Genomic DNA, 62,708 nt, shown 5'->3' on the forward strand with positions numbered 1-62,708 from the left:
AATCCTTCAGTACTAAGGATAACAAATTCCCTTACTCGCAATGGTGACACTTAGTGCAACTGGCACATACAATCCCTTAAGCTTAACTTTGTTCATATTGCTTGCTTTTAGGGAAGCGTCTTCTTGAATGACCATTCTCTGAATTTCTCATGAATCGTCTTTTGTTGTCCATTTTATTATCGCCGCAACGCAAATCTGAAATCCGTATGATGCTGACTATTATCAAGTCACTCAGTCCCTGATTCATGTTTAGTTTATCTTGTTCACCAGCCCATACTGATTTCTATTATTCTAGGGTCTAACTTTTCCTTTCGGTAGTTGCGTCGGAGTCAGGAACGTATTTTTTGAAGTGAGGATATGACTTTATGGCCTATACTCTTTTGTTGTCCCAAGACCTGTCACCTCTCGTTTTTTCCCTTCACTTGACTATAGACTCTGTAATACTATCATTTTTTTGATCTACCGTTGTCATCCATGTACCACATTTTACTTATACTGCTCTATTAACTCTCTTCTTATTTTCCTACTAACATTTATGTCTATCACTTTATTCTAAAAACTCGAACAAAACATTATTTTGCTTTTAGCCCCTCTTGCTCCATCCATTGGCTCCTCGAATTGCCTAACATTCTCTTTCTTTCAGAGATGGGAGCCATACTAAGGTAATATTTATCCCTTCCAGGCTTCCATTGCTTATCTTTGTAGTACTCATATCTAACTGTACTATTTTAGGGTGCACCATCGAGGTGTCTCACAAGGAGATCCATTACCACATTTGCACTATCCTTCGGAAATGTCAACTAACTTTACCAATCCATCCACTATTTTGGGTTACTCTATCCCCAGCCGTATCCTGATAACTTGTCCTTCTCTTAAACTATGTCTGTTAGCTCCCATAGGACATAACTGAGATCGGTGTGGCCGATTGTACATACATCTGCCACTGTTGAAGGTAACTCAAAATGCTTATATCTCCCTTCCTGAATAATGATAATCTTTATTAACTGGGTACCTCGTACCCTTCTTCATCTTGCTTCTTTTACTCCTTGAAACTTGTATTTATCTTCTGGATCTCTCATTGTCTTTCACCATAAAGGTGGATAAATATTCTTGCCTTAAGGCTCCTTATCAAGAGGCTTACACGTCTTAGTACAGACATGATCTGCTGAATACCTCATGTTTATCCATCATAAGCATGATGCAAAAATCGAGTCCCTCTAACTCAACTCTTCTACAGCTATATCTCTTACCAGCCGTCTTTCTGAATGTAGGCATCGTTGTATTACAAATAGGATAGAGTTTAGGAAATTGAGTTCTTACAACTGAGCTCTACCACACGATCTAGAGTAAGAAGAAAGAGTGACAGTTCTAAATGCCCTGTAGCCTCCTGCTTATAAGTGTGGTGCACAACACACCCATAAACAAGACTCTACTAGACACAGTTTGTAGACTCCCTAGGACAGAACTGCTCTGATACCACTTTTGTTACGACCCAAACCAATGGGCCGTGACGGGCACCCGGTACCTTACTCAACCGAGTACCAATGTAACGTATCTTTCTTATTACATCATCATATACATGTGACATACTGGCCTAATAGGCCAACATGATCATTTATAAACTCAAAACATAGGCCAACAAGGCCGTACAATCTTTCACGTACATGACATATGTCTACAAGCCTCTAAGAGTACATAAATGTCATAAAGGTCGGGACAGGGCCCTGTCATACCAATCAGTACATGTCCTAATCATACTGACCACATAAGCAACTCCGGAGCAATGGAGCGCACCAACACCTTCCGCTGAGCTGATAGCCTACTTGGAGGACTCTCGACCTATCTATCAGGACCTGCGGGACGTCAGTACGAATAATATACCAAGTATGTAAGGCACATAAATAAGTACATAATAGACATGGAAGAAATATAGAGTAAATGACTCAACGTATAAGTCTGGATAACTCTGTAAATCATGAAATAATTATAGTGTCATGCATATGAGTATGAATGTCATGTCGTGCATAGGTACATGTTTCATAACATCAGCAGGCCTCTGAGGGCATCCCATCATATCATCTCGGCCACTGTGGGAAAAATAATCAACGTATACCAGTTGATTAGGTGGTGGTGCATATATAACACCATAACCTTTTTCCATATCCCATATACATATAATATACATATATACGTGTATATAACGCCATCTGGTCATGGGTCAATGTACATGTATAAATGCATAAGAAATACGTTAATAAGATTTCTCGGAATGTCATAAAAACAATATGCTTGTCAGATAAACTTTATCAATAAGTATTTTTCTGTGACCCATGAACAGAAGATATAATAATAATTCACATGGGGAATCAAGAATATAGACACCCCTAGTATTTCTATGAATAGAGTCATTTATGGAAGTTGCGTATTTTGCTCGTTTCATTTGTATCATTTGGACCATGCCAAAAGAATGAAGGGACAGCCTTAACATACCCGGACCCCTTAAGCAATTGAGACATGAGCCGCAGAATCCAACAATATATTTATGGCATGTAGGCTTTTTACACTGTAATAGAAAGTTGACATTGTAAACTGAAGTATTTCAAGCTACATAGGGAATTCCTAGTTCCTTCAAAGAAATCTTTGGCTTATCTTCCATATAACCCATATAATGCATAAAGATAAAACCTTTTTTTTTTAGTCTCATCCGTCATTTTTTGTATCCAAAATAATGAAGCTTAGCAATTTCAAATGAATCCTTTAAAAGGGTTAGTTAGTAGGTCCCACCAGTTAGATGACTTGGCCACAAATCTTCCCAAGTTTTGCCACCTTGATATGTGACTTTAAGAGTCACAATTTGAAGCTAATCTTGCTGCCACGTGGGGTGGGGGTGGGAAATTTCAATCTTTATCCACTTATTAGGTAATTAGGTAATGTCCTGTTATCCGGTAATTAATCAATTACCCGCATAATTAAGAATTATCTCAAATTACTCGAAATTCTACTTATTTTTAATATACTTTTTACATCTTACTATCATGGCCATGTAGTACCTTGTATGGTAATAGTCCATAAATACCGGGTATTTTAGCCCGGGCCGTATTTTATCCCAAAATAACAAATTTCGACGAAACTCATTTTCTTCGATTTGCTTACCCTCTCACCTTCACGAATTTACTTATCCCTTGTTTGAAATAGTATAATACTTGTAACCTCAAAATAATCTCATTCCCGAGCTTGCGTCGATTAACTTTACGACGAAACCTTAACGTACGAAAATGCGAAATGTAACATCTCATTTCCGAGCTTATATCAATTTACTTATGACGTACTTCCATGTACGAAAATAAGGGGTGTAACAGTAGGAAGAAGGATGTTCATAAAAGAAGTCAAACAACCCAACAATGCACACAAGCGAAAAATCTTTATGGTAAGAGCCTAAGTATATCCCAAGTAGAGTCTTTATGCTGTCGCGCCCCATTTTCTTGCGAAAGTGGGTTTCAACATGTGACAACTCTTTTAAACGGGTTTTAAAAGAGAAGAGTCGCCACCTAATAATTTTAAGGTGCATTAGGGCACCTATTTGCAAATAACTCTGATTTAACTAGTCAGCATCACCAAAGATCGGGTAAGGACTCAAATTACCTCAAAGAGAAGGGTTTAGGTACTCTTCGAGGTCCACAACTGTGGATCCCGACCGAATTTTACGCTATGTGGGGATTATTGTAAATTGTAACAAGGAGTCCAAAACATCACATTATAAGATGAAACAAGTATTAAAGAGAGAGAAATGGGTTACAACCTTTGAAGATTACAAGATATGCCCTAGTTTGATCTAAGTTTGCATAGATAGGTTTAAAAATAGTAACTATGGGGAGGGGGGTCCTAAGGTTTTTAGCCTAAAATATCACCCCGTTCAATATAAAGAATACTTTTCAACTCCCTTAAGTGTAAGGGTTGCTCATATTATCTTGAAGTTGTTTACCAATGGCGTTCTAATTCAATTCTAAAACGTGTCCTATGAGTGCTTTAGCCTTCCCATGCCTATGGTCCAGGAGGCTTTGGACCCACTTCATTGGTGGTTCTAGACTTTCTTAGGCTGCTCAAAATGATAAAACTAGGTGCACAGTCAAAACAATCAAGACTACACATAATCAACACTTAAAGGCTCAAATTGGCCTCCGCATATAGACACAGATGCACGCAGGCAAGTAGGCGGACAGTTTTAAGCGACATCTATATTATTAGGTAAGCAACAGTAGGTGGGCAGGCCTGGAGTCAAGGATGTATTGAATTGTTCAAGACCTATAGGCATGATTTCTATGTGATTGAACGATTTGAGAATTGACGTAAAGTTATATAGGCAGTATTTATAGGCAGATTATCTTGATGAAGCGGTTAATCTAAAATATGATTTTATTAAAGATCATATAGGCATGATTTCTAGGCGAGTGACAGCACCCTATAGGCATAATCTCGACTTGCGTCTGGGCAGTGAGTCCATTGAAAGCGCAGAATTACTCACTTCTTGTCCCTATAGGCATGATTTCTAGGCGAACTGTGTAATAAGAATAGAGCAGCAACAATAGCAGTTTTAATTAATTAACTTGAGATCCTATAGACATAGTATCTGGATGTGTCACATGATTGGAAGAAATACGACAAAGCATGCACTTCCAGTCATTACATTGAATTCATATGGGCATGATATCTAAACAAGTCCAATTTTAGACACTATAAGCATACTTTCTAACGTTTGCAAGTTAAGGAATTATATTTACCCTAGGTCATGATTTCTAAATGAATAGGAAAGTTAATCGACACGTTGTGCAGATAATTCCCAAAGATGGGACATAGCAAGCAAATAAACAATTAGAGCCCCTATAGACATGCTTTCTACCTATTCATGCGAAGATAGAGTATCCCAGCCCCCCCCCCCCCGCATTTGCTAATCCCCAGATGTTGGTTATTATAAATTATTACATGCCCAAATGAAATAACACATGCTCAAAATATGCTTGAATTACAAGCTGAAATAGATACAGACACAATAAATAATTACAGGCCCACAGAAACATCCAGTCACACTTCTGGGCCTTCAGCAGCCTCATTTTTCGCACAAACAGCAGACTCAAACCTCAGTCTCACCCAAAGAATCAGAGCATGCCATGAATTCCATATCTAGGTCCAACAAATCCACACCCAAATGAATACCTTACTTACCTAATTAGATGCCAAACTAACAAACAAAACAGACGACCCAGGGATTTAATTAAGCAAACATGAACTCTACATACACTTCAACTCTTAAAGTTGAAAGTAACAGGAATTCTCACCCGGGTGTATAGATAAGATCACATGAAGCATTCACAAGGCACACACATGCTTATACTCTCAGGAAACTAAGTGGAAGTAACAGGAATGGTTATCATGGGATAGCAGACTACTTCAAGTAAAGGTTCAAAATGAGATATCATCCAGAACGGGCCTAAAGCATTTTAGACAAGAGTTTTGATCATGAAAGTTAGGAGAATCAGTAGAGCACAGTCTTAACATGGTAAGTTTAACATGGAAGCTATAACAATACAGGTTCTTGATCAAGCAAATACCTAGCAGGGGAAAAACTTTAGCATGCTGAACATTAGGGACATGTCAATTTCAGGAAGCAAGCATTAAATCTAGTACTAGCTGGCCACCTCTAGGAGAAAGGCGGGTTATAAGGTCTATTCTATAGGTTTTAACTAGTGTTGAAGAATACAAAACTGATCAAGTCAACACACACACACACACACAATAGAATCACAAATTTCATGAGGACAAGTCATAATGAATAGCAGAACCCGAGTAGGGTTGCAGGTTAGGCATGAATGCCTTTGCAGGGATTAGAATACTTCCTAAGCATGAGTTTGGGTGTCATATCAATCCAAAGCAGGGCAGAGGGGCAGACTCAGGATTAACCACAGGCATCAGCATAACATAGTAGACTAAACAGATTTAGGAGAGCCAGAATTCATAATAGGCAGGGACATATCAAAACTGGATTATCAGACCACACATAAGTGAAAAGGCTAGATATTGCATTTTTACCTTATAAGCTATAGGTAGTACTAAACAACACAGGATTGAACTAGGCATGGAACACACATTAAAGCTCACAACTTGCAACATAACACATTTGGGTAATAACATAGTTATAAATTAGTTCTGGCAGAGTATTAGGCACATTATAACACATGAATTGATTTATCACAAGGATGTAGAACAAAGTAGGGAGATAAACTCAGGACTAGTAGCAGGTATAAACATTCAAACACACAATAACACACTAGGTTGGGCATGCTTAAAGTAGCGAGAATCATTTATGATGAACACGTACGGTAGGCATACGTCAAAGTCAGAAGTTGGAAAAGTTCAGAGTCACAAGACAACAGGGGTAACACAGTAGCATATTGATTCACAAAGCTTAATTGACATAGGTGCACAAAACATGAACACAACAAGGAGGAATGAAATTGATAGAGCCAAAGATACTTACCAGTTGCAAATTAACAAATGAGTAAACAGGAAAAATAACTCCAACAATACTTTAAGCGTTAATATCAAATAGAGCAGCAGAACCCAAAACTCAGTGCATCAGAGTTCCCAAGGATTTCATATGAACCCCGAGAAGTGCTCGCACTGAGAAGGTCAGCTAATCAAATTCCGGTTGCCTTGGCTTGCAGCCGGCCAAGAGCTAAAGTCTCAGAATAATATGGAGTGAGAGAGGGAGGGAGTAATAGTGATTAAGGTCCGTTTTAGAGGAATCGGGGGAGGATTTTATATAGTGTTGAATTAACCAAAATCAGAAAAGGAAAACATCAATCGAATCACAGAAATAAGGAAAGAGTCACATGAAAAAACGATTTTGAATTGGTTTAGGAGAAAACCAGACAAACCGTAGTTTGATAGATATCAAATATTGGCCGAAGATCTTAGTGAATCGGACCCATATAGCCTTGTTGTGAGTGTATATAGATGGAAAATCATCTGGATCTTGAAGAGTTAGGATGATTTCTCTTGATTCAGAGGATTCGTACTTGTCAAAACTGGGAAAGTACTTAGTAACACCATAGTCGTGTAAGTAACAATGAGGTAACACATAAAAGGCAAGTAAATCATGGAAAGAATCCTTGATTTGATCGGATTCGGAGAAGATTGGGGAGGATGCGGCTAGGGTTTCTCAAGGGAGGAGAAGGGGCGAGGGTGTATAAGGGCGACTAAGCAAGTAAAAATGGGGTTGGGGTTTGGGTTATAGAGATATAAGGAAATAGGAGTGAGTATTGTGAGCCATTGATCTTGAGAGATCAACGACTGTGATTTTAAAGGGGGAGATGGGGCAGGTCAGTCGGGTCCCGACCGGGTAAGAAATAGAGGTGTCTTTTGGTTTGGGCTGGGGGATTGGTCCAAGGGTTTTGGGATGTTTGGGCCATTAAGCTAGTACGGAAATTGGCCTAATTTGGGCCAGATTTTAAATAAAAGAAATTAAGGAAAATATTTAATAAAATAGCTAAATAAGTATAAATAAATCTTATTTAAGCAAATAAATATTTTAAAATAATAGTTGAAGATTGTAAAAATATAAAAAGGTTAGTTTGGCCCTAAATAAAATAATAAATCCAATTAATTGTAAAGTATAGTCTATTATTGCAAAACTGTGTAAATAGTATAAAAATGCAAATATAATTATATAAAAATGAAGTAAAATATTATAAAATATTCTTGTGGGTATAAATAATCAATTTAAATTACTCAAAATAATTTGAGAAATAATTAGTAAATATTGAATAATTAAAAATGCAAGAAATCAATTTAAAAGCTTTGAAAATTTGTAGAAATTACTTATATGACCCCTATAAATTGGGTAATAGTTCAAAATGATATTTTAGAAGTATATGAAGTACTTTATAAAATATGAGAGCAAAATTGGGTATCAACAACAAGTAGTAGAGGAACAAGTTTAATTGGATTCTACAACCCCTATCGCAAATGAACAATGTGATGAACAAGGTAAGAACTATATATTTTATCTAAAAAAGTTTACATCCTATTTCAGTTATAAATAATGTATCAACAATAGTAATTTGGTGATTTTCTTTGGTTCATATAGCTGTAGGACCTTCTGTTCAAACAAGAAAAAGAGGTAGAACAAAGATGAAAAATGTACATGGACGGCAGGAGCGTAAACTGATTTTACTTAACAACTGCAATCAACATGTTGGTCCTAGTGAAGCAGTTGTGCTAGAGCTTGGAAGCTTCCTCAGCACATTGGCAAGGAATGCGACTATATGTCCTCTTGATATTTTGGATTGGAGGAAGATTGACACGAAAGAGGATATATGGGAATATACCAAGGTTTGAAGTTTTTAATTTTTAATTTTTGGTTGAAAATCTTTCATATTTATGCATTAACAGATTTAACACCAATTGTAGGATAAATATGATATTCCTGAAGATGGAAAAAAATGGACTTTGGAAACAGTCCAAGTTGCCAGGAGAAAGCACAAGAATAGATTGAAAAAAGATCACTTTGACGCTTATGTCAATGATGAAACTCGAATGCTCCATATCCCTGAAGATGTTCCAGCTTCTCAGTTTAAGGAACTCCTTAAATATTGGAACTCTAAAAAACTCTGGTATGTATATTTCTTTCTTTCTTCTTCTTCTTCTTCTTCTTCTTCTTCTTCTTAAAGTTCTTATTCTTCTTCTTCTTCTTCTTCTTCTCCTTCTTTCTTTCTCGAGATGTTTCCTCCAGTTTTTGTTGGCCATTGTTGTTTTTTTTCTTCTTTCTCTGCTTCTGTCACGACCCCAATTGCCTACCTTAGGATGCCTTGATGGCACCTAATCTCTAAGACTAGGTAAGCCTAACATTTAATAATAACTTAACAGAAATAATCAACAGGAATACTAAAACAAGGCTGATAAACTCATATAAACTCCCAAAATAAGATCTTAACAATAATTCTCCCAAGACCAGTGGAACTGAGTCATAAGCTCTACAGAATAATCTAGAATGTTTACTACAACATTGTCTGAATGAGAAATACAATAGAAATGAAAGATAAGGGAAGGTGACTCAGAGGTATGCGGACGCCGAGCAGGTATACCTTGAAGTCTCCGAAAAGCAGCTAACAGTCAATCATTAACGTCCAGCACGAGCAGACGTACCTGGATCTGCACAAAAAGATGTGCAGAAGTGTAGTATGAGTGCACCACAGCTGTACCCAGTAAGTATCAAGCCTAACCTCGGTAGAGTAGTGACGAGGCCAGGCCAAGACACCTAGGACATAATAGACAGAATGAAAACATAATAACGAGAATTAATAGAAGGCGGAGGAATGAATGATATGAAACAAGTTAATAACATATACTAATGACCGAATTGTAAGCATAGAGATAACATAACGAAAGCAATTAAAGAGAACCACAATAGTCAAATGTGGACAAAACTGCTAAGACAAGGAAGAATAAAAGTAAAAAGAAGTGTTCCGCCATTAACTCTCTACAACATGAGATAAACAACAAAAATCACAAATGAGGTACCGCCTCGTATACAACAAGAATCACAATCGAGGTACCGCCTCGTATTCCCTTTTCAAAATTTTAATCACAATCTTTCCTTATATCAATGTGGGAGCCTTACATTTAGTTTTAAAAATCATTTTTCCCGAAATAGCTACCCGCGTTTTAGCCTACCTTATCACATCGCGTTGCTTCAAGTAGTTCCCCTACTAGCAACACACGTAAGCCCACCTTATCTCACCGCATGCATATCAACCCCAAGCCTTATACCACCGCATGCGTATCAATATCACAACATAATCACAACTCGCATCACAAGTGCCCATATGCCACAACTTGCCAAAAGAATCAACAATATCAATGTTTCCATAATAAATAGCCCAAGGCTCAACCGCAATGTGTAAAAGAATCTCAACAATAACAAAAACAAGAGTGAATAGCTCAACAATAACACAATAAGAGTGAATAGCTCAACAAGAAAGATATCTCAACAATTAACAATTTCGCCTCAAAGGGATGACGACTTTCTCAACTTCAACACCAATAACTCAACAAAAAGATAATTCACGAAATAACAACTTCAATTACAAGTATTTCAACAATTTAAAGATGTAGTAAAACACAGGAAGGCAATAACTTCAACTAAAGCATAAAAGAGCAAATTAGCAAGTAAGAGGTAAAACAATGTGTTAACAATGTCCAATAAAGCATGTAAGGGTATATTAGCACATGAAATGGTGGATTTACAATAAAAGATATAACATGTTAAGACAATTCAAATTAAAGCATGATAAGAGTCTACATAGCCTAAACTAGTCAAATACCAAATATAGCACGTGTACCCACTCGTCACATTGCGTACACGGCTTTCACATAACACAATTAGCACAACCAAAACAATTCCAAAGGGGTAGTTCCCTCGCACAAAGTTAGGAAAGATACTTATCTTAACTAGGCCAACTCAACCCTCGAAAATTGCTTTCCCCTAAAATTCGCCTCCACGCGGCTTAAATCTAACCAAAATTGCATTAATATCATCAAACAATGGAAGAGAAAATAATTACAATAGATAAAGCTATGATCTTTACACTTTTCCCAAGAAGTCAACAAAAGTCAATCTGGGGCCTGTCCGGTCAAATCTTGGGTCCAAGGGTAGATTCCGACTACCATAACCCCACCAGTTCATATATGTGATTAGTTTCAAAATTCAAGTCCAAATCGACTCTCAAAACTCAAATTCATATTTTTCAAAAACTTGACAAAGTTTCACTTTGATTCACATGATTTTGATGTTAAATCTAAGATATATTGATGAAATATAGTTGGAAATTGATTAGAATCACTTACCAATGTTTGTAGATGAAAATTCCTTTTCTAAATCGCCTCCTACCGAGTCTAGGGTTCTAAAATATGAGAAATGAGGTGAAATCCTGACTTCCCAGCCCTTATGACCAGCTGCAGATGTCGCATTTGCGACACAAGGTTCGTATTTGTGACACAGGATTTGCATTTATGAACCCTCGCAATTGCGAATCAGGGTCGCATTACATCCTCAACAAAAGTTGCCATTGCGACAAAGGCTTAGCAATTGCGAAGCTGGCGAATATCGCAAATGCGACCAAGTGATCGCAATTACGAACTAGCCCTCACGCCTGCTGACTTCGCAAATGCGAAGGGGAAGTCATATTTACGACATCTGACCACCCCCTGTCACCTTCACAGTTGTGATCCTAATGCTCGCAATTGCGATAACTGAGCATCAGCACACCAGCAATTCCATTTTCAGTTCAAACCATTCTGAATCGTGTCTGAAACTCATCCGAGCTCTCGGGGCTCCAAACCAAAAATCCACACAAGTCTACAAACATCATAAGAACTCACTCGGGTGATCAAACCACAAAAATAACATCTAGAACTATGAATTGGACACCAAAACACATGAATTTCAAAGAAAATTTCGAGAACTTCTAGAAATGCAACTAAGAGTCTGAATCCTATAAATTCAACTCCAAATGATACCAAATTTTGCAGACAAGTTCTAAATATCATAACGGGCCTATTCTAAGTCCCAAAATCAAATTCCGAACGCGATAGCTAAAAGTCAACCTATGGTTAAACTTTTCAACTTCAAATTGCCAAATTTTGGAAAAACAACACAAATCAACCTACGGACTTCCGAATTCGTTTTCGGGCATGCGGACAAGTCTAAAATCACGATACGAAAGCTATCGGAGCCATCAAAATACTATTTCGGGGTTGTTTTTATAAAATTCAACCATTGGTCAATATAAACAACTTAGGCTTTTAAGCTAAGAATCAAAGGGTCCAATATGTTGCAACATATGTTGCAATAAGATACTGATAATTGTGCCAATATATCACAAAAATCATTGCAATATATCATAAAAACCATTGCAATAGACTTAAAAAATTGCTAGTATATTTGTACCACAACGGTTTATAACCGTCCCATAAGAACAGAAAATTGTTCCCATAGATGGAACAATGGTAGTAGTTCCATAATTGTTACAATATCCCTATATGGAGACGATTTTGAAACCGTTACAAAAAACCGTTCTAATTGACCTATTGTAATGCTGAATCCTAGAACGCGTCCTAATCCATCCCATTAGCTCTACAGGGACGGTTAGTGTATCTATTGCCACGGTTTTGGAAGGGTTGCCATAGGCGTTGTAATGATCCGGCCGGTTTTTTTTTTGCTTTCTAGATCCCTATTCTCCTAATTAAGACTCCCTGTATGTGCTTTTAATATTTTATGACTTGCGGGGATGGTTAGTTTAGGTTTGGAAGGGTTCGGGTTGAAATCGGTACACTTAATTTCTTAATAGTGGCCTAAGATGGCCAAGTTTGACTTGAGTCAACAATTTTGGTTAACGACTTCAAAACTGGGATTTGATGGTCCCAATAGATTTGTATGATGAATTTGGACTTGGGCATGTATTCGGATCGGGTTTCGGGTGATGCGGGAGCGTTTCAGCGCTTAATATTGAAAGTTGGCACATTGAAGGTTTTTTAGTTCTTTAAATTTGATTTGGAGTAGACTTTGGTGTTATCAAAGCCCGTTTGGGATTTCCAGCCTGGGAATAGGTCCGTATGGTAATTTATGACTTGTAGACAAAATTTGGTGCCATTCTGAGTTGTCAAAGTATGATTCAACGCGTTCGGAGCTAGTTGAAAAGTATGAAGTTCATAAGTTGATTCAATTTGGTTTTGGGGTGTGATTCTTGGTTTCGATGTTGTTTTATACATTCCAAGGGTTTGAGCAGGTCCATATTATGTATATGGACTTGTTGGTGCAGTTGGATGGGGTCCTGGGTGGCCCAGGTGTTATTCGGACTGCCTTGAGCTAAGTCCAAAACGGTTGCATTGCTGCTTCTAGTTTCCTTCTTCACGAACGCGAAGGTCCTCACGCGTTTGCGATGAAGGATTTGGGCAGTGGAGTGATTTGTTCTTCGCATTTGCAATAAGGCAGTCACGTTCACGGAGATTTGAGGCTCGAGGCCTACACGTTCGCGAAGGCCCTCTAGCATTCGCGTAGAAGAAAGGGACCTGAACTCAACTTGTTATTTTAATTATTTGTATTAATAAGTAAAATTTGATTAAAGATTATGTTAGACCAAACTTCATTACTTAGAGATTTAGCGGAATGATTGATTATTGATGGAAAATTCATATTCCTTTATGGGCTTACCTTAGGTTGTAAACACAAAATTCGTAGTCCGAAGAGTTTTTCTATTCTTGTGAATCAGGTCGAACGCCTCGGCAATATTTATATATAATGTGATGCATCCATGGATCGGGTCGTACGACCCGGTAGTGTATGTACACAATTGTTATAGATCGCATCGTACAACCTCGGCATAACTCGTGCGTCCTGTCGCTAGTAGATCGATTATACTCGATATATCCTTCATGACTTGAGAAATTATAAGTACGTGTTGGCCCTTACTTGTTGAGATTAGTATGTGATATTTGGGGACTTTTAATTTGTTATTTTGTTAAAGAATCATTTAATCATTGCCTCGTATTCCATTATTGCTGTTGTATTTCATGCATATTTATAATTCTTGCACATTATGATATTGACCACTAGTAAGTGTCGATGTCGACCCCTCGTCAGTACTTTTTCGAGGTTAGACTAGATACTTAGTGGGTACATGTTATTTACATACTCACGCTACACTTCTGCACAAATTGTGTAGTTTCTGAGGCAGGTACATCTGGTGTTCGTCCAGACGTGCATCCGCATTACCCGGAGGTCTAGTGGTGAGTTGCTTTCTATCCTCCATTCTGCAGCACCCGGAGCCTCCTCTTACTATATTTATTATTTCTGTCTATCTTGTTTCAGACAGTAGTTGTATGGAGTTTTATATATTCTACTAGATGCTTGTGCACTTGTAACACCGTATTTTGGAAAATTCTAGTAGATGTTCATATTTTTTGATTATTTAATTCACTACTTTACTCTGATGTTTAGTTTATTCTTTACATTACTACGATCACCTACTATTTGTTTCGTTATTAAATAAAATCAATGAATTTAAAACTATTAAAATGAACAATTAAATGGATAGTTCACCATTGGCTTGCCTAGCGGTGACGTTGGGCGCCATCATGGCCTATAGTGGGAATTGGGCCGGGACTGGCGTAATTTCTAGTAGTTAGGTAATAATTAGTTTGTTTTTGAAATTAAATTTTAATAAAATTAAATTATGCATTATTTATTATTAATAGTTAGTTACTCTTTTTGAATTTAAATTTAATATAGATGAAAAGTTTAATTTGAATTTGAAATAATTACAAGCAACATAGTAAAAAATATATAAAAAGTAAAACTTTATATTAAAAATAAAATAGAAGAAAAGTCTAATTTCTTATTCCATATAATCTATCTATATATAATAGGAGAGAAAAATACACCATAGTAAGCCAAGTGGCAACATAATAAAAAGTCACTTCGCAATTTTAGGACAAAGTTAGTTAGGTAAGGTAATAGTTAGTTTTTTTTTGAATTTAAATTTTAATAAAATTAAATTATGCATTATTTATAATTAATAATTAGTTACTCCTTTTGAATTTGAATCTATTATAGAATAAAGGTATAATTTTAATTTGAAATAATTACAAGCAACATAGTAAAAAAATATAAAAATCAAAAGTTTATATTGAAAATAAAAATCTATCTATATATAATAGGAGAGGCAATGACACCATAGTAAGCCAAGTGGCAACATAATCAAAAGTCATTTCGCAATTTTAGGACAAAGTTAGTTAGGTCAGGTAATAGTTAGTTTCTTTTTGAATTTAAATTTTAATAAAAATAAATTATGCATTATTTATAATTAATAATCAGTTACTCCTTTTGAATTTGAATCTATTATAGTAGAAAGGTCTAATTTTAATTTGAAATAATAACAAGCAACAAAGTAAAAAATATAAAAATCAAAAGTTTATATTGAAAATAAAAATCTGTCTATATATAATAGGAGAGGAAAAGACACCATAGTAAGCCAAGTGGCAACATAATAAAAAGACACTTCGCAATTTTCGAACAAAGTTAGTTAGGTTAGGTAATAGTTCGTTTCTTTTTGAATTTAAATTTTAATAAAATTAAATTATGCATTATTTATAATTAATAATTAGTTACTCCTTTTGAATTTGAATCTATTATAGAAGAAAGGTCTAATTTTAATTTGAAATAATTACAAGCAATCAAGGAAAAAATATAAAAATCAAAAGTTTATATTGAAAATAAAAACTAGAAGAAAAGTCTAATGTCTTATTCCATATAATCTATCTATCTTTATATAATATGCGAGGTAAAGACACCATAGTATGCCAAGTGGCAACATAATAAAAAGTTACTTGTCAATTTTAGGATAAAGTTAGTTAAGTTAGGTAATAATTAGTCTCTTTTTTTAATTAAATTTATAAAATTAAATTATGCATTATTTATTATTAATAGTTAATTACTCTTTTTGAATTTGAATTTAATATAGAATAAAAGTCTAATTAGAATTTGAAATAATTACAAGCAACATAGTAAAAAATTACAAAAATTCAAACTTTATATTGAAAATCTATATATAATAGTAGAGGCAATCTATCTATATATAATAGGAGAGGCAAAGACACCATAGTAAGCCAAGTGGCAATATAATAAAAAGTCACTTCGCAATTTTAGGACAAAGTTAGTTAGGTTATGTAATAGTTAGTTTCTTTTTTAATTTAAATTTTAATAAAATTAAATTATGCATTATTTATAATTAATAATTAGTTACTCCTTTTGAATTTGAATCTATTATAGTAGAAATGTGATGACCCGATAGGTCATCTTAGGTTTGAGAACCTAATTTTGTGTTTCGAGGTCTCAAAACCCTTTTTTGCCTTCCTAGATTTACGTGCACAGTCTGGGTATTTTTCCGGAAGGCTTATATGTTAAAAACTGATAAAAATAAGAATGTTTGCCTTCGAAATTCATTTGAGTTGACTTCGGTCAACGTTTTGAGCAAACGGACCCGGATTTATGTTTTGACGGTTCCGGTGGGTCCGTATCGTAATTTGGGACTTTGGCGTATGCCCGGAATCGAATTCGGAAGTCCTTAGCCCGAGTTATCGGACTTTGTTGAAATTTGAAAGTTAAAGGCTTAATGATTTTGAAATGTTTGACCGATGTTTGACTTTTTGGATATCGGGTCCGTATTTTGGTTCTGGAACCCAATATAGGTCCAATACTATATTTATGACTTATCTATCAAATTTGGTGAGAAACGGAGTTGGTTTGACGTGATACGGACGTCCGATTGTTAATATAGCAATTCTAAAGTTTCTTGAAAATGTTATTTGATTTTGGTGTCTGATTCATAGTTCTAGGTGTTATTTTGGTAATTTGATCGCGCGAGCAAGTTCATATAATATTTTTAGACTTGTGCGCATAGTTGGTTTAGAGCTCCAAGGGTTCGGGTGAGTTTCGGATAGGCTATGGAGTGGTTTGAACTTAGAAAATCATAGTTGGTGTATCAGATCTGCAGACTTCGCATTTGCGAGCAGTGGGCTGGGGGGTGGACCTTCGCATTTGAGAAGTTTTGGGTCGCAATTGCGATCCTCGGAGTCCGCATTTGCGAACATCCAGTTCACATTTGCGAAGGCAGCAGAGATGGGAGAGCTTCGCATTTGCGAAGCATTTCTCGCATTTGCGGGGTTCGCAATTGCGAACCCCTGGTCGCATTTGCGACATCTGCAGTTGTGTAAAACTTAAGTTAGACGGGATTTTTCTCTCATTCATCAAATTTTCAAAACCTAGAACCCTAGAGGCGATTTTTCCAAGACCCTTTCTTCCCCAAATCATTGGTAAGTGATTCTAACCTACTTCCTTTCAATATTTCATTACATTTCACAAGCTTTTAACATAAAATCTAGAGTTTTTATGGCGGAATTGGGGGTTTTCGGGTAGAAATTAGGGATTAGGTAAATTGGGGATTTAGACCTCAAATTGAGGTCGGATACCAAAATAAATCACATAACCGGGCTCGGGGTGAATGGGTAATCGGGTTTTGATCCGAATTTCGGGTTTGGACCAAGCAAGCCCGGGTGTTGACTTTTGTTGACTTTTTCAATAATGGCCTAAATTGAATTCTTTACAATCGTGGGTTGTTCCTAATGCTTAATTTGAATCGTTTGGTTGGTAAATTGCTAGATTCTATTGGTTCGAAGGCTTGTTTGAAAGGAAAAGTCTTGGTCGAGCTTTGAGTTTGGTCTTCGGAGCGAGGTAAGTGTCATGGTTAACCTTGACTTGAGGGAATAGGACTTGTTTTGTCTATTTGCTACATGTTTAAATGTTGGGGAACAACGTATAGGTGAGGTGACGAGTACTTATGCATTGTAGTTGCGTTAAAGCATGCGGGCAGGGCTTGGTTTCTTGCAATTATAGCTTTCTTTGTTCATATTATCCATGTTTAGACTAGTATTATTAAATTGATCGTTCTTATCATGTTTACGGATCTTCTGGTGATAATTAAGTATTAATTCCGAAGTTGAGGTTGATATTGTGGAACCAAATGTTGAGGTAAGGCTTGTACTTGTTATTCTATCTCCCTGTTATTATTTGTTCATTGCATTATGGTAAGGGAGAGTGTTAATGCACGAAGGGGGATATCGTGCTATATTGTGAGTGTTAATGCACGAAGGGTGATGTCGTGCCATATTGTGAGCGTTAATGCACGAAGGGTGATGTCGTGCTATATTGTGAGTGTTAATGCACGAAGGGTGATTTCGTGCCATATTGTGAGTGTTAACGCACGAAGGGTGATGGCGTGCCATGTTATGAGAGTTGATGCGCGAAGGGTGATGTCGTGCCGTTTCTATTGATTTTATGGTGAGGTTGAGGGTAAAAGCACGAAGGGTGATGCCGTGCATTTTTCCTTTACTGTGTTTACTTGTTCTTATTAGTTCATAGTATATTGCCTGTTCAAGTTACCATTCTGTTGTAGTTCCATATCTCGTATTCCCCTCAGCATGTTCCCCCTCCCAATAGTACATGTTTAGCTATTATTTGTACATATACTGTTAAATTGCACAGGTTTGTTATGAAGGTGTCTTGTCATAGCCTCGTCACTACTTCGTCGAGGTTAGGCTCGACACTTACCAGTACATGTTGTCGGTTGTACTAATACTGCACTCTACACTTCCTGTGCAGATTTTGGTATTAGTCCAAGCTGATCGAGAGGCATAGCAACTCGGATTGGTTCATCGGAGACTCAAGGTAGATCTGTTGGCGTTCGCAGACCTTGAAGTCCCCGTCTATCTTTTCTATTTTTTTTTTCTTTATTGTTTCTTTCATTCAAACATTTGCATTTCTTTCAGACTTTTACTTGTAGTAAATCTATGATGACCCAAAAGGTCATCTTATAATTTTGAACTCGATACTGCGCTCTTAAACCTTAAAAATCTCTTTTTTTTTACCCTTATCAATTTGCGTGCGCAGTCCGAGTATTGGCCCGGAAGGCTTATATGTTAAAAACTGATAAAAATAAGAATTTTTGCCTTAAAACTTCAGTTGAGTTGACTTCGATCAACATTTTTGGTAAACGGGTCCGGATCCGTATTTTGACAGTCCAGGTGGGTCCGTATCAAATTATGGGACCTGGGCGTATGCCCGGAATCGAATTCGGAGGTCCCTAGCTCGAGTTATGAATTTTTGATGAAAATTAAAAGTCTAAAAATTTAATTGTTTTAAGAATTGGTTGATGTTTGGCCTTGTTGATATCGGGTCCGTATTTTAGTTTCGGAGCCCGGTATATGTCCAATATAATATTTATGACTTATCTGTGAAATTTGGTGAGAAACGGAGTTGGTTTGACGTGATTCGGACATCCGGTTGTGAAGATAGAAATTTTAAAGCTTTCTTGAGAATTTTATTTGATTTGGTGCTAAATTCATAGTTCTAGGTGTTATTTTGGCGATTTGATCTGGCGAGCAAGTCTGTATGATATTTTTAGACTTGTGTGCATGTTTGGTTTGGAGCCTCGAGGGCTCGGGTGAGTTTCGGATAGGCTACGGGATGTTTTAGACTTAGAAAATCTGGTGTGTCTATGTTGTATCTGGTATCTGATATGTTGTGCTTTGCGATCGCGTAGTCACTCTCGCGATCGTGAAGGGGAACCTGGGCTGGGGAGGATTTTACTCTACGCGAACGCGAGACCATGGTCGCGAATGCAGAGCATTGGGGGGGAGTTGCTCTACGCAAACGCGACCCGTCTAACGCGAACGCATAGCTTTAGCTAGGCTGGGCAGGGGACCTGGGAAACTCTATGCGAACGCGAGCCCTGTCTTGCGAACGCAAAGGTAAGGCGGGCTAAACCTTTGCGAACGCGTAAAGCCTCCCGTGATCGCGTAAGTCCTTAAGAGGCTACTCTTCGCGAACGCGACAGTGTTCACGCAATCGCGATGAACACTCTCGCCCAGCACTTAAAACAGAATCAAAAACGGGACTTAGTCATTATTTCACATTTTCAAGAACCAAACGGGCTAGAGGCGATTTTCAAGAGATAATTTCTTCCCCAAAGTGTTGGTAAAATATTCTAAACTATTTTCTTTAATTACCCATTACATTTCATGAATTATCAACCTAAAATCTAGAGTTTTTATGGTAGAATTGAGGGTTTATGGTAAAAACTAAGGATTTCAAAATTTGGGGATTTAGACCTCAAATTGAGGCCGGATTCCAAACCAATTATATATTCGGGCTCGAGGGTGAATGGGTAAATGGCTTTTGGTCCGAACCTCGAGTTTTGACCAAGCGGGCCCGGGGTCGATTTTTGACTTTTTGGAGGAAAATTTGGGAAATCTAAATTTATGCAATGTAATTGATTCCTTTAGCAATATTTGATATTATTGAGTCGTTTTTGAATAGATATGAGTGGTTTGGAGGTGGATTCTAGAGGAAAAGCTGTGATTGAGTATTAAGTGGCCTTCGGAGCGAGGTAAGTGTCATGGTTAACCGCTACTTGAGGGAATTAGGAACCTCAGACTATTTGCTATGTGAAATTCATGTGAGCGGCGTATATGTGAGGTGACGAGTACTTATGCGCCGCTAATTTACCTGTTTTCCCTGTTTCTCCTGTTTTTCTTATATTGTCTCTTTCCCATGCCTAATTGCTATGTGTTTAGATTAATGTTGTTAAATTAATCATTCTTATCATGTTTACGGATCTTCTGGTGATAATTGAGTATTTATTTTGAAGTTGAAATTAATATAGTGGAACCAAATGTTGAAGTAAGACTTGTACTTATTATTCTATCTCCCTATTGTTATTTATTCATTGCATTATGGTAAGGGAGAGTGATAATGCACGAAGGGTGATGCCGTGCCATATTATGAGTGTAAAAGCACGAAGGGTGATGTCGTGTCATATTGTGAGTGTTAATGCACGAAGGGTGATGTCGTGCCATGATATGAGAGTTAATGCACGAAGGGTGATGTCGTATCGTTTCTATTGATTTTATGGTGAGATTGAGAGTAAAAGCATGAAGGGTGATGCCGTGCATTTTTCCTTTACTGCATTCGCCGTTCCTGTTGATTCACAGTATATTGGTTGTTCCAGCTATCATTCTATTGTAGTTCTTTATCTCGTATTTCCCCCGGCATGTTCTCCCCTCCTGATATTTCCTGCCTAGCTCTTCATTATTGTTATTTGTATAAACACTGTATGTACAAGGGTTGCTCTGATGGTAAGAACCCTCCACTTCCAACCAAGAGGTTGTGAGTTCGATTCACCCCAAGAGCAAGGTGGGAAGTTCTTGGAGGGAAGGATGTCGAGGGTCTATTGTAAACAGCCTCTCTACCTCATGGTAGGGGTAAGGTCTGCGTACACACTACCCTCCCCAGACCCCACTAGTGGGATTATACTGGGTTGTTGTTGTTGTTGTTGTTGTTGTTGTTGTTTGTTGTATATACACTGTTAAATTGTACAGGTTGATTTGTAGGTGCCTTGCCTTAGCCTCGTCACTACTTCGTCGAGGTTAGGTTCGACACTTACCAGTACATGGGGTCGGTTGTACTAATACTGCACTCTGCACTTTCTGTGCAGATTTTTGTACCGGCTCGGGTTGATCGAGATTTTTGCTGTTGGACCTGCTATTCGGAGACTCAAGGTAGATATGTCGGCATTCACAGACCTTGAAGTCCCCGTCTATCTTTTTTGTTTTACTGTTTCTTTCATTCAAACAGTTGTATTTCTCTTAGACTATTACTTGTAGTAAAGTTGTATTTCTCTCAGACTATTATTTACTGAATGGAATAAGGATTAGTTTAATGATTCTCTAACATTGGCCTGCCTAGCAAGTGAAATGTTAGGCGCCATCACAGTCCCGACGGTGGGAATTTCGGGTCGTGACAAGTTGGTATCAGAGCACTAGGTTGCCTAGGTCTCATGATTCACGAACAAGCTTAGTAGAATCTGGAGGATCGGTACAGAGATGTTTGTGCTTATCTTCAAGAGGCTATGATGTTTAGGAACAAATTTCACTTATATTATTCTCTGTCGTGCGATTTTGTTTCCTCAATACTGATTGGACTCTTCTACTCTTATTCTCTCGTAGATGGCAAGAACACATACTGCCTCCTCAGCTGAGCAGCAGACAGAGCCCCCAGTGGCAGCTCCTATGAGGGACAGAGGCCGAGACCGTGCCAGAGGCCGAGGCAGGGGCAGGGCTCAGCCCAGAGCCCGAGCAGCAACCCCAGCAGTAGAGCCTCAGATATATCTTGACGAGGAGGTTCCAGCCCAGACTGTTCCTTCCGGACCAGCTCAGGTTCCGGAGGGGTTCATTGCCACCCCAGTACTTCAGGACGCTTTAGTCCGTTTGGTGGCCCTTATGGAGAGTGTGGCCCAGACTGGCGCATTTCCCATGGAACCAACTGTCTCTCAGGCTGGAGGAGGGGTCCAGACTCCCACTACTCCCGCTCCGGAGAAGATAGCTCCCCAGTACCAGGCTCCAGCAGCTCATCCAGTCGGAGTAGTTCAGCCGGTTGTTGCTGTCACGCCCCAAACTTACGGAGGCGTGGTTGGCACCCAGTGCCGTACTGGCCCGAGCGAACCACTATTTAACTTATTTTTATTTTGTAACTATCATGGGCCAACATGAACACAACTCATAATGTATAACTATAAGTGGGCAAGCGTTGTATCAATGAACCATCGTTCTTAAAACATGAATACATATGGGCCGTCAAAAGATCATACCAAAATAAGGAAGGATTAGCCTTAACATACCTGAGCCAATTCTCTTGACAATCCATCTAACACATATCAATTGCGACAATATGTAACGACGGATCAAAGTATGGAGAAATCCGTATGATATTCTTGAGAAAGATTATACCGTACTCCCTTAGAATCAAAATCTCACGTTGCGATAACATTAGGTAGACTTCGTATGAAATTTTTGAATAAATTTCGTTGCTATTGCAACATTAGCTTTGCTGAAGCTTTAAGAATGAGAATTCCATCCATTAGCTAACTTGGCATCCAACTTGCTGGTCTAATTCTAAAGTGGCAAGCATGCCATAACTCATCATCCAAACCAAGTTACATTACCACTAAATCTCCAAGTTATGCCATAATGTGGCTAGTCTAATTTTCCAAGTTATATTACCACTAAAGAAACCAAATTCCAAGGAACATTTTACGTGTAAACAAGGCATGTTGTGTCTTATGACTCATCATTCATATTGGTGCCACTTTGGCTTAGCTTAATGCCAAGTGGCAGCCCCAACAAAGATCCTTATCCACTTAATCATAATTATCTCCACCACTAATCAATCATACATACACTAATACTTCATTAAAACATCCATGTAAAAATACACATATATTTTATTAACTTCTAATTTTTCTAATCTCATAAAAAGAGTACAAATTTTTGTGCGCTTAATTCTCAAAACGGTAAAAAGATAACCTTCTTTTCTTGTAGGAAAATAATTTCTATCTTTACAATAAAGAAAATCTCATAAATTTTCTCATATTATGTGTATAATTTAAAGCATATTCGGAAGTAGTAATATTAATAACTATATAAAATTATATTTTTCAAAAAATGTTCCACTCAAAATAAATACCATATCACAATGTATCTAACGGTATCAAGGTTGTTAAACTTACGGAGTCTTACAATAACATAGTCACAAATCCTCTATAACCTCATGAATGGCCTTAATCCCTTCAAGCTCATATGGATTACTACGACTCATCATTGTATTAAAGTACGGGATGTAACAGTTGCGCCACAGACCGGTGATGGGTTAGCTATGTCCTCTGAGGCCTTGTGGAGATTGGACAGGCTTACCAAGCTCTTCCTAGTTCACTTCAGTAGTGCTACTTCAGAGGATCCCCAAGAGTATCTTGACAGCTGTCACAAGGTTCTACGGAACATGGGTATAGTGGAGACCAATGGGGTCGATTTTGCTGCATTCCAAATGACTGGTTCCGCCAAAAAATGGTGAATAGATTATTTGTTGACCAGGCCAGTCGGGTCGCCTGCTCTTACTTAGGACCAGTTCTCTCAGCTCTTCCTAGAGAAATTTTTGCCTATCACATTGAGAGAGGAGCGTCGCCGTCAGTTTGAGCGTCTCCAGCAAGGCAGTATGACTGTTACTCAGTATGAGACCCGTTTGTGGATTTGGCCCGTCATGCTATTCTTCTGCTTCCCACCGAGAGAGAGAGAGGGTGATGAGGTTTATTGATGGACTTGCTCAGCTTATCAGATTGCAGATGGCTAAGGAGACTGGGAGTGAGATTTCTTTTCAGGCGGCAGCTAATGTCGCTAGACGAGTCAAGATGGTTCTTGCTCAGGGAAGTCAGGGGTCTAACAAGAGACCTCGTCATTTCGGTGAGTTCAGCGGTGCCTCATCTAGAGGCAGGGGTACTTTTGGTAGAGGCCATCCTCCCAGGCCGTTTAATTCAGCACTCCAGGAATCCCACGGTGCCTCAGGTGGTCGTGGCCCTCAGATGCATTATTCCGACCAGCTAGCCTATAGTGCACCACCAACTCCTATTAGTGCACCTCCACTCTAGAGTTATCAGGGTGGTTACTCTGGTCGACATGGTCAGTTTCAGGGTTAGCAGTTACAGCAGCCGAGGTTATGTTATACTTGTGGTGATCCGAGGCACATTGCTGGATTTTGCCCTCGGGCAACGGGCAACTCACAGCATCAGAGTTCTCGTGCCATGGTTCCGGCACCAATTGCTGCACCACCTGCTCAGCCAGCCAGAGGCAGGGGTCAGGCAACTAGAGGTAGAGGCCAGACTGTTAGTGGTGGAGGTCAGGCCATTAGAGGTGGAGACTAGCCAGTTAGAGGCCGTCCTAGGGACGTAGTTCAAAGTGGTGGGGCCCAGCCCCGGTGTTATGCTTTTCCAGCCAGGTCTGAGGCTGAGTCATCTGACGTTGTTATCATAGGTACTGTTTCAGTTTGCGGTAGAGATGCTTCAGTTCTATTTGATCCGGGATCTACTTACTCATATGTGTCATACTATTTTGCTTCATATTTGGTTGTGCCCCGTGATTCTTTGAGTGCTCCTGTGTATGTGTCCACGCCAGTGGGGGATGCTATTTTTGTAGATCGTGTTTATCATTCGTGTGTGGTCACCATTGGGAGTTTTAAGACTCGTGTAGATCTTCTACTTCTTGACATGGTTGATTTTGATGTCATACTGGGTATGGATTGGCTATCACCTTATCATGCTATATTAGATTGTCACGCCAAGACGGTGACCTTAGCCTTGCAGGGGTTGCCTCGATTAGAGTGGAGAGGGAATCTTGGCCATTCTTCCAGCAGGTTTATCTCTTATGTGAAGGCTCAGCATATGGTCGAGAAGGAGTGTCTAGCTTATTTAGCTTATGTCCGCTATTCTAGTGCGGAGGTTCCTTCCATGGATTCAGTGCCAGTTGTTCGTGAGTTTCCAGTGGTGTTTCCTGCAGACCTGCTGGGGATGCCACCCGACAGGGATATTGATTTCTGTATTGATTTGGCCCCGAGCACTCAGCCTATTTCCATTCCGCCATACAGCATGGCCCCGCCAGAGTTGAAATAATTGAAGGAACAGTTGCAAGATTTGCTTGATAAGGGCTTCATTAGACCTAGTGTCTCGCCCTGGGGTGCACTGTGTTGTTTGTGAAGAAGAAAGATGGATCGATGAGGATGTGTATAGATTATCGGCAGTTAAACAAAGTCACCATCAAGAACAAGTATCCATTGCCGAGGATTGATGATTTATTTGATCAGCTTCAGGGTGCCAAGGTGTTTTCAAAGATTAATTTGAGATCTGGCTACCATCAGTTGAGGATTAGGGCATCTGATGTTCCTAAGACAGCTTTTCGGACTCGGTATGGGCATTATGAGTTTCTAGTGATGTCATTTGGGCTGACCAATGCCCTAGTAGAATTCATGGATTTGATGAATCGGGTGTTCAAGCCCTACTTGGATTCCCTTGTGATTGTGTTTATTAATGATATCTTGATCTACTCCCACAGCCGAGAGGAGTATGAGCAGCACCTTCGGATTGTTCTTCAAACTCTGAGAGATAGCCAGTTATATGCTAAATTCTCAAAATGCGAGTTTTGGTTGAGTTTAGTTGCTTTCTTGGGTCACGTTATATCAGCAGAGGGTATTCAGGTGGATCCTAAGAAGATTGAGGCAGTTCAAAACTAGCCTAGATCCACATCAGCTACAAAGATCCGTAGTTTCTTGGGATTGGCAGTTATTACCGTCGGTTTGTGGAGGGATTTTCATCCATAGCAGCCCCGTTGACCAGGTTGACCCAGAAAGGGTGCCCCATTCAGGTGGTCAGACGAGTGTGAGGCGAGCTTCCAGAAGCTCAAGACAGCTTTGACTACGGCACTGGTATTGGTGTTACCCTCAGGTTTAGGATCTTATACAATATATTGTGACGCATATCGTATTGGTCTGGGTGCGGTATTGATGTAGGGTGGCAAGGTTATTGCATATGCTTCACGGTAGCTGAAGGTTCACGAGAAAAATTACCCTGTTCATGATCTAGAGTTGGCAGCCATTGTTCACGTGCTGAAGATTTGGAGGCACTATCTTTACGGCGTGCCCTGTGAGGTATTCACGGATCATCGGAGCTTGCAATATTTGTTCAAGCAGAAGGAGCTCAATTTGATGCAGAGGAGGTGGTTGGAGCTATTGAAAGACTATGATATCACCATATTGTATCATCCCGGGAAGACCAATATGGTGGCCGATGCTTTGAGTAGAAAGTCAGCTAGTATGTGTAGCCTTGCATATATTCCAGTTGGTGAGAGGCCGCTTGCATTGGACGTTCAAGCCTTGGCCAACCAGTTCGTGAGGTTGGATGTTTCTGAGCCCAGTCGTGTCCTCGATCTTCTTTGTTTGAGCGCATTATAGATTGGCAGGATGACGATCCTCATTTACTTGTCCTTAGAGACACAGTGCGACACGGTGGTGCCAAGCAGGTTACTGTTGGAGATGATGGGGTTTTGAGGATATATGGTCGTATTTGTGTGCCTAATGTTGATGGGCTTCGTGAGTTGATCCTTGAGGATGCCCACAGTTCCTGGTATTCTGTTCATCTAGACGCCGCCAAGATGTATCAGGACTTGCGGCAGCATTATTGGTGGAGGCGAATGAAGAAAGACATAGTTGTATATGTAGCTCGGTGTCTAAATTGCTAGCATGTAAAGTGTGAGCATCAGAGACCTGGTGGTTTACTTCAGAGGTTAGAGATCCCTGAGAGGAAATGGGAGCGTATCACTATGGATTTTGTTGTTGGACTCCCACGAACTCAGAGGAAGTTCGATGCCGTTTGGGTCATTGTGGACAGGCTGACCAAGTCAGCGCACTTCATTCCTGTGGCAGTTACCTATTCCTCGGAGCGGTTGGTAGAAATTTACATCCGCGAGATCGTCCATCTTCACGGTGTGCCTGTGTCTATCATTTCTGATCGAGGTACGCAGTTCACCTCGCACTTCTGGAGGGCAGTACGACGTGAGTTGGTCACGCGGGTTGAGTTGAGCACAACATTTCATCCTCAGACGGATGGGCAGTCCGAGCGTACTATTCAGATCTTGGAGGATATGCTCCGCGCTTGTGTTATAGACTTCGGAGAATTGTGGGATCAGTTCTTGCCCCTTGCAGAGTTCGCCTACAACAACAACTACCAGTCGAGCATTCAGATGGCTCCCTATGAGGCATTATATGGTAGGCGGTGTCGGTCGCCATTTGGGTGGTTCGAGCCGGGGGAGGCTCGGTTGTTGGGCACAAACTTAGTACAGTATGCCTTGGATAAGGTCAAGGTTATTCAAGATCGACTTCGCACAGCTCAGTCCGGGCAGAAGAGTTATGCCGATCGCAGAGTTCGTGATGTTGCATTCATGGTCGGGGAGAGAGTGTTGCTTCGGGTATCACCCATGAAGGGTGTAATGAGGTTCGGAAAGAAGGGCAAGTTGAGCCCTAGGTATATCGGACCTTTTGAGATTCTGGAGAGAGTGAGAGAGGTGGCTTACAGGCTTGCATTGCCACCAGAGTTATCATCAGTTCATCCGATGTTCCATGTATCCATGCTTCGAAAGTATCACGGCGATCCGTCCCATATGTTAGACTTCAGCGCTGTCCAGTTGGACAAGGATTTAACTTACGAGGAGGAGCCAGTGACTATTCTAGCCCGGCAAGTTCGCCAGTTGAGATCAAAGAGTTACCCTTCAGTTCGAGTGCAGTGGAGAGGTCAGCATGTTAAGGCAGCTACTTAGGAGTCCGAGTCCGATATGCGGAGTAGATATCCCCACCTTTTCACCAGCTCAGGTACTTTTTTATGTCCGTTCGAGGACGAACGGTTGTTTTAGAGGTGGAGAATGTGATGACCCAAAAGGTCATCTTATATTTTTGAACTCAATACTACGCTCTTAAGCCTTTAAAATCTCATTTTTTTTATCCTCCTCGATTTGCGTGCACAGTCCGAGTATTAGCCCGGAAGGCCTATATGTTAAATATTGATAAAAATAAGAAGTTTTGCCTTAAAACTTCAGTTGAGTTGACTTCGATCAACATTTTTGGTAAATGGGTTCGGATCCGTGTTTTGACGGTCCCGATGGGTCCGTATCGAATTATGGGACCTGGGCGTATGCCCTGAATCGAATTCGGAGGTCCCTAGCTCGAGTTATGAATTTTTGATGAAATTTAAAAGTCTGAAAATTTAATTATTTTAAGAATTGGTTGATGTTTGGCCTTGTTGATACCGGATCCGTATTTTGGTTTCGGAGCCCGGTATAGGTCCAATATAATATTTATGACTTATCTATGAAATTTGGTGAGAAACGAAGTTGGTTTGACGTAATTCAGATATCCGGTTGTGAAGATAGAGCTAAATTCGTAGTTCTAGGTATTATTTTGGCGATTTGATCACGCGAGCAAGTCCGTATGATATTTTTAGACTTGTGTGCATGTTTGGTTTGGAGCCCGAGGGCTCGGGTGAGTTTCGGATAGGCTACGGGATGTTTTAGACTTAGAAAATCTGGTGTGTCTATTCTGTATCTGGTATCTGATATGTTGTGCTTCGCGATCGCGTAGTCACTCTCGCAATCGCGAAGGGGAACCTCGGCTGGGGAGGATTTTACTCTACGCGAACGCGAGACCATGGTCGCGAACGCGGAGCATTGGGGGGATTTGCTCTACGCGGACGTGACCCGTCGAATGCGACCCATCAAATGCGAACGCATAGCTTTAGCTAGGTTGGGCAGGGGACCTGGGAAACTCTATGCGAACGTGAGCCCTATCTCGTGAACGCAAAGGTAAGGCGGGTTAAACCTTCGCGAACGCGTAAAGCCTCCCGCGATTGCGTAAGTCCTTAGGAGACTGCTCTTCGCGAATGCGATAGTGTTCACGCGATCACGATGAACACTGTCGCCCAACACTTAAAATGGAATCAAAAACGGGATTTAGCCATTATTTCACATTTTCAAGAACCAAACGGGATAGAGGCGATTTTTAAGAGATATTTTCTTCCCCAAAGTGTTGGTAATTGATTCTAAACCATTTTCTTTCAATTACCGATTACATTTCATGAATTATCAACCTAAAATCTAGAGCTTTTATGGTAGAATTGAGGGTTTAGGATAGAAACTAGGGATTTCGAAATTTGGGAATTTAGACCTCAAATTGAGGTAGGATTCCAAAATCAATTATATATCCGGGCTCGGGGTGAATGGATAAATGGCTTTTGGTCCGAACCTCGAGTTTTGACCAAGCGGGCCCGGGGTCGATTTTTGTCTTTTTTGAGAAAAATTTGGGAAACCTAAATTTATGCAATGTAATTGATTCGTTTAGCAATATTTGATATTATTGAGTCGTTTTTGAATAGATACGAGTGGTTTGGAGGTGAATTCTAGAGGAAAAGTTGTGATTGAGTATTAAGTGGCCTTCGGAGCGAGGTAAGTATCGTGGTTAACCCCGACTTGAGAGAATTAGGAACCTCAGACTATTTGCTATATGAAATTCATGTGAGCGGCGTATATGTGAGGTGACGAGTACTTATGCGCCGCCAATTTACCTGTTTCCCTGTTTCTCCCATTTTTCTTATATTGTCTCTTTCCCATGCCTAATTGCTACGTGTTTAGACTAATGTTGTTAAATTAATTGTTCTTATCATGTTTACGGATCTTCTGATGATAATTGGGTGTTTATTTCGAAGTTAAAATTGATATTGTGGAACCAAATATTGAAGTAAGGCTTGTACTTGTTATTCTATCTCTCTGTTATTATTTATTCATTGTATTATGGTAAGGGAGAGTGTTAATGCACGAAGAGTGATGTCGTGCCATATTGTGAGTGTAAATGCACGAAGGGTGATGCTGTGCCATATTGTGAGTGTTAATGCACGAAGGGTGATGCCGTGCCATGATATGAGAGTTAATGCACGAAGGGTGATGATGTGTCGTTTCTATTGATTTTATGGTGAGATTGAGAGTAAAAGCACGAAGGGTGATGCCGTGCATTTTTCCTTTACTGTATTCGCCGTTCCTGTTGATTCACAGTATATTGGTTGTTCCAGCTATCATTGTGCTGTAGTTCTTTATCTCGTATTTTCCCCAGCCTTTTTCTTCCCTCCCGATATTTTCTGTCTAGCTCTTCATTACTGTTATTTGTATATACACTGTTAAATTGTACAAGTTAATTTGTAGGTGCCTTGCCTTAGCCTCGTCACTACTTCGTCGAGGTTAGGCTCGACACTTACCAGTACATGGGGTCGGTTGTGCTGATACTGCACTCTGCACTTTCTATGCAGATTTTGGTACCGGCTCGGGTTGATCGAGATTTTTGCTGTTGGACCCGCTATCCGAAGACTCAAGGTAGATCTGTCGGCGTTCACAGACCTTGAAGTCCCCGTCTATCTTTTCTGTTTTACTGTTTCTTTCATTCAAACAGTTGTATTTCTCTCAGACTATCATTTGTAGTAAATTCTAGAATGCTCGTAAATTGTGACTCCAGATCCGGGTGGTAGTAATTAATGCAGTTTGTATATTATTCCGCACTCACTATATTTCATCTTAGTTAATTGTTGTTATTTACTGAATGGACTAAGGATTGGTTTGATGATTCTCTAACGTTGGCTTGCCTAGCAAGTGAAATGTTAGGCGCCATCACGGTCTCGACGGTGGGAATTCTGGGCCGTGACAAAATCCTAGAAGTTCGTGAATTGTGACTCCAGATCCGGGTGGTAGTAATTAATGAAGTTTTTATGTTATTCCGCACTCGCTGTATTTCATTTTAGCTTATTTGCTGTTATTTACTGAATTGAATAAGGATTGGCTTACAAATTCTCTAACGTCGGTTTGCCTAGCAAGTGGAATGTTAGGTGCCATCACAGTCCCGACGGTAAAAATTTCGGGTCGTGACAAGAAAGGTCTAATTTCAATTTGAAATAATTACAAGCAACATAGAAAAAAATATAAAAATCAAAAATTTATATTGAAAATAAAAAATAGAAGAAAAGTCTAATGTCTTATTCCATATAATCTATCTATCTTTATATAATAGGCGAGGCAAAGACACCATAGTATGCCAAGTGGCAACATAATAAAAAGTTACTTGTCAATTTTAGGACAAAGTTAGTTAAGTTAGGTAATAATTAGTCTTTTTTTTGAATTTAAATTTATAAAAAAAATAATATGCATTATTTATTATTAATAATTAGTTACTCTTTCTGAGTTTGAATTTAAATATAGAAGAAAATTCTAATTTGAATTTGAAATAATTACAAGCAACATAGTAAAAAATATAAAAATCAAAATTTTATATTGAAAATAAAATAGAAGAAACGTCTAATTACTTATTCCATATAATCTATCTTCTATATATCTATCTATATATAATAGGAGAGGCAAAGACACCATACTATGCCAAGAGGCAACACAATAAAAGGCCACTTGGCAATTTTAGGACAAAATTATTTACTTTAGATACAATAATTAGTTTCTTTTTGAATTTAAATTTAAAAAATTAAATTATCCATTATTTATTATTAATAGTTAATTACTCTTTTTGAATTTGAATTTAATATAGAATAAAAGTCTAATTTGATTTGAAATAATTACAAGCAACATAGTAAAAAATTACAAAAATTCAACATAATAAAATTAAATTATGCATTGTTTATAATTAATAATTAGTTACTCCCTTTGAATTTGAATCTATTATAGTAGAAAGGTCTAATTTTAATTTGAAATAATTACAAGCAACATAGTAAAAAGTATAAAAATAAAAAATTTATATTGAAAATAAAAAATAGAAGAAAAGTCTAATGTCTTATTCCATATAATCTATCTATCTTTATATAATAGGCGAGGCAAAGACACCATAGTATGCCAAGTGGCAACATAATAAAAAGTTACTTGTCAATTGTAGGACAAAATTAGTTAAGTTAGGTAATAATTAGTCTCTTTTTGAATTTAAATTTATAAAAAAAATAATATGCATTATTTATTATTAATAATTAGTTACTCTTTCTGAGTTTGAATTTAAATATAGAAGAAAATTCTAATTTGAATTTGAAATAATTACAAGCAACATAGTAAAAAATAAAAAAAAAATTTATATTAAAAAAAAAATAGAAGAAACGTCTAATTACTTATTCCATATAATCTATCTTCTATCTATCTATATATATATATAATAGGAGAGGCAAAGACATCATACTATGCCAAGAGGCAACACAATAAAAAGCCACTTGGCAATTTTAGGATAAAATTAGTTAGGTCAGATACAACTAGTAGTCGTACCCGCGCGATGCGCGATCAATATTTAAAAATATTCATTAAATTAAATTATGATCGGGTTTGTTTGAACATATTGGATCGTATTGCTTTAATAAATTTCAATTGTCATCTTATTTGTCAATACGATATACCCAATAATAAAATCTCTATTAAATTAAATGGAGTTATATAATCATCGGATAACTTTTTTGTTATGTAATGTTCTTTGTTATATTATGCAATGTTTAGTATTATTACATTGTTAATATAAATTTTTATTAGCATATTATTTTATTTAATATTTTTTTCTCCTCACTTTCTTTTTGTAATACAATAGAAGATATATATTTTATTACTCTTGAAATATTATTTTATTTTAAATTTTATTATGTTGTTCTCAATAATATTTTCTGAATTTTAATGAATATAATCTCTATTAAATTAAAGGGAGTCATATAGTCATCGAATAACTTTTTTGTTATGTATTTTTCTATATTATATTATCCAATGTTTACTATTATTATATTATTAATAGAAACTTTTATTAGCATATTACTTTATTTAATATTTTTCTCTACTATTTTCTTTATGTAATATAATAGAATATACATATTTTATTACTCTTGAAATATTTTTTATTTTGAATTTTATTCTGTTGTTCTTAATAATATTATCTGAATTTTAATGATTAAAATCTCTATTAAATTAAAGGGACTTATATAGGCATCGAACAACTTTTTGTTATGTATTTTTCTTTATTATAATATCGAATATCTAGTATTATTGCATTGTTAGTAAAAACTTTTATTAGCATATTACTTTATTTAAATTTTTATATTTTTTATTTTTAAAAATGAAAAAAACATTATTTGAAAAAAAGAAATTTTAAATTAGCATTTTTTATTTTAAAATAATTTAAAAACTCCAAAATCAAAACTTTATGTCGAAAATAAAATAGAAGAAAAGTTTAATTGCTTATTCCATATAATGTAGGAAAAAAATTCAAAAAATGTTGATACATTTTATGCAAAATAATAAAAGAACATATATTTTGGACGAAGTAAAAAATGTACAAATCAAAATTTTATATTGAAAATAAAATAGAAGAAAAGTCTAATTGCTTATTCCATATAATGTAGAAAAAAAATAATTAAAATATTGATACATTTATACAAAATAATAAATAAAAAATTATATTTTAGATGAAGTAAGAAATCTATATTATCTATGTTGTATAAAAAGAGATATCTATATTATATATTATATTATCGATACATAATAAAATAATCGACAAAGACATCATATTAAAGCAAATAACGGAATAAAAGGCCACTTAGCAATTTTAGGGAAAAAAATATATTATAAGATTAAGCCAAATCAAATATTAAGATATTAAGTACAAAATATTCTCCGAGCGGTCGACGATTTGAACAAATTGTCATCCTCCGCGTACACGCCAATCGTCATCACGATTCCCCCAAAATTCTCAAAAATTCAATAGAGCCTTCTCCATCTCAGCTTCAATCTTCACGCACCAAGTTCGATCCAATACTTCCTCCATTTGAAGTTTTCACCATGAACCCTAACCCCAACCCCAGCCCAAACCCTAACCCTTATCCTAATCTTCCGTCAGATCATCCCCATTCTTCCGAGTACGCTCCGTACCCAAAGCTTGATCCGAACGACGTCGCTCCTGTATCTGAGACGTGGACTTCGCTTCCTGTTGGATCGAATCCTCCATCTCAGCAGCCGCCACAACCACAACCACAACCACAACCACAGCCTCAACAACAACCAAGGTCACCTTCTGCATCGGAAGGACCTGCGCCTATCTCAAGCAGCGTTGCGACTACTATGCCTGCTGAGTCTAATCCCTATGTTACTCCCGAGCCTGCTCAACCCCTTGGTTCTTCTGTCAAGAGTATGTGCCTTCTTTTTACCCGTTCCAATTATTGTTTTTTCTATTTTCCTCTTACTAAGTCAATATTAGTTACATTGTTATTGCTTTTTTTTTTTTGGATGGTTTTGTTGTGTGAACCAAAAACATGTGTCCCAATTGAGACGGAGGCCAATAGTGTTCCAAAATGAGGGGCTATTAATAGTAAATAGAGAATCTCTTTGCCTTGTGAGGCATTTTTTAATTGGACAAATTCATGAAACCCATGACAACAAAGGGGATAGTACTTTACAAGTGTAGTAAAGGATCGGATTATTGATGTTAAATGAGAGCTAGGTTTAAGGGGAAAAAGGCAACATCTTGTGAAAGCAATTTATGGAGTATGCATTGGTTGATTGAGGATTTTAAGTAACTTGACTCAAGAGTACTACTGCGTCTGTTTGTCTTTGTAAAATAAATGGGTGTAAACTCAGTTTATATATGTGTGTACATACAGATAATATATGCGCACACGTTCGCACATATACATATGTGTGTCTTTGTGTGTGTGCATTGAGAGTTCTACATATAAAGTTCTGAGCAACAACAACAACAAAAAATCTAGTGTAATCTCAGTAGTGGTGTCTGGTGAGGGTAGAGAGTGTACGCAGACCTTATCCCTACCTTAAGAAGGTAGAGAGGCTGTTTCCGGAAGACTCTCGGATCAGGAAAGATAGAGAGGAAGGTGTAACAGCAAGCAACAACACCAGCAAACCAAATTGAAAACCGAAGTGAAAGAAAAAATAAGTAATAACAAAAATCTAATAATAAGAAAATAGAAGACTAACATTGAGGAATGCATTAAAACTACTGGAACAAGCAAGTCCTTAATTCTCAATCTCCACACCTTCCTATTTAGGGTTATGTCCTCGGTATGTGTGTGAAAAGAATGCACCTTAACTATGAGAAATAGAGCAAATTTGTCCTTATTTTGAATTTGGTCTCAAACATACCCTTGTTATTAGTAGGGTGGGTATTAAATCCGAAAAATTGAATTCCGAACCGGACCAAATTAATTTGGTATTTCGGTATCGGTTTATTCGGTATTTCAATATTCTTCGGTACAAATTTTTTTGTATTTCTGTATTTCGATACGGTACTCGGTATTGAGTTTTTGATATTTCGGTATACCCTCCCCAGACCCCATTAGTGAGATTCTACTGGGTTGTTGTTGGTATACCGAAATACTGAAATATTTAAGTCTAAGCCCACGTCTATTTCTATTTTCCAGCCCAATAAGCCTAAGTCCAACACCCCAAGCCCCCTAGTTCCCTAATTCCCTTAATTAGTCCCTTAGGCTTAGAGGTTTAGAGACTTAGAGTTACGGCAGTAGCTTCTGCTTTTCCCCTTTCCCTTATTTCTATTTTCTAACCCTAGATTTCTCTAAAAAATTGCAACAATTGGTGTATTAGGCTACTCTAGCTGAGGTGGTGATGGTGGTTCTATTTGTTAATTGTTGAAATCGTTTTTATGCATTATTACATGTGTTATAGACTTCAACCTCAATAGGTCTTTATTCCGTTGCCTTTTTTTGTATCGTTGGAGCAACAATTTCTTTAGTGAGCTTTTTTCAGATTTTGTAGTGCAACATTCATATGTTCTTGAAACAATTGCCTTAGATGCTACCCTTCTCGAATGCAATAGATATTCTTTCCACATTTAAAAGAAGGAAGTGATTTTCCTATGGTCTGCTTCCATTTTAAAGTAAAAAATATAAACATATGATTGATGACTCTTCCTTACTGGAATCACTGTAAACATATTCTGGCGATGTATTGCAGGACTAATCTAGAAATTTGATTGTAACAATTTTATCATGCTTCCAAGAGTTAAGCGACATGAAGTCGACCGGTTCCGCACTATCATCTCATATTAGTTTGGTTAGTACCGAAACCATACCGAACCAAACAAGAAATACCGAACCGTACCGAACTGTTTTGGTACAGTATTTGGTATGCATAATTGATATACCGAATACCGAAATATCGAACCATAGTTCTTAAGTACCGCATCTAAGTACCAAACGCCCAACCCTAGTCATAGTTTTTCAGATTTGCCCATCAACTATGAGAAATAGAACAAGTTTACACTCCGTTTGACTTTAGTACCAAATATGCCCTTATCATGAGTAAACTGGCTCATCTTGCCCCAAAAATCTAACAAACTTCCAAATTCTTATTTTTACCCATCTAAAACATATTTTATTATTAAGATGGAGTGTCACCTTGAGAGACAATAATTTTAACCTCAAAAATTTCTTGAAAAAAATTTTAAACTCGAAAAATTACAAACTTAAAATGGTTAAAAGAGACGAAAATATCTAATTGCTCCACATGTTCATGTCTTTTCCCTATTTTTTTACTCTCAATTTTAACAATGATTAAGTAGAACGACAATTCTAGAAGATCAATTATTTTTCATGGGAAAATAAATAATCTCCAAGTACGCAAATATGAATTGAAATTCTTAAATCAGTGAAAAAAATTAAAAGTAATTGGAGAAATTGCAGGGAGTTATTATGTACACTTAACAACAAGTTTTGATTTTGCTGAAGAAATTGCGATTGCTATCATGCAGAAAGAACTAAATCCATAAAATACTATTTTTATTTCTTTTGAGCCAAATTTATGCATATAATTGCAATTGAGTGGACACGAGAGTATTGATCTTCACAAAGACAGAAACTAAAAGAGAGAAGACTTATTGTTTATCCTTTGAGCAAAACGGAATGTTTTGTGAATCTCTGCTTTTGATGTATTTTTTTGAAAAACATCTACTGTGTTCTTTTTCTTTTTCTTTTATTCTCCTTTTTTGTTCTTCTTCTCGTTGTTCTAGAAATAAAAGTTAATTCTTTTACCTAAAATAAAAGGGTTGATCGAAGAAAAATGAATTCCGTTAGTTTTTAGGGGCAAATATAAGCTAGTCCACTCATGGTAAAGGCATAATTGAGACCGAATTCAAACAAAGGGCAAATTTGTTCTGTTTCCATAGTTGAGATGTACTATGAACCAATTTACTAATGATAAGGGTATGTTTGGAACCAAACTCAAAATAAGGGCAAATTTGCTCTATTTTCATAGTTGAGGCATTGTTTGCCCATATATATATATATCAGCCCGGTGCACAAGGCATCCCGCGTTCACACAGGTCTGGGAAAGGGTCGGTGTGATGTAGATAGCCTACCCTAATGCAAGCATTAATGGCTGCTTCCACGGCTCGAACCTGTGACATATATATATATATATACCCATCTTTGGTTGACCCGCCCAACCCGCCTGTACTAAACCCGTTTTCAACCCGCCCATTTTAAATATGGGTAAATATGTGTTAACCCATCTTCAACCCGCAATAAAATGAGTCAAAAGTGGGTTGAATACGGGTTCCATGCGGTTTTAAATTTGTTATGGTTTCCGGCTTTTTGCACTTCAAAGGGAAATATAATGAGCTTAAAAAGATGCAGGTGGAAAGATTTAAGTAAACTTCTGCTGGAATCCAAATTGTGATAAGTATTATCCACTTGTTATTAAACACTGACATGCAAACAAATAATAATTTCAAGAATAGTAGTCTTCTTTATCATTTGATATTCCTTCGTCCAAATATAGATAAAATTGATGATTCTTGATTGAAATTTCTTTTTTTGTTGAAATATAGTAATAGAAAAAAAATTAACTTTCCTGACTTTCAACATATGGATAAAATTGATGATTGATGATTCAAATTTCTTTTTTGATGAAAATAATAATAGAAAAATTAACTTTCCTGACTTTCAACACAATTAAACTAGGTATTTTCTACATCCCTCGGAAAAAAAATAAGAATTTCCGTAAGTGAAATCCAAAATTAGAGTAATTAAACCATTTACCCATAAAAATACTGGAAAAAAATAGTTGTCATTCTTAGCTAAGAATCACGAAATTCTCAGCAATAAATAAGTTGTTTAAAAGAACTAATTGTCTTGCCATTTTACGTAGTGCTTTCCGGAAAGTTCAAGCAAGTGAAAGGGCCTTAATTACATGCTTTCTACTTTAGCCGGAACCTTTCTTACGGATAACGAGAAGTGATACAGTTTGATTATCATCTAAGAAACTGTGAACAACGAACACAGAAGAGAGACGTTGAAGCAAAAATAGAGCAGAGAGAGCAGAGCCAAAAGGATGGTTTCAGACATAGATATAAAATGGGTCACCCCGTTTTTAACCCAGCCCATTAATCACCCGACCCATTTTTACCTGTATGAAATATGGGCGGGTTGGGTGATTACCGATTTTTGCTTGACCCGTTTTTAATCGCCCAAGTTTAACCCAACCCGCCCATTTGTCACCACTAGTTGTGCCCACAGTTGGTGCATTTATGTACATCCGCCTCTAAACTAATGCCAATTAATAGCCTGGGGTGTTGTTTTTATGCATATTTATTACTCTCTGCTTGCTTTGAGGTATTCTTTATGCTTGGATTATGAGCCTCTTAATTTTGACTTTGCAGATAAAATGGATTCAGTGAAGGATGTTCTTGGAAAGTGGGGAAAGAAGGCTGCAGAGGCGACTAAGAAGGCTGAGGATCTTGCCGGAAATGTGTGGCAACACTGTATGTCACATTGTTTTATGTTTATCTTTCTGTTGCCATGTTATGTGTTTTTTTCCCTTTTCTGATCAGTAAACAAAATATATTATAGAATGACAAGAAAAAACAGCACTAAGGAGGCTCTGGTGTTACCAAAGTATCCCTTTATAGCCATGTCATGTGTTTAAATGAGTGTGATTCTCTGCCAACATACTGCTGTTCTTTTATTTCTGTATTTTATACTTGTCGAAAGATTCATCATATTCCACTCTTAATTGTACAATTTTCTGATGATGTTCTCATTGCTTCATCTGAATCAGTGAAAACAAGCCCCAGTTTGGCTGATGCCGCTATGGGAAGAATTGCTCAAGGTACAAAGGTCTTGGCCGAGGGCGGTTATGAGAAAGTGTTCCAACAAACATTTGAGACTGTCCCCGAGGAAAAGCTTTTCAAGTCATATGCATGCTACTTATCTACTTCTGCTGGTCCTGTCATGGGAGTTCTGTATCTATCCACTGCTAAACTAGCATTTTGTAGTGATAATCCTCTTTCCTACAAAGTAGGTGATCGGACAGAATATAGCTACTACAAGGTACACCTTTCTTTCTTTCCAAATACTTCAGGGCACACGAGTTGGTGAAAAAGATCATGGTAGGAAACAAATAAAATAGGACGGATGTGATCTAGTCTCTGAAATTTCCCAGGTCTTTAGCTAGGGGATAGATAATAATCTAGTTTCGATGTAATTGGTCCCTGTGCACATGAATTCGATATTCAATGTTGTTAGATGTCTATATTCTCTTCATCTCTTGGTTGATTAATGGGAGAAAGTAAATAGTTGTTTTAAATGAACCATAATCCGCTATAGATAAAGAGTTTATCCTTCCAAACTTTATTTGGTTCGATGTTGCCCTAGGGCTGTGTATTTTTGTTTATTTTTTCTGTGCCTCGTGCAAGCTTTTGTACATTTGTAGCATGTTTGTTGGTGTGTAAGACGAGGCATTTCATGATCTGCTCTTTCTATTGAAATCTCCCTCAGCCCAATAAGATAGATGGCGTTAGTGTTGTCAAAGGCGCGCTTAAGCCTTGAAGCAAGACTCAAAACATGTTGAGCGCTTCGCCTTGCTTTGGGGGCGCTTCAATGTCGCATCAAGGCTCTAAGGCATACTTTTTCTTGCCAATGAGTGTAATCTTGAAAAGGCGACACTAAATAATTGATATTTCATTTTATCGTAATTCTTTTTCAATTTTTCTGCCTGTATATGTGTTATTTATTCTTATAGTTATTGGTCTTGGACTACATATATATAATTTTTACTTTTCTCCGGTTGCGCCTATTTTCGTTAAAGCCCATGGTTTATTTGCGCTTAAAGCCCCAACAGACCTTAGAGCTTTTTTGCGCTTTTCGTCTTTGATAACACTGGATGGCGTCAGCTATGCCTTTTTGTTTGGTGTTTCCATCCATTGTTGATTGTTAGGTTTTGAGTTTTAAATTAAATTAAAAAGATTTGCTATAGAAGAAAAATGGAGAAAAAGGAGCAAGGCCCTATGTGACATGAGAAATGCTATTGGTGGATAGGATCAGAGACTTACTTTAGATGGATCTCGCATAGATGAATTAAATTCTTGCTCCCATCATCAAGCTTGGATGAGACTCTGAGCTCATCATATTGGGTTTTCACTCGGTTTGGTAGATATAGGCAATTTTATGTGCAATATGATACGTAGATGTGCAATAGGACTAGGAATGGCAATGGGGCGGTGCGAGTTTAAGCTCATGTGGGGTGCGGCGGGGTTTGAGGTGGGGGGGGGGAGATTAATGCGGGGCGGTGCGCTACGGGGTGGGTTCAAACATTTGTTTGAAAAATCAAAGCGGTTTCGGTTTTGAAAATTCTGTGAGGCGGGTTCTTCAGTTTCGAGCCAATCAGCCGCTGGATCTACTGATTGTTGGAGCATGTCTTACATTTATCATTGAAATGATATTTTGGATGTTCAATGTTTTTAGGCTGTGGTTATTATATATATCAACTGGTAAAATCTGATTTTCCTTTCCTTTCCTTTTCTCATCTCGTCTTTTTATTCCTTTTTTTTTTGAAATATATCTGCTTCTATTGAATAAAAGAACACTAAGAAGAAATAAAGTCGATCTAGTAGCTATAAATCTGTTATTGATAGTGCATGGCAACTTAAAGAAAGAACGAAAAATACTGAAACTGAACTGAATAAAGGAGTAAAGATATGAATACTCCCTGTTCTGAATAAGAAACCACATGTTTATCTGAGTAAGTAAGCTGCGGCCTCAGGCCCAATATATATGTCCACAAGTTGCGGCCTCGGGCCCAAGTATACGTATACATAACTGCGGCCTCAGGCCCAAAAATGTATAAAGCATAAACTGCGGCCTCAGGCCCAAAGATGCATAAAGCATAAACTGCGGCCTCGGGCCCAAATACAGGTGTTCAACTTAAAATTAGGAACGGAGAATCATACTGCAATACATGATGCTGAAATACTGAATCATACTGAGTTACATGATACTGACATGATACTGGAAAGCTAAATAGGACTAGACTGAGACATGTATTCATAATAAACTGATTTGTCATAATTGAGGCTTCAATTGTTTATGACATGACACTCATGGGCATCAAACACAAAGTCTATGTTGATTACGCACTGAGCTCACAACGCTCGGAATGAAAGTCATAAACTAATTATGAAGCTAGAGAATGGAAGTTCTGCGACTATTCAAGGAACTAAGCTTAACTATATTTCTGAGGCAATTAGTAACGTTGTAAAAGAAACGTAGTGTAGGGAGAATCATTAACATTCCCAAACATAAAGAGTTAGCCTCACATACCTTAACTCTGGCCTTTTTAAGCGTATCACAATGTTCATCGCCTCTTTCAATGATTAATCTATGGCAATATTAGCACTAATGCTCATGTTTTAGTCATTTAGGCATTTTATCAAGTACCTTATGGGCGTAAAGTCTCATAGCCCTTATTAATGGTGTTTTCTTCACTCAATTCTCATTCTACTAATTCTAGGTGATTCTACAACAACAACAACAAACCCAGTGTATTCCCACAAGTGGGGTATGGGGAGGGTAGTGTGTACGCAGACCTTACCCCTACCTTTAAAATGCAGGGAGGCTGTTTCCGGTAGACCCTCGGCTTAGGGAAGATAAAGGGAAGGGCCAATTCCAAATAGATGTAACTAACACCATTTCTCATCACCCAAATGATTACAACAATCTTAACAACCACCCGAAACTCTAGCATAGTTCATATGATTCTCTTTATCAAACCCATTTACCATTCTCCCAAGAACTCATCAATTCACAACTATAAATAATTAGGGAGCAGAAACATTACCTTTTTGAAGTTCAATCCTCCTGAATTCTAGCTCTAGGGTTTCTTTTCTCAACAATAATGTCTCAATCGAATATCTAATGATTTGAAAGGTTTACCTATGTTAAAAAGGTGTTGGAGAATTGAAATTAACTTAAAATCATCGTTAAAACTTACCTTGGACAATGGAGGGACACCTTGGAGGAAGTTGGGTTCTTAAGAGCTTCCCATTCTAGAGCAAATTTACGTGTTTGGGGTGTAGGGAACGAGGTAGAGCTTTTAAAACGACTTTCCAGGTGCGCGTTCACGCAGCTGAAGGCCCAACCGCACACCTGACTGTGCAGCAAGGGCAGTGACACTGCCTCGAGTGCGCTGCCATGCACGTGAGAGCTGATCGCGCAGACTGCAAATTGTCCGGTAAAACGCACATAACTTTTTGCACATAGATCCGTTCTGGCTCCATAATGTATCATTGGAAAGGTATTTCAAAAGGCTACAACTTTCATGTTTTAAGTTTTCTCAAATTCCTAACAGATTTTGATGAAATCAGGTTGGAAGACAGACCTTCCATAAAGTTAGTCGATTATATAGAATCTTATGCACCCACTCTCCGTCTTGATTCCAAAACAACTATTTCCGCCCATCATCCCGATAGGACTTCACATGTCTAAAATGTCGCATTAATACTCATGTAACACATGCCTTAGTTTTTGACTTTTGAGTGAAGCATTATAATGATGCACTTTGGCAATGGCCATAACTCCTAAAATCAAAGGGATTGAACTATTGGGTATTATTGATAGTGCATAGCACCAAAAATATGATAACAGAATACCAATTGACCCTAAGATTAGTAGATACATACTATGGCCACCTCTTAATCTTGAACCAGCGGACTCTTGTAAAAAAATCAACAGATCTGTTGAACTTTTTTGCATGTCTGTAATGCACTAAAAATTTGGGGGTGGGTTGGGGAACTGAATGTGAGATATAAGTACACCTTGGGTCTATAAGCTTGTTGACAATTCCTCTGTCTTGCAAGTCCAGAGATGGAAATTTTAGCCCTTTCATCTATGTGGGCTTGGGCTAATAGAATTATGGTAGTTGAGTTATGAGAGGTAGTGCTGGTTAGAGGGCGTGAGTCTGTGGTATTGATGGAAAAGAGAGAGAACATTGTGGTTTTCTTGGTGGTGGGTGGTCTTCATCTACTATATACTTTAAAATTCTAAAAGTTTAAGAGTAATTGTTCTGGTCTCTCCTCAAGGTCTGAAGTAATGCCTACCTGTATCTATTTGGGCCGAGTTTGATGTATAACATATTAGTGTCTTGTCTTCACTTTAGTTTTTTTTTAAAAAAAATTAATCCTGTTGTCTTCTTTTTCTTTTAATATATATTTTTAATTCTGTTTATATTTTTTTTCGAAAAGATTATTCATTCATTTTTTAGTTTATAGTTATCCCTTTTCTATTTTTCTTTTCAAGTTTTGTTTTAATATATTAACTACCTTTATTTAAAGTGAATGATTAATATTTATGCTCATATCTCAAGTGCACCATGGTTTCTATTTTGTTAGTTGTTAAATGTCGAGACATGCTCTTGGGGCAAAACGTTTTTAGTTGGTTAGAAGTTGTGTGGAAGAGGAATATGGTTGTGATGCAAATGTAGAGGCCCATGGTGTGGCGTGATATTGAGCAGTTAATAATGATGGTGTTTGTTTTTGGGGTGACCGAGAAATCCATCGGGAGCCGACCATTTGGGCCAATGCAATCTTTGAAACTCAGGGATTATAGGCTCGCTCCTCTACCCTTCTCCAATTAAATACCAAAGTTGGTTCACTTGGCCCGGGGCCAAACCTTTGACCCAAGACACAAGTCCCTGACCCTCAACCTTTTATATTTGAGCTAACCCCTGGAGGCATGGTGGAAATATCATGAGGATGGGGGTGGTCCGACCCTTGTTTTGGTAATTTTTTTTTCCGCCAGAGGACGACAGCGAAGGAAGAGGATTAGATATAGCAAATGGAATTCATATTAACTTTGGTGTAGCCATTGTGTGAAAATGGGAATAGAGATAGCATAATCGACTGTTAAATGATATTTTGACCAAGTGGTAATCTTTTTTTGCTTGCGTTGGAATTAGGATTGAGTAATGGGAATGGAAATATAGGTTCCTGATTCGTTGTAAAGTCATTCCTTTTTTTCCATCCCACGCAGTTTCCTGTCCTTCCCGGTCACTTCTTGATTGTCTTGATATCCTTAGGGAACTGAACATCTCACTGCATTTACAATTTGTCTTGTCTGCTATTGAAGAGAGTAAGTGTAAGTGCATAATCTATCTTAGTAAGCAATCCTTTGGATCAAAATTTATTATGATCTTGAAATCTTTTCTCGTCATCAGGATTTATAGAATTTCAAGAGATACTTAAACAAGGTTACATATCATAACAGGAAATCTTTGACAGATTTTTAATAAATGGAGTAATAATGTGCAATAGTTGTTGGAGATAATTTTCTATTCTCTCGTTCAGAATGTTACTTCATTTATTCTTAATGTGGATGGACGTGTCTGTAATCTGTTTAATATTAAACGGAGCTCAGCATTTTGCCAAATAACACTAGGATCTTTTGTTAACTGTGCCTATTTGGGCTCAATTTTCCGATGCTGCTTTTGACATATGCATATCTAAATGCAAAAAATCTTCATAGTTTTCTTTGTTGCTGCACAATGCCGATTCTCATTTTTTTGCTTTTGCAAATTCCTGATCATCAAATAGAGATCCTGGGGTCATGCACATGCGTTATCTGCCACATGATTCTATGATGTCAAACCGAGACCTTTTGTTAGCTTTGCTTAAACTTTACTGTACCTATTGGTATGCGGACCTGTTACTTCTCTGTTATAAGGCTCTTTCGTACTTTATGTTTGCTTGCGTTTCTGATTGTACAGATTCCTGCTATTTGGTTAACTGCTTGATAATTAAGCGAGAGTTTTTTCTATTGTAGGTGGTTCTCCCAGTAGATCAACTCAAAGCCATTACTCCGTCAACTAGTAAGATCAATCCAGCTGAAAAGTACATCCAGATTATCTCAGTTGACAATCACGAGTTTTGGTTTATGGGTTTTGTTAACTATGACAGTGCTGTCAAGAATTTGCAAGGTGCATTGCTGGGTCATCATTCGTAGCTAGCGTGTCATTTTCTTGGTCATTTCAGATGAGGTCCGTGACACTGGTGCTTGCTTTTGTTGTAGATAAAATTCTGTAAAATATGCACATCTGGGTGATTGATTGTTGCATACATGCTAATTTATCAGCGGTTTGGTATCTTGTGTACATCTGTTTCCTGAATTTTTTATTATCTTTTAGTATTACTTTGGTTGGTTCGATTGCCAATTATGATGTTTTTTATCATTCAGAAAAGACATAAGTGGATTTGGTAAACATATATGTATTGTTTTTAAATGTACTCCATAGGAGACTGAATAAAGTTATTCTTTGTTGAATTGATTTGTTTGTTTGATGTACTCGTACTTGCTGAAAGTGCAACATATATTACTGCGGGGAAAGGGTCAAATTTGCCCATTATTCTATTTAAAAGTTCAATTTTACCCTAGATTATATTATCGGGACAAAAGAACCCTTGTCGTTATCTAAGGGTACAAAAATACCCTCCACTAACGGCCTTCCAACATAGAATGAAGCTATTACAATTTTTCCACATTGATGCCATACGGCATGCCATGTGATTTTTTTTTTCTATCTTAATTATTTTTTCTCCACAGTTGGATCATTGTCCCTCTACAGTTTAATTTAAAGCAATTTTGTCCCTCCACAATTCAATTTGGAGTACTTCCACTGTTCGAAATTCTTTTTTTTTTTTTTTTTGTTTTTAAAATTTCTTATCCTATTTCCTTTTTGGTTTTATTAGGTGAGTAACTGTCAGTCTTTTTTCACGTTAGACGGTAGTTAGTGAAAAGAAGTATTTTTGGACCCTTAAGTGATACAGGGAGTTTTGTAGTCCTAATAGTATTTTTGGACAAAAATTGGTCAATTCATAAAATATTACCAATCAAAATGTTTGTTTTCTTTTGAGTGAGTGTTGTTGAATAAATTTGGTACATCTTAAGGAGTTTGAATATCAGTTTTGGGATGATTTGGTGGAGTTTTGATGTAGTTTGAATTGAAAATTCGAAGTAGTTGATGAATATGGAAAAAGATGATATGTGCATCATTTGTGCATCACACACACACACACACACACACACACATATATATATATATATATATATATATATATATATATATATATATATATGACATGTATATCCATGTATACATGCGTGTGAGATACACGCGTGATACATGCTAGATACATGTGTCGTAGAAAATTTTTAAACTCGATTTTAACTACGAATTTTGATACCAAACCAGTCCAAATCACCTCCAATCTTGCTCAAATCTTGTATATTGCCTCATATCTATATATTTTCAACGAATTCCACCATACCCATTGAGACATTCTTTTTTCGCCTAATTGTTTTTTAATATTGTATCATTGATAATGAATTTTGACTCCATATTAGTCTAAATCACCTTCAAACTTTCTCAAACTTTGTATATTGTCTCATTTATGTGTTTTCAATGAATCGCAACAATATCCATTGAAAAAAATAATCTTTTTTTACCTATATTTTTTGAATGTTGTATATCATTTGTATTTTTTGGCTATTTTTAATAGCATGATTAGAATTGCTAGTTGTTGGTAAATGGTATCTTTTTTTGGTATATTTCTGTAAGATTTACCTCGACTGAATAGTTGTTTTCAGTCGCTGTTTTAGTCCATTCAGCATCAGTTCAATTCTTAGAAATTTTATTTTATACAAGGAGGTATTACTAACTTGAAAGATGAATTTGTAACACAAATTTGCAAATCCTGTAAATCTGAACTAAGAATTTGCATAGAAGATGATCTCTCTTTTGTCCTTTTGCATTGTTAAAACTTTACTCAAACGTACAGTCGAAAGTAACAATTTACATCCAAATTATGCCAAAAGTCAAATTAGCCAACAAATTCTGGAAAAGCTCTCTTGGCACCCTACGGACGCAATAGTTTTACTTTTACACAAAAATTACTCCGCCTACTCCACCACCAAACTACACCCTACTCCTAACCTACTTAAATAATGTGGTGTCTCTAAAATTCCTGTGAATTATTTTCCTCTTTATATTAAAATCACTTGTTGCTTACCTGATATAATATATTTAATAATTCGCCAAAGAACGTGTGAAGGCTGAAAAAAACCATTAAAATAGCTCACCTGACAATGTGTAATGGCTCATTAATCTTATACTTCTTACAATTTACTCTTATTTATTTTCTCCTCATTTGCCTTATTTTTTCACTTTTCTTCTTATTTATTTTTAACCTTTTTTTTATTTTTTATTTTTTCACCTTTCTTCCTTATTATTTCACCTTTCCTCTTCAGTTCTCCATACAGATTTTCTCTGAAAAATTTTCACCTCTCTTGTTCCTCCAAAATTAGTTTTTCTTTTTCTTGTTTTAGTCTTTTTTTTATTTTTTGCCAATATTATCGAAATAACATCCATTTAAATCTTCTTATTACACCCAATATTTTGTAATAAAAAAGTTGAATCTCTTCGATCATACTTGTGTAATCTAGAATTAGAGAATGTAGTTATTGGCCAATTGGTTTCTTGTTCACGGAATGTTAGTTTGTGTAATCTTATTTATGCAATATAAGATGCTTTTTTTTTTTCATAAATGCAATAATATATGCCTTAATTTTTTTGCTGCAAAGTGAATGTAAACAAGGGCTTATTTAACTGGAATCTAGCATACAACAAAACCACAATTAAAGCTAAAAATATTACATTTGTATTAGATCCTATTTGGCCTTAAGTGCATCTGAAGTAAAATTTTTTCACTTCAGACTAATTATTTTTTAACTTCAAACCCGATAAGTCTGTAATTGACGGTAAAGTGGGTAGGCTTGAAAATATTTTTGCAAAGTGAGTATAGGTTCAATTGTGACCCAAAAATCGGGTATAGATGCAAAAGCCCCTTTAAAAGCCCGTCATAGTTAAAAAAAGAAACTATTGTGAATCTAAAAGAAAGGAACTAGTCGTAAAATACTGTATATTTTAGGGGATTTGCAGTCGTACCATATATTTTTGCCACCTTTTAACCTGTACCCTATTTTTAAAAATTATTGATTTGGTAGCCAATTGACAAAAAATCCGTAATAATATGACAATTATATTCTGACAAAAGATATAAAACCTGTATCACGCATTAATCGCGTGATCTGCAATCTCATTCGTGAAAAAAATCTCCTCCATCACTCCGTCCCTCCTCAAAAGATCTCCTTCAGCCCTTCGATCTCCTCTCCTCTCAGCAACTTTATCAAAAAATCAGAAACTTGAACTAGATTCATCTTCAGAATTCAAAATTACAAAATACATTGTAAGTATTGGAATTCATCTTCACAATTCGCATTAGTTTGTCAAACTGATTGAACTTCATCATATATATTTCTGCAATTATTTTGGTAATTCGTCATGTTTTTTAAGTTTTGAACTTAAAAAATAAAATCTAAATTCAATTAACGCCTATAGATATTTTCACTTATGGTCATTTATAAATCACACTTCCATGAAGTTATTTGACGGATATAGCATGAAATTTTCACTTATAGATCTTCAAAAACTTTTTAAAACTTCAAATTTAATGCGTGAAGGATATAGAATAAAGTTGTTTCATGTTGAAGTCTGAAATTTTAATCAAATACAAGCTAAAACTTCATGCTAATGTAGCATGAAGCTGTTTCACGTTAAAGCTAAAATTTTATGCTAATGTAGCATGAAATTGTTTCACGTTGAAGCTAAAATTTCATGCTAATATAGCATGAAGTTGTTTCACGTTGAAGCTAAAACTTCATGCTAATATAGCATGAACTTATTTCACATTGAAGCTAAAACTTCATGCTAATGCATGCTAAAGTTATTTAGTTCATTTGCTAAAACTTCATACCAAAATATGCCGAAGTTTTGTCCTGCAGTCTACAGTTTTGTCATGAGTTTTATCAGAAACTTCAGTCTAAACATGCTGAAGTTTTTTAGTTCATTTGCTAAAACTTCAGACTAAATATGCTTAAGTTTTTGTCCTGCAGTATGTAATTTTCTAATATTTTTGCTAATGCATGCTGAAGTTATTTAGTTCACTTGCTAAAACTTCATACCAAAACATGCTGATGTTTTGTCCTGCAGTCTACAGTTTTGTCATGAGTTTTATCTGAAACTTCAGTATAAACAAGCTTAAGTTTTTTAGTTCATTTGCTAAAACTTCAGACTAAACATGCTTAAGTTTTTGTCTTGCAATATGTAATTTTCTAATGAGTTTTTGCTAATGCATGTAAAAATTATTTAGTTCATTTGCTAAAACTTCATACCAAAATATGCTACAGTTTTCTCCTGCAGTCTACAGTTTTGTCATGAGTTTTATTCGAAACTTTAGTTTAAACATGCTGAAGTTTTTTAGTTCATTTGCTAAAATTTCAGACTAAACATGCTTAAGTTTTTGTCCTGCAGTATGTAATTTTCTAATGAATTTTTGCTAAACTTCATACTTATACATGCTAAAGTATTTTTGTTCATTTTCTAACACTTCACACTAAACATGCTGAAGTTTCCATACTGCAGGATGAGTTCGATTTGCTTTGTTATTACTTTCAAGGGGAGACGGACTTTTGATTACAACTACTTGGATCATGATACAAAAGTTGATCTGGTTAATAAACAAGTATCATTCAATATTTTCTTGAAGAAAATTAGTGAAGTCACATATTTTGATTCAACCAAATATGCATTAAAAATATGGTTTGATATCAAACTAAATACAATCAAAGGGATACTTGTAACTTCAGATGAATAACTCAGAACCTGTATACATTTGCTAACAACTGATTCAGCCTTTAAGAATTGCCATTTTATCGACGAAAAAATACAACTACTTTCTGACAGTATAGCTGCTCTAGAATCTGCAACATTCAAACCATCCCTTGCACATACAATAGATTGAGAACAACTTGCTGATTATCAACATGAAGTAGAACAACCAATAATGAAAAAAGATAACGAGCGACAACCTTCTAACATTACAGCTGATTCAAAATATGGAACGCTGCAAGAATTACCCGCTGCTACAATAAATTCAGACCAGTTTGGTAAGGCCTAACAAGAAGAATGACATCTAATAATGCAAATAGACAACCAACACACAATCCAACAAAGATATTTTGTTATCTCCTGCAATGATAAGCAACAACCAAGATCAATAAAATATAGAAATTATACCGATAACATCAGATACAATTGAAGAAATTGCTGAAACTTCTACTGCTTCTAAGAAATCAAGAAAAAAGAGTGAGAAGAAAGCTAAAAGAATCTCCACCATGTAAAATACTTAGGCACGATGCATTGCCTGAGGAAATAAAAGTAGGATCAATTTTTGAGAACAAGAAGAGCATGACTAAATTTTTCTACAGCTTGGAGATAAACCAAAAAGTTGAATTCACTGCTGTTAGATCATGTTCAAAGAGATACGAGATGGAATGCATCGTGGAGAAATGTGGTTGGAATGTACATGCTACCAGAATAAAAGATTCCACATTTTTTCAGGGTGATAAAATTTCATAACAACCATGAATGCTCAATTGATGCAAGAAAATCAGATCAGAAGCATACTACATCAAATTTTATAAGTGAGCAAATTTTAGAACATGTTCGGGATAAAACGATTGAGGTTACACCAGCCTTTGCAGGAAGTGAAATGAAAAAAAATTGGAATTGACGTTGGATATCACAAAGCATGACGCGCTATTCAAAAAGCTATTGCTTGTATAAGAGAAACATCAGAAGAGAACTACCAGATTCTTCCTTCATACCTACACATGATGGTGCATGGAAATCCAGGGACGTACACTAGCATAAAAAGAGATCAGCAGAATCGGCAAGCAAAAAAATAATAACCATCAGTATGAAGTTTCAACTGTTCCTATTTGAAAACTTCACACCTTATGATTTATTTTTTTGTGTTTCACCTGTACAGGTGTAACGACCCGACCGATCATTTTTTTTTGCTAGATCCCCGTTCCCCTAAATAAGACTCTCTATATGCGCTTTTACTATTTTATTACTTTCGGGGATGGTTAGTTCGGGTTTGGAAGGGTTCGGGTTGAAATCAGAACACTTAGTTCCTTAATAATGGCTTAAAATGGATAAGTTTGATTTAAGTCAATATTTTGAGTAAACGATCCCGGAATTAGGATTCAAAGGTTTCAATAGGTTCGTATGATGAGTTTGGACTTGGGCATATGCTCGGATCGGGTTTCAGATGACCCGGGAGCGTTTCGACGCATAAAGTTAAAAGTTGTTGCATTGAAGGTTTTCAAGTTCTTTAAATTTGTTTTGAAGTAGGTTTTGGTGTTATCGAGGTCCGTTTGGGATTCCGAGCCTAGGAATAGTTCCGTATGATGATTTATGACTTATACGCAAAATTTAGTGTCGTTCCAGGTAGTTTAAGTATGATTCTGCGTGTTCAGAGTAAGTTGAAAGAACTTGAAGTTCACAGGTTGATTTGATTTGGTTTGGGGTGCAATTCTTAGTTTTGATGTTGTTTTACATATTCATAGGGGTCGAGAAAGTCCGTCTTATGATTTCAAACTTATTGGTATGTTTGGACGAGGCCCCGGGGGCCTCGGGTGCTATTCGGATGATGTGCGGAACATGGTTGAACTTGGAAGGAGGGCTGGAGCAGCATGGGATCTGGTGTAATCGCACCTGCGAAGAATCTGCCGTAGGCATGAGCTCGCAGAAGCGAGCTAATAACCGCAGAAGTGGCCTGTCATGGATTGGCCAGTGGTCGCAGAAATGGAGCAGGAACCGCACTTGCAAACACGCAGGTACGAGGAAGTTGATCGCAGAAGCAGAAGGGTGCCAACCAACCTGGGTTCGCAGGTGCGGCACATTCGCCGCAGAAGCGGGCTCGCAGAAGTGACGCTCTGCCTGTAGAAGAGAGAATGGCAGACATGGACATGGTCCGCACCTGCGATGATTTTTTCGCAGAAGCGGAGCCGCAGGTGTGACAGTGTGATCGCAGGTGAGAAAACCACTGAAGACAGTGAGGTTCATTTAATGTCGGGACTTAGGCTATTTTGGTTCATTTATTACACGTCTTGGATGATTTTAGAGCTCTTTAAAGAGGGGTTTTCACCTAGCTATTGAAGGTAAGTAATTCCTACCTAATGTAAGTTTAATACATAGATTGTGGGTAGATTGTAACATGTAAAATTATGAAAATTATGGGATTAGTTGAAAAACTGAGGTTTTGATAAAAATGGGATTTAACCACGGAAATGATTATGGAATTGGGTAGAAATTATATATTTGAGTTAGTGAGGTTATGTGTAACATTTATCTTCAAATATTTCCAGAATCCGGGCACGTGGGCCCGGGGGTGAATTTTAAGATTCTATCAATTTAGATTGGGTAGTTACTCTAATAGCTAAAGTATGAACTTGTGAGTGTATATTGATTAATTTATATAACATTTGGCTAGTTTAGGATTGATTGGCACCAAGTTGAGGCTTTAGAGCGGATCTGTGGATTGGAAGTGAGCTTGAGAATGAGGTAAGTCTTTTGCCTAATATTGTAAGAGGGAACTCATCCCCTTAGGTGTATCTTATTGTGTATTACGTATGTGGGGAGCTACGTGCGTACTAGGTGACGAGAGTCCATGCGTAACTACATTCCATGAGGTGTCCGGTAGACTTAGATCCACATCATGCCTTTAATTATACTATTGTGTTTGTTATGCATATTAATTGTCTTGGATAGAGTTGAGACTAGGGATTTTAAAGTTGCAAATTTTCGATTTAGATTTCTTATTTTTTTTTTGAAGAATTGAGGAATACATAATAACTCTAAGAAATCCATGTCCTCTCGCATCTCAAGTACTTCCGCAAGCGAGATAAACTTCTCTACTCTCATGGGAGCGTGTCGTTCACCTCGGCAATATAATAGATGCATCTATGGTTCGTGCCATTTGACCCTCAGCAGTGCACATATTATTTTGGATCGGGCCGTACGACCTCGGCATAATCGTGCGTGATGATACTCGGGGTTCGATTACACTTGATATTATTTTATAGCTTGAGAGGTTATAATTTATTTAATGGCCGAAATTGTAGAAGTTAGTAGGTGTCAATTGGAGACCTTTAAGTTCATTATCAGTTGAAGAATCATTTATTTACTACTTGCTATTGTGTTATTATTATTATTATTCATGTATACCATTCCTATTTGAAGTTTCTGTATTTTAAATTCGTTGGCCCATAGTAAGTGTCGATGCCGACTTCTCGTCACTATTTCTTTGAGGTTAGACTGGATACTTACTGGGTACATGTTGTTTATGTACTCACGCTACACCTTTGCACTAATTGTGCAGAATCTGAGGCAGGTGCATCTAGCGTTCATACATGCGCGCACCCTAGTTACCCCGAGGCATAGTGGTGAGCTGCTCTCTTAGGCCGTTCTGCAGCACCCGTAGTCTCTCTTTTGTATTTACTTTTATTCTATCTTATTTCATACAATAGTATAGGTGTTTGTATATTCTACTAGTTGCTCGCACACTTGTGACACCGGGTTTTGGGAACATGCTAGTAGACACTTTATGGTTTTGAGTATTTATTTCACCGTATTTACTCTTTCATTAGATTACACTTTACTTTACTATATTTTTCCACTCCTCACCTATTTAATAAATAAGAATCAACCACTCTGAAATTATTAAAAAGGAATAAATGCATGACTAGTTCACCGTTGGCTTGCCTAGCGGCGACGTTGGGCGCCATCACGGCCTATAGGGGAAATTGGGTCGTGACAACATGGTATTAAAGCATTAGGTTCACGTAGGTCTCACATGTTATGATCAGGCCTAATAGAGTCTTGCAGATCGGTGCGGAGACGTCCGTACTTATCTTCGAGAGGCTATAGGGTGTTAGGAAACTTCTCTTTCTTCATCTCCCATCGTGCGGTTGAGGTTGTGCTAAGTATCTTTCTCTTATTCTCTTACAGATGGTGAGTAAGCACGCGGCAGATGTACCTAACCGTGGAAGAGCTACTCCCTTTGTTTCTAGAGGCCGAGGCAGAGGCCGGAGAGGGCTCCAGCTCGTGGTAGAGGACGAGGGCGTCCTAGAGTTGCTCTAGTTGTGCCACCAGTGGATCCAATGGAGGATACTATTATTAAGGAGCAAGACGAGGCGCCCGCAGCGGAGTCGGCCCCAGTGGATTTCATGTCTACACCAGGATTCCAGGAGGTCATGGGCCGTATGCTGTGGTTCATGGATTCTATGATACGAGCTGGTTTATTTCCAGTAGACCCAGCCACATCTCAGGCAGGAGGGGGAGCACAGACCCCTACCGCTCAGGCTCCAGGGCATGCAGCTGCCATATATCAGAACCCAGGCGCACTACCCATGGGCGAAGCTCAGCTAGTTGCAACAGCTATACCAGAGCCCAGACCAGCTACGACCGGCGAGCCGCAGAAGCTATTGGATAGATGGACCAGGCTATATCCTCCTGATTATGGAGGTGAGCGACATGAGGACCCCCGGGAATTTATTGATCATTGCAGGGATAGACTGCACAACATGATGATATTAGAGTCCCTCGGGGTGGACTTTACCACCTTTCAGTTGGAGGGTAGGGCCCGTAGATGGTGGCAGTCCTATCTTCTCGGCAGACCATAAGGTTCCCCTCCCTTGACTTGGGACCACTTCACACGTCTCTTTTTGGATGGATACATTCCACCCTCTTAGAGGGAAGAGTTGCGGTTTCAGTTCGAGCAGCTCCAACAGGGTCAGATGTCGGTGACCGGCTATGAGGCAAGGTTCTCTGAGTTGTCTCGCCATGCACTTATGATACTTCCCACCGATGCAGAGAGAGTGCAGAGGTTTGTTGTACGTTTTCACTCTGGTATCCAAGCCACTAAGGCTCGAGAGGTTGAGATGGGGACTTCTTACGAGCTAGTTGTGGAGATTACTTGGAGGATCAAAGGTGTTTGTCAGCGGGGCCGAGAGAAGATACCGCGGGATAAGCAGTTTTGATATTTTGGAGGGTTCAGTGGTTCCACGTCTAGGGGAAAAGTCAGTTTGTGAGGGGTCAGTCTAGCAGGCCCATATATCCAGCACTGCCGCCTTCTCGGGGTGCTCCAGTGTGGCCCTATTTCAGCGCCATTCTAGAGAGCTCATACCGTCCACTAGTTATTCAGGGTTCCTCCAATGGGTATTTAGGCCTTCAGGATAAGACATTAGGTCAGCAGTCCACCATTCCGAGGGGTTGTTTCGAGTGCGGGGATCTTGGCCACATGAAGAAGTTTTGCCCCAGACTTTGGGGCAAGGCAGTACAGCAGGGTTATCAGCCTATGATTACCGCACTAGTCGTCCGGCCACCCAGAGGTAGAAGGCAGGTTGGTAGGGTCCATCCTAGAGGTGGAGGCCAGTCAGGTAGTGCTTCAGCTAAGTTCTGTGCTTTTCCATCCAGACTAGATGTAGTAGCCTTAGATGCCGTGATCACAAGTATTATTTCTATCTGCGGTAGGGATGCTTCGGTATTATTTGATCCAGGTTCTACGTATTCATATGTTTCATCTCTATTTACTCATTTTCTGGGTGTTCCTCGGGACTCCTTGTGTACTCCTATTTATGTGTCCATGCCAGTGGCCGATTCTGCTGTTGTGGATTAGATCTATCGGTCATGTATCGTGACTTTCTATGGTTATGAGACTAGAGCGGATCTTCTATTGCTCAATATGACTGACTTTGAGATCATCCTGGGCATGGACTGGTTGTCTCCATATCATGCCATCCTTAATTGCCATGACAAGACTGTTACCTTGGCGATGCCAGAGTTGCCTAGCTTGGAGTGGAAGGGTTCATCTGTCAGTGCATCTAGTTGGGTTATCTCTTTCCTGAAGGCTCGACGCATGGCCGCGAAGGGTTATTTGACTTATCTAGCTTATGTTCGGAATACGGTTGCAGAGACTCCAGTGATTGATTCAATGCCCGTGGTTCGGGAGTTCTCTGGTGTGTTTCCTTATGACCTACCAGGCATGCCACCAGATTGTGATATCGATTTCTGTATTGATTTGGCTCTAGGTACCCAGCCTATCTCTATTCCACCGTACCGCATGGCTCCAAAAGGGTTGAAGAAGTTGAAAGAACAACTTGAGGAGTTGCTAGCAAAGAGGTTTGTCACACGGAGTGTGCCGCCTTAGGGTGCACCGTTGTTGTTCGTGAAGAAGAAATATGGGACTATGCGGATGTGCATTGACTACTGCCAGTTGAACAAAGTTACCATTAAGAACAAATACCCATTGCCACGTATTGATGACTTGTTTTACCAGTTGGGTATTCTCTAAGATTGACTTGAGATCAGGGTTTCATCAGTTGATGATTCGTGATTCGGATGTACCGAGGACGACTTTCCGGACTAGATATGGCCACTATGAGTTTATAGTGATGTCCTTCGGCTTGACTAACGCCCCGGTGACATTTATGGATTTGATGAACCGGGTGTTCCGGCCATATATTGACTCATTTGTCATTGTCTTCATTGATGACATATTGATTTACTCGCGTAGCATGGAGGAGCACGAGCAACACTTGAGAGTGGTGCTTCAGACCTTACGGGAACAGAAGCTATATGCTAAGTTCTCCAAGGGAGAGTTCTGGTTAGATTCTATGGCATTCTTGGGGCATGTTGTATCAGGCGAGGATATTAAGGTAGATCCGAGGAAGATCGAGGCAGTTCAGAGTTGGCCTCGTCCTACCACATCGACCGAGATTAGGAGCTTCTTGGGGTTAGCAGGTTATTATCACCGATTTGTGGAGGGCTTTTCATCTATTGCTACACCTTTGACTAGATTTACCCAGAAGGGTGCTCCGTTCCAATGGTACGATGATTGCGAGGTGAGCTTTCAAAAACTCAAGACAACATTGACTTCAACACCGGTGTTAGTGTTGCCTTCCGATTCAGGGATGTATACTGTGTATTACAACACTTCGTGTGTTGGCCTAGGTTGTGTATTAATGCAGGAGGGGCAAGTTATTTCATATGCTTCACGTCAGCTGAAGCCCCACAAGAAAAATTACCCCGTACACGATTTGGAGTTGGCCGCGATAGTTCATGCTCTCAAGATCTGGAGCCATTATCTTTATGGGGTGTCCTGTGAGGTTTACACCGATCATCATAGCTTACATCATTTGTTCAAGCAGAGGGACCTCAACTTGAGGAAGTGCAGGTGGCTTGAGTTACTAAAGGATTATGATATTACCATCCTTTATCATCCGGGCAAGGCGAATGTAGTTGCGGATGCCTTGGTCAGAAAAGCTGAGAGTATGGGTAGTTTGGCATTCATTTCGGCAGAGGAGAGGCCGTTGGCTTGGGACATTCAGTCCTTGGCTAACAGACTTATGAGGTTGGATATTTCAGAGCCCACCCGAGTTATTGCATACGTCATCGCTCAGTCTTCATTATTCGAGCAGATCAAGGCTCGTCAGTTCGACAATCCGCACTTGTTGATTATTATAGAGACAGTAATACAGGGTAGTGCCAAGGAGGTTGTTATTGGTGAGGATGGTGTTCTGCGGATATAGGGTCGCATATGTGTTCCTAATGTTGATGGCTTGAGTGAGAAGATTCTAGAGGAGGCACACGGTTCTCGGTATTCTATTCATCCAAGGGCTATGAAGATGTATCGCGACCTAAGGCAACATTATTGGTGGCAGTGGATAAAGAAGGACATAGTTGAGTATGTGGCGAGATGTCTAAATTGTCATCAGGGCAAGTATGAGCACCAGAGGCCAGGTGGCCTACTTCAGCAGATGCTTATACTTGAGTGGAAATGGGAGTGCATTACTATGGACTTCATAGTTGGGTTGCCGCGTACCTTGAGGAAGTTTGATGCAGTTGGGTCATTGTCGATAGGTTGACCAAGTTGGAACACTTCATTCTGATTGTGACTACGTATTCTTCAGAGAGATTGGCCCAGATTTACATTCAGGAGATTGTTCGATTGCACGGTGTGCCTGTTTCCATCATTTCAGATAGGGGCCCTCAGTTCACTTCGCACTTCTGGAGAGCAGTTCAGGGCGAGTTGGGTACCCGGGTAGAGCTCAGCACAACCTTTCATCCACAGACAAACGGATAGTCGGAGCGAACAATTCAGATTCTAGAGGATATGCTCAGTGCATGAGTCATTGACTTCGGAGGTCAGTGGGATAGATTCTTGACCTTGGCCGATTTTTCTTACAACAACAATTATCAGTCCATCATCAAGATGGCTCCATTTGAGGCTTTGTATGGTTGACGATGTCGTTCACCCATCAGATGGTTTAAGCTCGACGAGGCTAAGCTATATGGTACTGATTTGGTGAGAGATGCCTTGAAAAATGTAAAGTTGATTCAGGAGCAACTTCGCATAGCACAGTCCAGACAGAAGAGTTATGCGGATCATAAGGTGCGTGATTTATCATTTATGGTGGGCGAGAAGGTTCTCCCTCACCGATGAAGGGGATCATAAGGTTCGGGAAGAAGGGCAAGTTGAGCCCAAGGTTCATAGGTCCATTTGAGGTATTGAGGAGAGTTGGGGAGATTGCTTATAAGCTTGCTTTGCCTCCCAGTCTATCAGGAGTTCATCCGATTTTCCACATGTTGATGATCCGGAAGTATCATGCCGATAGGTCGCATGTGTTAGACTACAACACGGTTCTGCTAGATGAGAGCCTAGGTTATGTGGAGGAGCCAGTTGCCATTGTTGACAAACAGGTTCGCCAGTTGAGGTCCAAGAATATTTCTGCGGTAAAGTTTCAGTGGAGGGGTCAACCAGTCGAGGAGGAAACTTGAGAGACCTAGGAGGACATGCGGAGCAAATACTCACACCTATTCGGCACTCCAGGTATGATTCTAGACCAGTTCGAGGATGAATGTTTGTTAAGAGGTGGAGAATGTAACGACCCAACCGGTCATTTTTCTTTCTAGATCCCCGTTCTCCTAAGACTCCCCGTATGTGCTTTTACTATTTTATGACTTGCGGGGATGGTAAGTTTGGGTTTGGAAGGGTTCGGGTTGAAATCAGAACACTTAGTTCCTTAATAATGGCTTAAAATGGATAAGTTTGACTTGAGTCAATATTTTGAGTAAACGACCCCGGAATTGGTATTTGAAGGTTCCAATAGGTTTGTATAATGAATTTGGACTAGGGAATATATTCGGATCGGGTTTCGGATGACCCGGGGGCATTTCGGTGCATAAAGTTGAAAGTTGGCGCATTGAAGGTTTTCAAGTTCTTTAAATTTGGTTTGAAGTAGGTTTTGGTATTATCGAGGTCCGTTTGGAATTCCGAGCCTGGGAATAGTTTCGTATGGTAATTTATGACTTGTACGCAAAATTTGGTGTCGTTCCGGGTAGTTTAAGTATGATTCGGCGTGCTCAGAGTAAGTTGGAAGAACTTGAAGTTCATAAGTTGATTTGATTTGGTTTGGGGTGCAATACTTAGTTTTGATGCTGTTTTACGTGTTTTGAGCGATCGAACGAGTCCGTCTTATGATTTCGAACTTGTTGGTATGTTTGGACGAGGCCCCGGGGTCCTCGGGTGATATTCAGAACATGGTTGAACTTGGAAGGAGGGCTGAAGCAGCAGGGGTTCTGGTGCAATCGCACATGCGAAGAATCTGCCACAGGTGCGAGCTCGCAGAAGCAAGCCAACGATCGTAGAAGCAGCCTGGCATGGACTGGCCAGTGGTCGCATAAGCGGTGTAGGAACCGCACCTGCGAACACGCAGGTGCGAGGAAGTTGATTGCAGAAGCGGAAGGGTGCCAGCCAGCCTGGGTTCGCAGGTGCGACACATTCACCGTAGAAGCAGGCTCGCAGAAGCGATGCTCTGCCCGCAGAAGCGAGAATGACACACCTGGACATGGTCCGCAACTGCGATGATGTTTCTGCAGAAGTGGAGCCGCAGGTGTGACAGTGTGATCGCAGGTGCGAAAACCACTTAAGGCAGTGAGGTTCATTTAATGTCGGGATTAGGCTATTTTGGTTTATTTCTTTCACTTATTGGACGATTTTAGAGCTCTTCGAAGAGGGGCTTTTACCTAGCTATTGAAGGTAAGTAATTCCTACCCAATGTAAGTTTAATACATAGATTGTGGGTAGATTGTAACATGTAAAATTGTGAAAATTATGGGATTAGTTGAAAAATCTAGGTTTTGATAAAAATGGGATTTTACCACGAAAGTGATTATGAAATTGGGTAGAAATTATATATTTAAGTTAGTGAGGTTATGGGTAACATTTATCTTCAAAAATTTATGGAATCCGGGCACGTGGGCCTTGGGGTAAAGTTTAAGAATCTTCCAATTTAGATTGGGTAATTACTCCAACAAATAAATTATGAACTTGTGAGTGTATATTGATTAATTTATATAACATTTGGCTAGTTTAGGATTGATTGGCACCAAATTGAGGCTTTAGAGCAGATTTGTGGATCGGAAGTAAGCTTGAGAACGAGGTAAGTTTCTTGCCTTACCTTGTAAGAGGGAACTCATCCCCACTAATTGTGCAGGATCTGAGGCAGGTGCATCTGGCATTCATTCAGGCGCGCACCCCCGTTACCCCGAGTCATAGTGGTGAGTTGCTCTCTTAGGCCGTTTTGTAGCACCCGCAGTCTCTCTTTTGTATTTACTTTCTGTCTATCTTATTTCAGACAGTAGCTTAGGTGTTTGTATATTCTACTAGTTGTTCGTACACTTGTGACACCTGGTTTTGGGAATATTCTAGTAGACAATTTATGGTTTTGAGTATTTATTTCACCGTATTTACTCTTTCATTAGCTTATGCTTTACTTTACTATAATTTTTCACTCCTCGACTATTCAATAAATAAGAATCAACCACTTTGAAATTATTAAAAAAGAATAAATACATGACTAGTTCACTATTGGCTTGCCTAGCGGCGACGTTGGGTGCCATCACAGCCTATAGGGGAAATTGGGTCATGACAACAGGTTTGCTTACATGTTCTTTGCTCTTGCGACATCAATAGCTGGTTGGCGTTACTGTAGACCTGTGATTGCAGTAGATGCAATGTTTTTAAAATCAAAATATCGTGGTGTTCTATTTGTTGCTGTATCAAAGGATGCAAACAATCAAATCTTTCCTCTATCTTTTGGTATAGTAGATTCAGAAAACAGTGATGCATATATTTGGTTCTTCGAGGAAATGAGAAAAGCAATGGAAATCCGCCGTGAACTGGTGTCACGACCCAAATACCTAACCGGTCATGATGGCACCTATCGTGGAACTAGGCAAGCCGACATTATCAATATGTTTTCAATATATAACAGAAGTGAGCTAAAGCAATTAAACTAAATGAAGGTTTACATAATAACGGGGTAAAAACCCAAAACACAAGTGCAGAATGATAGCCCGACATCGGGGTGTCACTAAGTCATGAGCATCTAACAACCAATCTAGAAACAGAGTCTACTACAGTTTGTGCCAAATTCCAATACAAGAGAAAAAAGTTAATAAGAAAGGAGAAACAAGGAATGCGGACTCCGGCAGCTACCTCGTAATTCTCTGATAATCAGCTCGCGCACGAACTCAGCGACCGCCAGAACCGTACACACCTGGATCTGTACATGAAGTGCAAGGTGTAGCATGAGTACAACAACCTCAGCAAGTAACAGAATTAAATAAGGAACTGAGAAGTAGTGACGAGCTATAAAAATACAGATCATTTCAAAAGTTTTCAATAAAGAGTGAACATGCTTTCAAATCCGGTGGTATAAGTCAAATCAGTTCGAGCTCAAGTAAAACAAATATAAATCTTCCAGAAATTTCACAACAATAACAAATAATAACTAAGTGCAACAATAAATAACAGCAAGTACAGCCTCAAGGCAGCAATCGCTCAACTCATCTCAACAGCTCATACTCTCGGCTCTCAGCCCTCAATACACACTCTCAATAGGTACCTGCGCTCACTAAGGTTGTACAGACCCCGGAGGGGCTCCTTCAACACAAGCTCTATATTGCTACGGCGTGCAACCCGATCCAATATTTTTGCGGTGTGGAATCCGATCCAATAATATATATATATATCCCAAAGGCTTGTTGCGGCGTGCAACTCGATCCAATATTATTGCGGCATGCAACCAGATCCAATATTGTTGCGGCGTGCAACCCAATCCATATACCTCACAGCTCGCAGCTTGACACTCAGGCCCTATCTCAGTCACTAACCTCTCTAGCCCCTCGGGCTCACAGAATATCATAATAATTATCCCAAACAGAGAATACAACAAGTATCAACAAGAAATGAGAGGGAACAGAGATATAACCCACAAGTAAGACTGTGACTG

The 62,708-nt window shown here is 38.2% G+C and overlaps 2 protein-coding genes across 2 annotated transcripts; both read left to right on the forward strand.

Moving 5' to 3' along the window:
- The first annotated feature begins 8,093 nt into the window (after positions 1 to 8,093).
- Positions 8,094 to 8,724, forward strand: LOC117273907 (uncharacterized). The gene is made up of 2 exons (XM_033653110.2): positions 8,094 to 8,388; positions 8,467 to 8,724. The coding sequence occupies exons 1-2, from the start codon at positions 8,188 to 8,190 to the stop codon at positions 8,722 to 8,724; spliced, it is 459 nt and encodes a 152-aa protein (XP_033509001.2). The 5' UTR covers positions 8,094 to 8,187.
- Positions 8,725 to 33,749: 25,025 nt separating this feature from the next.
- LOC104092240 (GEM-like protein 1) lies at positions 33,750 to 45,710 on the forward strand. Its single transcript, XM_009597774.4, has 4 exons — positions 33,750 to 34,279; positions 38,780 to 38,881; positions 39,178 to 39,449; positions 45,213 to 45,710. The coding sequence occupies exons 1-4, from the start codon at positions 33,934 to 33,936 to the stop codon at positions 45,390 to 45,392; spliced, it is 900 nt and encodes a 299-aa protein (XP_009596069.1). The 5' UTR covers positions 33,750 to 33,933; the 3' UTR covers positions 45,393 to 45,710.
- The last annotated feature ends 16,998 nt before the right edge of the window (positions 45,711 to 62,708 follow it).

This window comes from Nicotiana tomentosiformis, chromosome 11, assembly GCF_000390325.3.
Source record: "Nicotiana tomentosiformis chromosome 11, ASM39032v3, whole genome shotgun sequence".
In the NCBI taxonomy this organism is placed as follows: domain Eukaryota; kingdom Viridiplantae; phylum Streptophyta; class Magnoliopsida; order Solanales; family Solanaceae; genus Nicotiana; species Nicotiana tomentosiformis.

Excerpts from the sequence above, each read along its gene's own strand:
- LOC104092240 (XM_009597774.4), top strand. The coding sequence starts at position 33,934 with ATGAACCCTAACCCCAACCCCAGCCCAAACCCTAACCCTTATCCTAAT. Across the intron at positions 34,280-38,779 it reads CCTTGGTTCTTCTGTCAAGA|ATAAAATGGATTCAGTGAAG; the intron begins GTATGTGCCTTC and ends TTGACTTTGCAG. Across the intron at positions 38,882-39,177 it reads CGGAAATGTGTGGCAACACT|TGAAAACAAGCCCCAGTTTG; the intron begins GTATGTCACATT and ends CATCTGAATCAG.
- LOC117273907 (XM_033653110.2), top strand. The coding sequence starts at position 8,188 with ATGAAAAATGTACATGGACGGCAGGAGCGTAAACTGATTTTACTTAAC. Across the intron at positions 8,389-8,466 it reads ATATATGGGAATATACCAAG|GATAAATATGATATTCCTGA; the intron begins GTTTGAAGTTTT and ends CACCAATTGTAG.